This window comes from Centroberyx affinis, unplaced genomic scaffold (assembly GCF_046629955.1).
Source record: "Centroberyx affinis isolate AG114_WGS23_722 - 3 ecotype Tasmania unplaced genomic scaffold, CSIRO-AGI_Caff_v1 ptg000655l_1, whole genome shotgun sequence".
In the NCBI taxonomy this organism is placed as follows: Eukaryota; Metazoa; Chordata; class Actinopteri; order Beryciformes; family Berycidae; genus Centroberyx; species Centroberyx affinis.
Genome location: NW_027279281.1, coordinates 88,154 through 160,242, shown reverse-complemented (window position 1 = coordinate 160,242; position 72,089 = coordinate 88,154). Strand labels below are relative to the sequence as shown.

Genomic DNA, 72,089 nt, shown 5'->3' with positions numbered 1-72,089 from the left:
AATATAACGCTACGTTAACTCTGTTCAGCCTTGATGTTACCAGACGCTCTGCATCCTCCATCAGCTGTGCCGGTGAGTCGGTGACACGGCGCTACTAGCTTAAAAATACATGTGAAGTTCGCGGACATACCAGCTAAATCTGTCCATGGAAAAATTATATTTTTCGGCAGATATGTTAGTTACAACAAGATTGAGCTAGCAAGGCAGTTTTGTGTTTATATGTGTGGTATTTATTCAGTTTGGGAAATCCCGCGATCTCTAGAAAGCATTAGCTCAAGTTGGCTGGCTGACTCAACAGGGACTAGAAAATCGTCTCTGTTGCTAGGTCGTTACTAAGGCTCCGCCTACTTACTGGAGTAGTAAACTAGGTTCCATTACATAGGAGTCTACTGACGTGACTGATTGTTTTCCAGTTATTAGTCAGAGCCCATGTATTTCCAGGGAAACGGAGATAACACTAGCAAAAGGTTTTTTATTTTGAGAGCGAATTGCCCCACAATATGAATACATTTTGTTTATATCTTTTATTTTGTTGGTAACTGTTGTATAATCGCAATATTACACTCGAGGGTGTGCGTTACCGTCATTATTGGCACTCTCGTGTAATATTGCTTAATTGTAAAATATTACGGCTGGAATAATGAGTGTATTTCCACTCGCTGCTTACTCCGGACCGTGGGCTGTCTGTTAGGACAGATGAGCACCTGACAAAGACGATCCGTTCCACCATTTTACATTAGCTTGGATTGGTTGGCTGATAACAAAACAATAGGCTGTTCACAATTTCAAGGTATTTCAACATCACACTGGATCATGAATTCAGCAGGATCCATATATACAGCCCTGCCAACCTGAGTCATGATCAAACATTCTAATTAAACAAACAATAACAATTATCAGGAATAAATGGCCATTATATGCAAAGAAACAAACCATACATTTACTAAACAGAAGTAATCATCCTTGAATGAATAAATAAATCAAACTTACTGCATTTTCACACAATCCAAACTAATAAGGAGGAACAAGTCTGTTTATCTACCAGAAGGCAAAAGTCCATATAAAGTTTTAACCTACATGAATGAGATGGCCAAGGAATGGATCAAGAAAGATTACCTTTAGGTGAATAATGTAGCCTATTTCCAATAGATCCAACACATCCAGAAAACAGGATTTCTCCTGGAGTCCATACAGGTGGAGAAAGAAGCAGAGATACAGATCTGCTGCTGTATGCAAATCAGCGTCTCTGTAGGCCTACGCAAAAAAAACCTGGTTACCAGGTTACCACATGGGTTACCAGGGTTTCATTCAGCCCATTTCCCGTTTTTAGTTATAGGAGCAATAGAGTGACGCCCCCTGACTTCCCGACCGTTAACAGACTTGCAGTTACATGTAAACACAAACTGGAGGCTGCCAGAGTCTGAAGCTGGCAGCATTTTAACTCAGCTGAAACAGGAAGTTTAATATCACACAGATAAAACAGTAGGGGTTTTGTCACAGAGAGGGACCGTGTGGCCGCCATCTTGGCTCCACTTAGCAACTTTATGTATTTGGAACCAACGGTTGAAGTGACTTCTGCTGCCTTTATATTGCGATTTTGTTTATGAAAAAAGCACGACTGTTTTTAATTTAACCATTGTGTGCAAGACAGCTGTGACTGTCAAAATGGAACCAAACATGAGGCGTTTTTAGATAACATTAGCTAAACTATGTGACATAATTATGATTTCAATCGGACAGATTATCTTCTGGAAGTAGCCTATTTTATGATGGATTTATTTTGCAGAAACTATGAATCTCATTAATTCTGGGATTTCTTTGGTATTCTGAGTGGTTGTATTACATCAAACTCAGCTGCCTGTTCTCCCGGATCAGGACCAGAAACAGATCAGGTTTAGAGTCTCAGTCTGTAGAGACTCTTTGTTGAACAGACTGTCTGTCTCCTGATAGTTGAGGATCAACACTGGACGATCCAAATAAAGTCTGACCCAGAGTCTGTTTGACTTTACACAGCCAGGTGGATTTAACAAGGATTCAGCCAAACCTGAATCCTGAGTCCAGATCCAGTCTCTTAGTAGCCTATTTATAATTAAAGGAGATCAAAGAACAGGAAAAAAATAGGCCTATTAGTAATTAATATTGTTAGTATTTTCTAAACATTTCACATCAGCACCGATGTTCCTCTGATAGTTTGGTGACTTATGGCTACTAGTTTATCACTTTGACTAAATACTGATGAGGTACTAATAATAAACTTTATTTATACAGCGTGTGTGTGTGTGTGTGGGGGTGTGATTATAGCACCACCTGCTGGAAGATTGTGTGTAGTTGTATCCAAGCTATTCTCCACTGTGTGTTTACTAGAATCTGGAACAAAAACCTGACTTCTATTTACAGGAAAGTTTTTTTTAGCAACTTTAATCATTGTGTGTATGTCAGCTCTTCTCTACTGTGGTTAAAGCAGAGTCACTTTAGAATATAATCTCATTTCTATTTAAGTTTCAAAACACAAAAGTCATGAAAACAGAAAGGATTGTGATAACTTTATTAATAAAATACAGGTTTCATGTGTCCAGGTCATATTCCTCAGAGGTTTCCTGGTGGAAAACTGAAGTGTTGCTCAGTTCACTACAAACCCTGAACTCATATTTTTTGCACTGTATATTCTTATTTATTGACAGAACTCTTTGCTTTGTAATTTGCTCACTTCTTATTTAAATGTGAAGAAGACAGAAAGCTGCTGAGAGAAGAACAGATGGAAAACAAACTGATCTGCTCTTCTGACCAGAAGAGGAGAGCAGATGAGACATTTCTGTCCTGCAGCAGATCAAACTGAATGAAACAAGAAACAGTCAACTTGGTTCTTGACAGTCACTGAGAAATCACCACTTGAATAATGCGGTGTGTGTGGAGTCTCTTTCTCACTCATTCACACTGTCAACACATGCCAACACTACATATAGTCTACATCATATAAACACAGTAGCCCCTAATGCATTTATGTATTTAATAATTTCATCTGATTTTTTTTCTTTTTCTGTTTTTTTCTTCACTTGTAATGATTTCCCTTTATTGTTATTAACAGATATTATTGTTATTATCATTCTCTCAGACAGAGAGACAAAGAGAGAGAGAGAGAGAGAGAGAGAGATCTTTGGCCAAACAACATGTAATCTGTTAATCTATGAATGACAGTTGTTTAATGTCTTCCTTTTCTCTCATTAAATGCCGGTCGTCCCGCTCAACCGGTTGCTGTCGGTTTAAGTTTTTTTTTTTTTTTTTTTTTTTCTCCCGCTAAAACTACACGCTCCGCCAGAGAAGCTCCGCCAAACAATACAAAAATTCACCTGTGGGTAAACACGAGTCTGCACCGTCTATTCATTCAGTTTTCAGTCAGTTTTCCGCTCCGCTCTCAGCCTGTCTGTCTGTCTGTATGATCTCTGCTCCTTCTCTTTCTGTACGGACTGCAGGAGAAATCTTGTCTCTCTGGATGTTTGTCACTGGAAATACAGACAGTGTCCACCTGAAGGTAAGAGACTCTTTCCTGGTCTCACTTCCCAGCTGATCCACTACTGTGGTCTTCTCATTCACCAGTTCGCTATGGGTTTTGGTGAAAAAATGAAGGAATCAGGTTTTTATAGTTGAGTGCTGGATCTGTCAGCTTCACTTCTCTGCTGTTGTCTTCTGATGAGTTGCAGCTTGAACTTTCACTGATCAAACGTTTAAAAGATGTAACACAGTGCAGATGCAGATGATAACAGGTCAAATATCTGTCAGTCTGATCCGTTAGAGAAAGAGCCGTCTGTATATTTCAAGACTGCAGAAGTCAACGATTCACATGGAATTATTATTATCTGCATGTTATAGGGTGTGTATATAGCTGTACAAGTGGACCTGTACAAAAACGCGCTCAAAGGGCATGAAGTGACTAGCTGGGGATTTCAGCCCCAGCTAGTCACAGAACCATCCCACTGAGCAATTTTACGTTGATTAGACGTTTAAAACACGTCTAAATGGCCATAGCCGTCTAGGCTAAATTAAGTTTAAATGGGGTTGAAAAGTGAAAGTTTATTAGATGTCTATACATAGACAATATTATCGTGGACTATATGAGAGCTACGCATAGACGCAATGTTGAAATTACTTCTTGTGCTCAGATAATTATCTTATAGACTAGTCTACAGGACTTCTCTGGTGAATATTTTTGGTATTTACAGATGTTTATTCATTGTAATAATGTATTTACTGCTTGGTCTAAAATAGGTCTATACATAGCCGTAATGATCCTGGGCTATATGAGAGCTAAAGCATAGACGTGACGTTGAAATCACGTCTTTTGTTCAGTGGGATAATAGGGGGGTCAGCAAACAGCAAATCCAATTGTAATCCAATGAGTTACATTTAATCAAAAGCTATATATTGCATTACCTCATACTCGAACCTGATAGTAAGACACTTTGGTTTGGTTGTTCTGTGTGGAAACTTAACTTTAAGCATAACTTATTTTAAGAAGTAAATTATTTCACCTGTGATTTCCTTCTGTTAGGAAGCTGATATTTTCAATGCCACATCAAAGATCATCATGAAAAGCCTCATCGTCTCTGAATGGCTCGAGGAGTCTACTAGCTAAAGTTCAAAATGTAATTTTACATTTTTTCTCAAGCTTAAGGGAAACAATGTCTGAAGTAGAAAATAAGACGTTTCATGTGAAGGGAATTCGTTTTTGCATTTAATGTTCAGCAGCCCACATAAATAGAGCTGAATGGGAGGATTAACTAACGGATGCCAGACTGGAGAGAAATGGTAACATTTTGTTTACAGTGATCCAATATTATGTTGACTGTAGCAAAGCTCAACATTTGGACACATGAGGTTTTTAGCTTGTAGGCATCTAACCATGAAGCTACCAGCCAGTCAAGTGTCAGTCCAGCAACACTCCAGTGTCCATCTGGCCGCTGTAGTCAGCTCGCCAACACACAGCTGCCTGATCTTTGCTATCTCTCCATATACGGATAATCAATAACTTGTTTAACCTAACCTATAACATATCCTACCTTTCTTCCTCTTTTGAAAACGTGACGAAGATCCATATAACCTGTCTTGTCTTTTCCTGACATTGTGTTTCCTGGCTGTACCTTGCTTCCTCTGACCTAGACTAGGACCGACCAATTAAAATCATCAATTGGTGCTGGTCAAACTAGTCTAGGTAGACCTAATGCAAGCCGGGCCATTGATGTCTCACCTCCTCTTGGCTTTCACACCCTAGTACAATACGTGTTCTGTACTGCCCTCTGCATTGTAGTGATATACTATATAAGTGGCACTTTATACAATTTTAAGGGTTCCTGCCTGGGAAGTGCATGTAAACAAACATTTTGATATTCAATTCAATTCAACTTTATTGTCATTGTAAAGTGCACAGGTACACATACGACGAAAGGTACTCCCAGGAGCAGGTGGAGGTGTTATTACATATACCCAGAGTTACTTGCAGATGGTGTCAAAAATGTGGCAGAAGGTAAAAAGTAGCATTGGGCTGCATGCAGTGGTTGCTGTTAATGTTGTTTTTTTCAAAAGGGAACATTGTTACATCAGGATAAAGTACAGGGAGCCGGTAATTCTTCCACTCTCAGCTCCAGCAGGTGAATCAGACCCAGACTTCATATCTCACATGGCTCAGTGTCTGCTGTCGGTCCACAGGACGGCTGGAGGTGTGAAGGGATCTGAGAGGCTCTACTGCCTGAGATGACGTAGGTTTCATCACATGTTCATGACTCCTCCCCCTCTGTCCTCTGCTCTCACAGGGAGAAGATGATCTGGATCCTGCTGCTGCTCTTCCTCACATCCTGTGTCTGCGGTCAGCTTCCACCTTCAATTCATTATCCAGAAATATAAAGATATTTTCAGCCTCACTTACAGATTTTCTCACTTCATCACCCTCACAGCCTCTTTGTATTTCTTTTTGTCAATAGCAATACAGTCAGAATTCTTTTAAGCAAGTAGAAACTCCTTATTAGGATTACGAAGACATAATTACTTTGATTTTATTGTATTTTATTTGTATCATGTATTACCATTTTATCCATATTTTAGTACTGTTTTAGACTTTGTCCACCAACCTACACCTCAATTCTTGGTTGCTGTAATGACACAATTTTCCCTTCAGGGTCAAATAAGCATTCAGGGTCAATGCTTATCGTGTCTCTCTACATCAGGACATAGACAACGTGTGAAATAAGCTGCTGTAGGGTTGGAATGAAAACCTGCAGACTGTTGGTTCTTACAGACACATAAGTGCCTGTCCCAGCTCCAGACAGATATGTAGATAGATGGAGACAACATGATGACACCACAACCTATATAGACAGAGTGTTTCCTTAATCAGGTTAATATCAGAGTATTGGTGAGCATGTAAACACTCTCAGTCTCTCTGTTCCTCACTTTCCTCTCTCTCTCCCACAGGAACATTCATTGTGAATGTGAAGCAGATCTCCTATCAGGCAGAGGAGAACGGGAACGTGACGATGGAATGGATCTTCCCACCCAAACCCAACATGTCTCTCTCCTCACTCAGCATCCATTGTTCACTGGTGTCTCCTACTGAAGAAAATACTTTATATTATTTAGAAAACGGTGTTGAAGACCCAGAATCTCAACATGAGCAGTTTGCAGGACGAGTGCGATGTGACGAACACAGACTCAGAGAGGGAACCATCAGGTTTCACCTGTCCAGACTCAGGACTAACGACTCAGGAATGTACTTGTGTGAAGTGTCCACTGGTTATGGAGGGAACTTCAGTGACTGTTCGCTCACCGTCACTGGTAAGTTGACTCAGTAGAACTCAGTAGAACTCAGAACTATTTGTAAGTGAAGAGAGGCTCGCTCCCCTGTCTGATCTGCTGTGGTTCTTCTGTTCTCTTGTCAGATTGTTACAGTAAAATGTTTCCTCTCCACATTAATGACTCAGTATTTGTCTGATCTCTGAACAGCAGCCAGGCTTCAGTCCACAGCTGAGAAAACCAAGCCGCCGAGCCGGGGAGTGACCGCTCTCTTCGCTGGATTGGTGTTTTTGTTGCCACATTTTTCCTCATAATGCGATCCACTCTGCATGAAGAGACTGCTGCTAGAATGAAATCTCCACCGTTTAGAAAAACGTGCCATCTACTCTCTCAGCCTTGATTTCACTGATTTGTTTACTGCTGCAAAGTTCCAATATTTGGATTTTCATACGTTTTGAGATGCAGCCTTGTTTTGTCTGTGTGCCACATAACAATAGATAAATTATGTGAGATAAGAATGTTTTCCATCATAAAGGTTATCCTCTGGAAGTATTTTATGATATTTTTCAGAAACTTTTTTGCACTGTATATTCTTATTTATTGACAGAACTCTTTACTTTGTAATTTGCTCACTTCTTATTTAAATGTGAAGAAGACAGAAAGCTGCTGAGAGAAGAACAGATGGAAAACAAACTGATCTGCTCTTCTGACCAGAAGAGGAGAGCAGATGAGACATTTCTGTCCTGCAGCAGATCAAACTGCAGTCTGACTGATCTGAGAGCAGCAGCTCTGAAACACACTGGTGGAACAGGTGGAACTGCTTCACATACTGAAAAATACATTACATTTAATTATAGAAAATAATAGAAATACACATACATAGACTAAATATACTTTAGCTTAATAGGCTTATTGTCTGTCCATAAAATAAACCACAAGACAGAAAAAGGTAATAAATGATAAAGTATTGATTGATCCTGGAGGAGTCAGATTGATTTGATCATAACTCATGTAGTCAAGCTGTTCTGTACGGAAGCGTATTGATGCCACATTGAAAAAAAAAAAATCGGCTCAGTATCTCGTTATAACGAGAAACTTTTCTCGTTATAACGAGATCTTTTTCTCGTTATAACGAGATATTTTCACGTTATAATGACATCTTTTCTCGTTATTATGACATACCAACTTATCTCATTATAACGAGAAACTGTTCTCGTTATAATGACATACCAACTTATCTCGTTATAACGAGAAACTTTTCTCGTCATAACGAGATACCAAGAAACTTTCAAATGCTGTTATAATGAGAAAAAAAATATATAGCCAAATGAGAAAACAGCCTATGGACATCAGGGAAATTGAGAATGGCTCGTTTACACGATTTAATCAAGTTGACTAGACTCATGGAATGAGACAACTCAGCAACAATCAGACAGGGGGTCTGGTCTTCATGTTACATGGATCCATACCATAAACACATATGAGCACGCACGCACACGCACACGTACGCGCGCGCGCACACACACACACACACACACACACGCACACAATAAACTCTTACACACACAGTCACATAAGAAATCAGTATGGTGTTACGTCAACAACATATAATGGGATGCTGGATGGTACAAGCTCCACACTGCATCAACAATAAACTGCACAAACATTTCACAATGCTCAGCACTACAGCCAACTGGCTAATACAGTCAACTCAACTTATCCTGACTCAGACACAATCAATATCTCGTTATAACGAGAAAAGTTTCTCGTTATAACGAGATATGTTGATATGTCATTATAACGAGAAACGTTTCTCGTTATAATGAGATAAGTTGGTATGTTGTAATAACGAGAAAAGATGTCATTATAACGTGAAAATATCTTGTTATAACGAGAAAAAGATCTCGTTATAACGAGAAAAGTTTCTCGTTATAACGAGATACTGAGCCGATTTTTTTTTCCACTGTGGCATCAATACGCTGCCGTAGTTCTGGTTGAATCACAGCAGTTAAAATCATTCCGCAGCGACAGATCACCGGTGTTTTATTTCTCATTCATCACACCGCCCTCTGCTGGAGAAAACACAAAATGGATTTTCAGGCTCACTGGACCACATGCAGCACACAATATTACATTTTAATGTCTAATTATTTACAGGTTTGTATTTTTACACATTTGCAGAACATTTGCATTTACAGGCTTTTGCTGTTGGGCAAAGAAAACTGATCCAAATTTTAAAAGAAATGTGTGTTTGACATAAAAAAGTTGAGCCAGAGAAGAAGAGTAAGAAGAGTATTAATCAAAAAGAGTCAGTCAGCAGACAGTAAAACATTCAGCAAACAAAGACACTAACAAAAAGGAGAGGAGAGGCAACAACTGAGAAACTCTCAACACTGAGCAAAGAAACAAACAAGGATTAAATATAAGCTGTTATAGTAGCCTGTAGGAGTCAACACACACACACACACACACACACACACACACACACCCAGCGCTGCAGTATCAAAAGTAAAAGTCGTCATTCTCTCAGTGTTAAATTATTGAAGCATTAACCTGTCAGAAGTATTTTAATGTTGTCGGTCTAACTGCTCCATATACTGTTGGGGAGTTTAAACTCTAACAATGCATCATTGCATGCATCATCCCCAAAGCTCTGGAACACACTACTTATAGATATCAGGGAAGCCAGCTCGCTAAATATTTTTAAAAGAAAGCTAAAAACTTCACTTTAGCCTTTTTGCACCTTGCTTCGCACTTATGCACTGCTGCACTTCTTTTAAAATGTTGTATTTTACTTGATTTTATGCATTCTATGTACTCTATTTCTTAACTTTATTTTTATTATTATTCAGTGGGTTTTATTTTCCATCTTATGTTATGCTCATTCTATGTCTATTTTCATGCATGTAATTTCTTTATTGTAAAGCACTTTGAGCTGCATTTCTTGTATAAAAGGTGCTATACAAATAAAGTTTATTATTATTATTATTATTATTATTATTATTATTATTATTATTATTATTATCATATTTTATGAGTTTATTGTATGTTTTGCATGTAAAACCTTATTCTGCAAAGTAACTAGTAACTCCAGCCAGCAGATAAATGTAGTGGAGGAAAAAGTAGAAAGTCTCACAGAATAGAACCTCAAAAATGTCTGTATATGTATGAAGAATGAACTTAATATCAAATATGTCTACTGTGTGAATTTTACCTGCTGTACATGAAAAGGAGTTCCAGACACTAAATCAAGAATCTACTCATTATAATGGACGGATATATGAACATGTGGATTTGAACCTGTCACAGGGTGAGGAGGGAGGTAAATGACGTCACTCCTAAACACTATAAATCCATTTTGAAGAAACGTTACCTGAAATTCATCATTCAGTATTTCAGAACCAGAGAATTTCTCCTCAGAAACAGAACGACTGTGTGAGCCGCGGTCTGGAGAAGAGATAAAGCTTCATTAGAAACCTGGAATGTGCTTTACTTTGATAGTTTGTCAGAATGACATTCACAACATATACAACTGAAGTAAAAGAAATCACTAAAAGCATATAAAATTAAACAATATGATACAAAATATAATTAGTGATAGTCTATATAGTACATATCTAAAACCAGAGCTTACAAAATGGCAAAGTGCAGAATAACAAGGAAATGCAATACTTGCAAGAGTTCAAATGTGATTAAAAATAAATTTAAAAAATCACCACAAGATTAAAAGTGGGAAATCAAAAACAATATTAAAAGCATGTCAATAAAGTGCTTTTGATTGGCCCACAGTTCCTTATCCACAGACTGACTCAGTGCAAGTCAACACATCTCAACTGTTCAGTTAGCATGTTGACCAGGTGGCTCCCTGCTCATATCTACATACTGCACAGAACATATTACATAGGTAACATGTTAGCATGATGCCACATTGTACATGAACACAGGATGACACACTGACTGACAGACAGATATATCAGCTCAGTGCTTAAGGCTTTAGATGAAGGATCTGCAGGCAGGGCCGGCTCTACACTACAGGGGGCCGAGGCAGAACTTTGTTTGGGACCCCCGTACCCCCCACACTGTAATAAAGGTTCCAAGTATACAAATGGTGTTAAAAGAGTTTCAATATTTGCAGTAGTTGAATTGCAAACAGTAATGCACGATGGAACACAAATATTACATTAACAAGTAAGGAAGAAAAGCGCGCTGGGCGTTCAACAAAGGTGGGGCGCACTACGCAGGAGGAGGGAGGTTGTTCCTCTCTCCCAATACAGCGGCTGCGTTCCATTTGGTAATGATTCCTCCTCATCTCCTCGTCTCCTCACCTCACATCTCCTCCTTAACTCCTCGGTCAAAGGTCAAGGGGGAGACGAGGAGAAGAGGCGAGGAGTAGAGGAAGCGAGTGAACCATGTCCTGTCAGTTGGAAGGTCCTCACATGCGCCACATTGAAGTGACGTTTGAAGTGTGGCGTTTGAGGCTCCTCGCACACAGTATCTCATTCCCCTCCAAGGATGACAGCTGTCTAGTTTTATCCACATAGAAACGTTTCACTAAGTTAACATTAATGTGTAATTCATCTCTGTCCGACCCTAATGAGCCACATCCTCATGGAGGCAGAACACCTAAAAAAAAATGTCTTAAGCTGACGTGTCTTCTGTGCTTTATCGTCGCATATCTTTACGACTTGGGTTAGGCAATGATCATGTAGCTCACAGCTCACAGCTCACAGCAATGAAACAAAGTTTTACTCTTTTTTTTATTCCCCTAACTGACCATAGATCTAGCTGTAAGAACATAATGTGCAACATAGACAATGAAATGCTGTTAATGAGGTTTAGTGGGAATTTATTCTCAGCAAAGAGAAACTCCATGGCAACACACATACAAACACAATTCATAAAAAAGATGAATACTGAATGAGAGACAAATCAAGGCTACTTACAACTGTGGATTTTATCTGTCATTTATCCTACACGTTTCTGACGGTATGGAGCTGGGTTTAGCCTACAGGCTACAGGCACATGAATCATCTTCAGTCTTTATTTCCGCATTGAGGAAAAACCTGAGTATCCCCTGGCCATGCCTTATTGGAGGACGGAGGTGAGGAGACAGGAAGGATCCTCCACGTGTCTTTTAACCAGTTGGAACATCCTTAATGATGGCGGCAAATATTTGGATGCTGGGTCAGCGAGGAGACGAGGCCGCGAGGATGGAGGAGAGGACCAAATGGAACGTACCTAGAGTCTCTCATCAAACAAGCTGGAGCAGTTTACAGTTACTTACAAGTGTATAACAGTAACTTACAGGCAATGGCCACCTGAAACATCTCAACTACAGCAGGTTGGGAGCCGGTGAGTTCAAAGGCGTGACGTCATCTGCTCTATATAAACAGCTGTTTATAACAGGACAACAGACCACTGGTCCTGATCAAGGTCCAACTGTTCTCTAACCCAGTCTGTAACATCTGTCCAGTCTTCACCAACCTGAAGGAACAGAACACCAATACAGCTGCAACCTGCAGAACGTGAGGCGGCCGGCTTCCCTCTTCCTTCACATGACTCCCATCAATGAAATTCTACATGAATTCTCCAAACTCCAGGACATCTGGCTCAGGCCCAAAAGCGACGCACTGCTGAGGAAACTTTGTGTTATTCCCCTTTACAGTCTCTGCCATTAACTAGACTGGACTCCAGAGACTTATGACTTCAGTTTCAATTTCATCCAACTCACAGAGGCAAAGGCCTACGCTGCTGTCCGTCTATCTGAGCTCCTGGTTCATCACCCTCTGTTTCCCCTCTCTCTCTTTCTCTCTCTCTCTGTCCATTCCCACATGGAGCAGCTTGGGCTGAGGAGACAAACTCTTTGTTCTTTGTCTGGTCAGTCAGGAGCTCAATGTCGATGTTTTCCTCTTGGCCTTGACCTGTACATCAGACAATAACAAGTGAGGACACACACACAGAAATTATATTTATAAAATGTTTCAAACTAGGAAAAGCAAATACCTTGTTGTTTGCTTGGGCAACAGCGTTGACAAGCGAATGCTACTAGAGCTGCTAGAACTGCTGCCACAACTCCAAAGAGACCAAACAATCCATGTTCTCTCTGCTCTGGATCCTCTGGTAGATCTGGGGCAGTTCCCATTTTCCCTGGAAAATAAAGCACAAGTATCCTGATCACACAGGATGTGTTTTTAGCAGCAGAGGTCAACCTTTTTCTTTTTCCAACGTGAGTGATGCTTTTTGTGAGCTGCTTTTGTGTTGCTTGGAGTCTTGCAGTTTTCCACTTTTGGCGCCTTTTTTGGAAGAGCTCCTTGAGCGCCCCAACTTGAAAAAAAAAAAAGTCTACTTCAACCAATGAGGCACCTACATCACCACTGAACTGTGAAAGGCCTTGTAGCAACAAAGAAAATGTCCAGTGATCAACTTGTAAGAAAGGAAAACATGTCTGTCTGCTTTTGGGAATATTTTGGATTTAGCTAAAATGACAAAGGTGAGACAGCCAACTTGAAGCTGTGAAGCTGTGTGAACCGAATGCCAACAGGAAGTTTATTTGAGTTCTGAGATTAAAGTCAGAATCTATTGACCTGTGAGAATAAAGTCAGAATTCTGCCACAGAAGGATCTGGCTCTCAGAAGTCAAATAAATTTGACTGAAGCTAAGTATTATGTTCAGATTTAATTTGTTTTAGATCATTTGTTGTCTTTAGTTGTTCATTACAGGTTTGGCTCAACTGGCCACAACAGATAACTGTGTGTGTTTATTTCAATGTTAAATAATGTTTGTAAAAAAAAACCTGTAATATAGTTATTTTAAAAATAGAAGTTCAAAGTGTCCTTCACTGATTGAAGAAAATAAAAAAACAGTCAGTTCAGGTATTCGGGTCACCAGCTATTGTTGGACAGTTGTTTATTTCCTGGTTTTGCAAATCCGACAGCATTGTAAATTCATACCTTTACATGAATTCATATCAGTATACATTAAAATAAGATATACCACCCAGTCCTAGTGGTAACAGTCCCCTCCTGCAGTAGAACTACAGTGGTAACCATGGTAACAGTCCCACCCTGCAGTAGTTTTTCTTTTAACTGAAGAAGCTGCTGAAATGAATCTAGTGAGGAAAGTTCTGCTGAGTTCTACTGAGTTCTACTCACCAGTGACATTGAGCGAACATACATGGAAGTTCCCTCCATAATCAGTGAACACTTCACACAGGTACTTTCCTGAGTCGTTAGTCCTGAGTCTGGACAGACGGAGCCTGATGGTTCCTTCTCTGAGTCTGTGTTCATCACATCGCACTCGTCCTGCAAACTGCTCATCTTGAGATTCTGGGTCTTCAACACCGTTTTCTAAATAATATAAAATATTTTCTTCAGTAGGAGACACCAGTAAACAATGGATGCTGAGTGAGGAGAGAGCCATGTTGGGTGGGGGTGGGAAGATCCATTCCATCGTCACGTTCCCGTTCTCCTCTGCCTGATAGGAGATCTGCTTCACATTCACAATGAATGTTCCTGTGGGAGAGAGAGAGGAAAGTGAGGAACAGAGAGACTGAGAGTGTTTACATGCTCACCAATACTCTGATATTAACCTGATTAAGGAAACACTCTGTCTATATAGGTTTTGTTGGAGAGTTTTAGTGTCCATGATGGTCTAAATGCTGTTTCAGAGGCTTTTCCACCTGACAAGCCTAACCAAAAGTCTACAGTCCAGTGTCAGTGTCTCTGGTGCCACCTTGTGGTGTCATCATGTTGTCTCCATCTACTGTATCTACATATCTGTCTAGAGATACGACTAGAAGATTAACTTAATTGATCCTGAAGAGGAAATTGGTTCGTTACAGAAACAAAGAATAGAGGTGTAGGTTGGAGAACAAGGATTAAAAAAAAGAGTAAAAAGGTGCTAAAGTATAGAAAGGAAAATGTAATTCATGATATCAGTAATAAATACAATGAAATTAAAGCAATAATTGTCATCATGATACTAATAAGGAGTTTCTACTTGAAGAGAATTCTGGCTCTGTTGCTGTTGGCAGAGAGAAAGACAAAAAGGCTGTGAGGGTAATGAAGTGAGAAAATCTGTTAGTGAGGCTGAAAATATCTTTATATTTCTGGATAATGAATTGAAGGTGGAAGCTGACCGCAGACACAGGATGTGAGGAAGAGCAGCAGCAGGATCCAGATCATCTTCTCCCTGTGAGAGCAGAGGACAGAGGGGGAGGAGTCACAAACTCATCTTGAGGTCTGGTCTCTCAAGACTGGTAACACCTTAGCAACCCCTGTCTACCACCTAGCAACCATCTAGTAACACCTTAGCAACCCCTGTCTATCACCTAGCAACCACCTCGTAACATCATACTGCTTCAACCACTGTAGCATGTAGAGTCGAAAATATCAAACTTATAATTTGGTAAAGGCATATAAATATTAATATTTTGATCAAGAGATCAAATTACACTCATAGGGGCACCACCTTCGTAAATGAAGGACCTTTACTCATACTAATCCGTCATCGATCTAAAGATTCTGAGATCTTTCCAGTTCAGGGATTACTTTTCTCTGCAGGTAAGGAAACACATGACAACTTCTCTGCAATAGATGGGAATATTTATTTAACGATCCAAGTATAACCATATTCAATGAAATAAGCAATAGGCTATAAGTCACTGATATTGATCACCAGAATGAAATACGGAAACTATAGACTAAAATAGGCATGGAATGTAATGAAACAAAATAAGGATGAAAGGAAAATGATAATGAAATGTAAGAATAAGAATTGGCAGCAGTAAATGGAGGTATGTATGGATCAATTAAGCAGAGGAACGAGGCGGAGAGCTACGGGACGACTAAACTATGAAAGCCTAACTTTCTTGACCTATTTAATTTAAATCTAAGCTTTTGCATCAACACTCAGCAGTAAAGACGTGGATAGTCAGAGCCTACTTTGTTCAGTTGGGAGGTCTTGCCGGTCGGGTTGTCTGGTCACGCTGAGCTCGGAGAGACGGACTCGGCGTGGCCTGTTACCTGGCAACGGCAGACGCTGGATGGAACAGCTGGTCTCTGGTACTATCGTCACGTCGAGACGAGCCTACGGCTCACTCAAAGCTGTAGGTCGACAGGCCCCGGGATGCAGAACACTGTGACGATGTTGCAACAGTGTTGGCTGCTGGATGGAGTTGACGTTTCTAGCTCTTCTAACTGTTGTAAAGTCTAAATAATCTCGTTCCTAAATAGCTTTGAAAGCAATCTTCGCTTGGCCAGGCGTTGATAACTTCTTAACTATTAGATGCGAGGTTCAAACTTCTTGCAAGCAATTCTTACGTTCATCTGGAGAAGACGTCTCTAACTCCAGGCTCAAACTCTAAGTTTCACTAAAGGCGAATTGCAGCTAAAATTGTTGTTCTTGGAGGAAACCAGCAGGTTTCTTGGTGAGAGCGGAATGTTGAACACGAATGTTGAACTGCGAACAAGGCCAGATAAGAAAGTTTTATAGATCTTTGAATTTTCAGGCATGGTTTGCCATGCAAATCACGCTTCGCGCTCTTTTTCTGTTACGCCTTGTTTACTAATTAATTTATTTGTTTGAGAAGGTTCCAATGAAAATGAATGTAAAGGGGAATTCTTCCTCTAGTCTTTTTAATTTTATTTTGAGATCTATTACTAAGTGATCTTAATAAAGATTTCCCTTTAAAGTAATACACAGGTATTTTACATCTCCACCAATTACTGTTGTCAATTGATCAAAATAATAAAAACCTGAGAACTTACATTCGAATTTATATAGCTAGCACATCAATATAAGGACCTCAAACAAACCTTCATAGCCTAATCTATGACTATACAGTCTTCACCAAGTTAACTCATATATGTAACTTGTGTTTCTAACTGTGTGACTAGTGTGAAAAGACAATTTATCCATTTAATACAATTAAACTTGGTCGATATTATACTGACATGTCATAGCTATAAATGACCACATGGTGGCAGTGTGGTATCATGCAAAAGAGAGAGAGAGCGATATAATTGCAATTATTTCCTCAACTAAAGTAAATAACATTGTGGGTGCATACAATTCACTACTACTTAAACAACTTCAATATATATATAGTTGATACATTTAGCCTATACTTCCAGATACAAAATAAACTCATTAAAAACATTTTGGGAAGCATATGGTTGAAAGTAGGTTTAAAGAAGAATTTGGTAAGTGGACAGATTTATGACAGTCCTGTTTCAGAGAGGGGGTAGTGATGAGACTCTGGTAAGTGTCACCAGCCGTCTGTTGTTCCTTCGTGTTGACACATTGGTATCTCTGTTCTCACCCAATGGTGACTGTCCCTTTTGATTAATCAGAACAGTCTGATACTCCCAATGAAGAAAGGAGGATGATTCCCTATATCCATAGGTGTGGAAGGTATGGGTGTGTAAGTGTATAGTTCATTAGTGTTCCTGAGTCCTTGGGTCCTTCTCCTCCTGATGGCTGGAAGATAAAGGTCATTAACTGTGGAATGTGTGAGAAAGTTTCAAACCTCTTCGCAGTATCCTGTTGTTAATCCCCAAGAGCTTTTGGGGAGACATCTCCTGCTATCAGATACCACTTCTGAAGCTGGGGTTGTGTCAGATAGACACCTTTATGGCCAGTTGTTGAGGCCATTTGGTGTTGATTCAAGAAAGCCACAGAAAGGTTGGGGCTTTCTCCAAAGGTCTCACTGGTATCACTACAAAGCCCATTGGTCAAAAGAGTGCAGCTTGAACACTGTTACGACCAGAGTGATTGTTTTGTATTTAATTTGTAGCTGTAAAGTAAAATGTAAAGTAAAATGTGTTGTTGTACATTTACACACCATAAATATGGAGTTCAGGTCTGTTTGAAGCTCCTGGACAGACTGACCACTGGGAACCTCTGACCTCTCCTGGTGGACTCTGGAGAAAACATGATGTATTAGGTCATATAATGTCTCACACACACACACACACACACACACACACACACACACACACACACGGTTAAAGGTGACTATGTTCTGTCATGATGGATCCTAGTAGAAACACAATGGGGCTCATTCACAAACAGTGCGTACGCACAAATCTGTGCCTAAACCATGCGTACGAACGTTTTACGCACAAATCCGGGATTCATCAATATTTTCTTACCTGAATTTGTTCGTATTCTGCGAACAAATTCAGTTTCTCATTATTTTGAGATACTAAGTCATTATTTTGAGAAAGTTTCTCATTATAATGACTCACAGGATCTTTTTTTTACATCACACTGGCGGAAATGGGCTTCCATAGTCCTCTGTTCAGTAGAATCGAATAATAACAAACTCATCTGTTTTCAATTCTTACCTTTGCTCAGTAGAGTGCTGTCCATCTTTGAAATGAATAGGATGACCCATAGACTCATTACTCTTCATGGACACACAGCTGGGTACAGGGGAGTCTGCTCTCTCCAGCTGGGTCCTGCTAAGGGTTGATAAAACAGGGGTGGTGGCAGTAAAAATGTTAGAGAAGCAGGGTTCTGACTAGTAGGTTGCCAGTTTGAATCCCAGTACCGACTTTGAAAGTCAGAGTGAATATGTAACTCTTTCTCCACCCTGTGCAACTACCACCAATTAGACCTTGAGCAAGGATCTCAGCCCCCAGACTGTTCTGGTAGAGCTGCTCAGTGACCAACAGCAGGAGACTGTGGTTGTACTGAGCAGCTCTGGTATGAATATCTGTAATTGTATGGATGTGAAGCAGAGCAATGCTGCAAAAGAGCATGTATGTAAGGTACAACCTTTCTGGTTAAATACAGTAATTGTTAAAAATAAGAGGATATATAGATAGATTATTATTAGTTACATGTTTTAATGCAAATAACAACTTACTTCTTGTCTGATAAATGCTGTCTTTTAAAATGAGTAAAGGCGTCCTTGGACCGGTCACTCTTCATGGACACACAGCTGGGTACAGGGGAGTCTGGTCTCTCCTGCTGGACTGGGCTTCAACACAACAGAGACAGAGCTTTTACTCTGAATAATGATGGGTTAATGATTTCACTGCTGAGCTCTGAGATGGAGAACAGTCATGGACAGTTGGAGATCCTCATCTTACCTCTTAGCTTTGGTCTGGCTGTCCGGCTGAGTGGTTTTAGAGGGAGGGAGCCCCTCCTCTCTCTCCTCAGACTCATAGTAGAGGCAACACCTTTACACAAACACACTAGGTTGAATCATTACAACAATGTTTCCGTCACAGGATATATTATTTCAATTGCTGTGATCATTCATGTCAGTAACATGTCACAAATACATTAAGTGCACAAAATATTAAAATATAACTTCTCTTTCCATCACATAGACTGAGCAGGTAAAGGACTTTTAAGCCTCTAGGAAAATTGAGATGGACGTTACAAAAGGGGTTTGAGTGAAACAAAGTGTATCTCAGTATTGGTAAGATGGTTGTGTTTTGTACACTTGAAGTATTTACAGTGGAAATGCACCTCAGTCAAGCTGATCCAAGCTGTCAGACCAGTTCTGAGACTCCCTGCATTTTTTACAAGCTGAGAACTGGTGCTCACTCTACCTGGCAACCACTAACAGTAATACATGTAAATCATTCTCATATCATTGTCTTCAAAGTCAGACAGAAATGTTGTAATTTCTTCTAATGAATATTTATATTTGCAAGCATCAAATAGACATTTTGAAAAACCCTATCACCATCATCTCAAGCAAATCTGCTATACTGTTATACAACACAATGTGATATGAGCCAGCATATTCATCAAACATTAATAATGTTCCCTGGTAGGATCCTTACCTGGTGAACTCACAACCAGATCAAGTCAAAGACACTTTCCACCTTCATCTGTAGAGGAAACATTGAGAGAGAAGACGCTGCTTATTCTCCTTCGTCAGTCTGTCTATTGATCTGAGGCTGCTGTCACAACCTCATAACTTAAGTGTCAAAGTCTAGAAACATCAGTATGACATCAGACCAGTCGAACCTGTTGCCAAACCTGTGGAAAAATTACAGATCAGGTAGTTCTGCTCTGTGTCCACTAGATAGAGCACATTAACCTTGTCATCTACACTGAACTAAAATAAACAGGTGCCTCACTATAGAACAGGATAATCATTAAAAACACAACAAGTGGAATTTCAGTTCAAGATTGTATCATGTTATTTGATTTTTATTACATTATGGGCTTTATAACATTTGATTTTATTACATTATGGTGAATTATTATGGTTTGGTCAATTACTATGCTTTTGGGCTTTTACAGGAACAGATGGATATTTTTGTAGAAAATAAAAATGTACCACTGACTCACAAGGAACAATTAGTGGACTGGATGGATCAGAAAACTGTCAAATGACAATAATAAACTAGAAATGACAATTTTTTCTGAAGAAAATTGAAGCTTGCTGTCTTTGCAACAGTCCCTTAGACTTGGTGTTTCCTAGCGTTGCTAAGTGGTGGCTAGTGTTTAGCAGTAGGATAAGTAGTAGTAGTTGTAGTAGTAGTAGCAGCAGTAGCAATAGTAGTAGTAGTAGCAGTATTAGTAATAGTAGTAGAAGTAGTAGCCCTATCACTTGCAGTAGGTCACAGAGGGCCAACCCTAACCCTAACATAACACAACAGCACCGGAGGCATCAACAGTGTCATGAATAGGACACCAGGGGGAGCTCTGCTGACATTGCTTCTTTAACATGTCAGTGAAATATGACAGTAGACATGACATTATCATATCAAACCATGATGACAACAGCACTGTCTCTCATGTGATATTGGCTAAATAAGGACAGGGAAACTCAGCTCTCACATAATGACAAATCAGGAATATTCAGCTTCACATCCACAGCTGTTTATATAATTACAGTCAATAGTTGGCCTCTCTCTCTCTCTCTTTCTCTCTCCCTCTCTCTCTCTCTCTGTGCATGTGTGTTTAATATATACTAATACTATATGACGCTACGCTTCCATTTATCACAGTGTAGAACATTAGTCACCCTGCTTTAAAAAATACTAATGGGACAAACTGTGGGTGAGTTTACCTGTACACAGAGAGAGAGCGAGAGAGAGAGAGAGAGAGATGGAGAGAGAGAGGGAGAGAGAGAGAGAGAGAGAGGGAGAGGTTTAGTAGAGCTAGCTTCCGTTTATATGAAGGTAGAGACTGCCGTCCAAAGTTCATCATCTTGTTCACAAAACACAATTCTGCTAGCTCAGTCTAGTTGTTGTAAAACATTCGGCTGCAATATTTTTTTTTGTCAGTATATTAACAGCATAAAACTGTTAAACAGCGGAGATAGCTGGTGGCCGGTAATCATAATCAGCCGTCATCAGTCCGCATTAAGTCTGCTGTAGACTCATCATTTGAAGAATAAAAGTCCATACATCCATAACTCCGTGGAAGTGTTCGAAGCGGTCCAAAGTTACAGTCAGTCCCTTCTAACTCTCTCCCCCGATTCCACCGGAGCAGACGGGACATAGCAGCGGCTCTGTGCTGCACTGTTTCTACAATATTCACTGAAACATGAGGAGCATCCCAAAACTAACTCCTTCTCTCCTTCTCTCCCTCCAACGTTCCTCCACTACCTCCTTTCCTCTTCTACTTTCTCCTCTACCTCCTTTCCTCCAAAATGTCAACTTTTCATGAACTAAGAAGCTTGTCTTTAGCAGATGAACATGCAATTCTGAGTCTATCCAGTTTGTTTTGAAAAGGTTTCAGAAACCCAAGGCTCGCAGGATTTTAGAGGAACATGTAACCCTTCAGTTGAAGATAAAACATGAAAATTACAAAAATTTGAGTGGAGAGGTTGAGAGGTTTCCACAGCGAAATATTTCCGGTGACCGTAGAATGACCATGGGTGGTAGAGGAGTGCAGAGGAAAGACATGAAGCCGGGTAGAAAAGACTTGTCAGGTCTACTGCCTCGTGTCTCACTGTCTGTCCTTTCCTTCCAGGCTGAAGAGCGTGCAATGGAAGCAGCTGTGGTGAAACAGGAGGTTCTGGGTCCTCTGTGAGGACGACCAGCTTGAAAGTACTCTGTACACAAAATGCTCTTTTCATTTTAGATAATCGACTCATCGTTGTTCTGTTTAAAAAATAATGTTTATCACATGGTGTTGGTGTGTTTGTTACTGCTGATAACTGCACAGTGTTGATCCAGTGTTTGATGAAATAAACTTGTACATGCAGGTGAGTAGAAATGCATTTAAATCTAGTATATCTCATTACACTTTCTTCAACAAATCTATGAAAACAACTTTTAAATTTAAAATATTTAAAAATTTTGCTGCACAATGTCAAAATGCAGGAAATAAGATGAAACTGTAATGATCCTTGTGGGGAAACCAGGTCACTGAAGCGGCAAATAGTAACAGGATACAGCAAGAAAAATAGAATATGAATAAGAATAGAGCAAATGGGGGCATTAAACATGCTGTCTGTTATCCTTAATAAATATATTCATATCACAGATGTACATAAAGCACAGAATCAAACTAGAAAATATTACTTCCTGGATGAGCGACACATGATCGACCAATCAAAGCGGGCTGAGGGATTTAGGACTTTTCTCTGATGCTGCAGTCAAGTCATGTTAATGAGTTTTATCCTTTTTCATTTTCTGTTTCATACTGCACATTTTCTCAAAACTATATTCTCACAAAGTATGTGTTTTTCGTTTGTTTTTTTCCTCAAATCATTTACTTCTACTTTGTCAATACTCTCTTCATGCTGTAATCCAGACGTTTTTCATACTGTCACTTGTACATTTCTACTCAAGTTCTAGTATTGAAATTGTCGACTGTGTATGCCCGGTTCTTATCTATGTTCCATTATGTGTTGTCTTTGCTGAATCATATTACTGTTTGCTGCTGCAACAACCCAGTTTCACCGCAGGGATCATTAATGGATAAATCTGTTTATTTTCAACCTGGGCCTTATTGTCCTGGTTTGACGACTGATTGTGTTCAAATTATCACTTACTTCACTGTAGAGCTTTGTGTAGCTCCAGGTCACTGGTATGGGGCGCCAACTTACCTTGTGAATTTCACAGCATGAAATGCATTTTCATCAACAAAATCCAAAAACACCTTGTTTAATTTTGTCCACAAAATGTAGAAAAAACTTAATTTCTTGCACAAAATTTAGTTTTTGGCTTTTAATTTCCTGGACGAAAATGAATAATAATAATAATAATAAACTTTATTTATAAGAACAAAGAAACTACATGAGTATAACAAAGAAATTACATGCATGAAAATAGACACAGAATGAGCATAATGGAAAATAAAACCCACTGAATAATAATAAAATATAAAGTTAAGAAATAGAGTACATAGGATGCATAAAATCAAGTAAAATACAACATTTTAAAAGAAGTGCAGCAGTGCATAAGTGTGAAGCAAGTGCAAAAAAAAAGAGTTTAAGGCCTGTCTCAGGAAAGTCATAGCTAGTTAAAGGCTAAAGCGAAGAGATAAGTTTTTAGCTTTCTTTTAAAAATATTTAGCAAGCTGCTTCCCTGATATCTATAGGCAGTGTGTTCCAGAGCTTTGGGGCAGAACTGACAAAGGCTGCATCCCCGATTTTCTTTTGGCTGTTGCTGGGAACCTCCAATAAACCAGCAGCAGATGATCGCAATGTTCTTGACGACAAGTAGTGAACAAGGGAGTTAGCAATGTAGCTTGGTCCTAGCCCATTAAGGGCTTTGTATATAAGGAGGAGGAGCTTAAAATCAATTCTAAATGTTACAGGAAGCCAGTGTAGAGCAGCTCTTCGTTCTGGTTAATAGCCGAGCTGCAGAGTTTTGAATGAGCTGAAGTCTCTCAGTGTTTTTTTTCAGGAGACCAGTAAAAAGTGCGTTACAGTAATCAGCTTGAAATAAAGGCATGAATCAGTTTTTCAGCATCTTTTTTATTTATAAATGGTTGTATTTTAGCTATGTTTCTAAGGTGGAAAAATGATGTTTTCGTCACCTTGTTAATGTGGGACTTGAAGCATAGATCTGAATCTAGGATAACACCAAGACTTGTAACCTCAGATTTAATCCAGGGAGTCAATCTTCCCAGATTATTAAACAGCATTTCCCTTTTTGTTTTAGGCTAGTAGGATTTCAGTTTTGTCCTTGTTTAACTTTAAAAAAAAATTGCTCATCCATTTATTTATTACCAAAAGACAGGTAGTAATGGATGTTTATGGCTGCAGCATCATTTGGTTCAGCAGAGATGTACAGTTGCGTGTCATCTGCATAACTATGGAAACATACACTGTGCTCTCTAATGATGTCACCAAGTGGCAGCATGTATAGTGAGAATAATAGTGGAACAAGGCAGCTCCCTTGTGCAACAGATGTCATGTTTCTCAGACACATGATCTCCAAGACTGACGTAAAACTTTCTCCATTTGATGTATGTTTTGAACCAGTTTAACACACAGTCAGAAAGACCAACCAACTGTTGAAGACAATTGATTAAGATATCATGGTCAATCATATCAAATGCTGCACTTATGTCTAAGAGGACAAGAAGTGAGACCTTATTTTCATCAGAATTTAGCCTGAGGTCGCTGATTATTTTAGTAAGAGCAGTTTCAGTGCTGTGGAATGTAGAGGTCTTCACGGGTCTACCCGGACCCTAGGATCCAAGACCCGACCCGGGACCTGTACGGGTTCGGGTCCACGTTTTATTATGGTCAATCGGGTCCGGGTTGGGTCCCATTCTATTACCGCGGGTCCTGGGGCTGTTAATATCATAATATAATAATATAATAATATCATTATGTGTAATACCCAAGTGGATCTGAGAAGACCCGTGATCAGCGCTGATCACGTGACGAGACGAGAAAAAAAACTTTGAGCAGCGCCAGCGAGTCGGAGTGGAGGAAAGGCGCAAGATGGATACCTTCTTCACTGTGGTGAAAAATAAGCTAAAAACCATTGTTTTAATCATCCATTTAACATGCAATTTAATTTCCTTGTTCCTTGTTCCTTTCCTTAGCCTGTTGTAGCTACGTAGCCAAGTAGCTGCTAGATTCCATTATGGAGCCTCACTGTCATCTACTGGACAAACTGTAGAAGGGCACAACTTGGCAAGTCAGAAACTTGGCTGTTATTTTGATCTCCTTTTATTAGGCTACCATATGTTGTATCCGACATGATAAACGTTTTTAGCAGTAGAACAGCATTTTTAGTAGCAATTTTAATTACCGGGTTTATCGGGTCCATAAAACGGATGGGTCTCGGGTCTCTCTCCTCTCGGACATGCACTGGGTCAGGTCTGTAATATCTCGGGCAAAAACGGGTCGGTATATATATATTTTAAAAAATGATCGGGTCCAATCTGATCTCGGAACGAATCTCCCGGGTCCATTAGGGTTCGGGTCCATCATTTTGGACCCGTGAAGACCTCTAGTGGTATGTTCTAAAGCCTGATTGAAATTCCTCCAGGATATAATTTTCTTTAAGAAAGGAGTTTATTTGCACTGAAACTACCTTTTCAAGTATCTTACTAATGAATGGAAGGTTGGATATCGGCCTATAACTGGTCAGTGCATTACCATCTAGGTTGGGTTTCTTTAGTAGGCCTAAGGGTTTTAGAACAGCTGTTTTGAAGGCATCTGGGAAGATGCCTGTTTGAAGGGATGTATTTATAATCTTCAGGACATGACTTGAAACACTATCGAACACCCGCTTAAAAAATGCTATAGGCACAGGGTCAATACATGAGGTGGAGGAGTTCCACTCGGTGACAGTCTTGCAAAGCTCAGTTGATGTAATACAAGTGAATTTTCCCATGATTACATCTTTTTTACAGGGTTTGCTGAGGTCATCTGTGTTTACATCAGCAGCAATGCTGGTTCTAATTGAAGTTATTTTGTTATTGAAGAACAATGCAAGTTCTTCACAATTTGATGCAGAGAACTGCAGACGGGTGGGGGCAGTGTTGATTAGCTGGTCAATAGTGGAGAATAATATTCTAGAGTTTCCAGCATTATCTGTATTAATCTTGGAAAAGTAATTTTTTCTTGCAAGATGTATTGCTTTGTTATAGATGAAGATGCTATTTTTATTTCATGGATGAAATAAGCTTAAATTTAATTAAATTATTGATTGATTATTTATTGATTCATGCATTATTTATGAAATTATTTATCTAGATTTATACAAATGTTTTAGCATTATCAAAGTGTATTTTGTGGCACAGAATTCATTTCGTCAAACACGTAGCAAGTATTTGGCGGATGAAATGAAGGAAACGCTTGGTGCATCAAGGCCCTGAGACAGACTTTCTCCAGCATTAAACAAAATCAACACTGCTCCCACATAGAGCTGCATGACCTGCCATTCATAAAAGTAATCATTTCTTAAACTCAGAGAATCACTTCAGTGTTTTTTTTTATAGTTACATAGTTCCCTCTGTATAGGAAAAATGAGATTAAACACACTACCGCAGGAATGTAATTAAAAGTTAGTCCAACATGAATATGTGTAATTGAAAGCAAAAGGAATACATATAACACCATTTTTCAGAAGGTGACCATGCAGAGGTTGGATCATTCTCAGCTGCTGTCAGCTCAGTTTCAGATCTGGACTTCTGAAGCCTTCAGCCAACAGACTGCAGCCTGACAGCTGATCTGCATCCACAGCAATCTAACAACCTGATGTACAAAGGAAATACATCATGCTGCAAAACTTTGTGTTTGGAGTAGAAACAACAACCAAATCAGTGTCTGTATTTATTCCTGAAATATAACAATATATTCAGGGGGAAAATGGAGATGCACTTGATGATGTAACATGGACACACACTTCACCAAAAGCACAAAACGCCAAAAGATGATAAACAGCAACAAAGTCTAAGATATTTAAAACATGACAGATTTCAATCATTGTGCTTTTACGCACACACAAGTTTTAGTATTAAATAATAGTGAAATAACCAGAATGGATAAGATTTGTTTAATGTCAAATGTCGATACTTTTATGCACACAATCATCTCCTCATTTATACAACTATGGAACAAGATGTTCGTTGATTTTAATCACGTTAAGTAAAAAAAACCCTTTTATTGTCATTCAGCCATATACAGTGCTCAGTATACAGACAAACGAAATGTTGTTTCTTCGGGACCATAGTGCAACAGGACAATATGATACACAAGACTACAATACTACAATACACTATGTGACATTCAAATAACATTTCGACTAGTTTAGTGCAGTGGACAAGATAGTGTAAGCACAATATAATAGTAATTACTATATAATTAATATATACACACACACAAATATTAAAAAATATATATATATGTATATATACACATATATACATATATATGTATGTGTATATATATACAGTTGTGCTCATAAGTTTACATACCCTGGCAGAATTTGTGATTCTTTGGCCATTTTTCAGAGAATATGAATGATAACACAAAAACTTTTTTTTCACTCATGGTTAGTGGTTGGGTGAAGCCATTTATTGTCAAACAACTGTGTTTACTCTTTTTAAATCATAATGACAACAGAAACTACCCAAATGACCTTGATCAAAAGTTTACATACCCCAGTTCTTAATACCGTGTATTGCCCCCTTTAACATCAATGACAGCTTGAAGTCTTTTGTGGTAGTTGTGGATGAGGCTCTTTATTTTCTCAGATGGTAAAGCTGCCCATTCTTCTTGGCAAAAAGCCTCCAGTTCCTGTAAATTCTTGGGCTGTCTTGCATGAACTGCACGTTTGAGATCTCCCCAGAGTGACTCAATGATATTGAGGTCAGGAGACTGAGATGGCCACTCCAGAACCTTCACTTTATTCTGCTGTAGCCAATGACAGGTCGACTTGGCCTTGTGTTTTGGATCGTTGTCATGTTGGAACGTCCAAGTACGTCCCATGCGCAGCTTCCGGGCTGATGAGTAAATGTAAATTTTCCTCCAGTATTTTCTGATAACATGCTGCATTCATCTTGCCATCAATTCTGACCAAGTTTCCTCTGCCTTTGTAGCTCACACATCCCCAAAACATCAGCGATCCACCTCTGTGTTTCACAGTAGGAATGGTGTACCTTTCATCATAGGCCTGGTTGACTCCTCTCCAAATGTAACATTTATGGTTGTGTCCAAAAAGTTCAATTTTGGTCTCATCACTCCACATGACTTTGTTCCAGAAGTTTTGAGGCTTGTCTCTGTGCTGTTTGGCGTATTGTAAGCGGGATGCTTTGTGGCATTTGCGTAGTAATGGCTTTCTTCTGGCGACTCGACCATGCAGCCCATTTTTCTTCAAGTGCCTCCTTATTGTGCATCTTGAAACAGCCACACCACCTTTTTTCAGAGAGTCCTGTATTTCAGCTGAAGTTATTTGTGGGGGTTTTCTTGCATCCCGAACAATTTTCCTGGCAGTTGTGGCTGAAATTTTTGTTGGTCTACCTGACCATGGTTTGGTTTCAACAGAATCCCTCATTTTCCACTTCTTAATTAGAGTTTGAACACTGCTGATTGGCATTCTCAATTCCTTGGATATCTTTTTATATCCCTTTCCTGTTTTATACAGTTCAATTACCTTTTCCCACAGATCCTTTGACAATTCTTTTGCTTTCCCCATGACTCAGAATCCAGAAACGTCAGTGCAGCACTGGATGAAAGATGCAAGGGTCTGTCAGGAGCCCAGAAACTCACTGACCTTTTATACACACACACTGATTACAAGCAAACAGATCACAGGTGAGGATGGTTACCTTTAGTAGCCATTCAAACCCGTTTGTGTCAACTTGTGTGCATGTTATCAGGCCAAAATCTCCAGGGTATGTAAACTTTTGATCAAGGTCATTTGGGTAGTTTCTGTTGTCATTATGATTTAAAAAGAGTAAACACAGTTGTTTGAGAATAAATGGCTTCACCCAACCACTAACCATGAGTGAAAAAAAAGTTTTTGTGTTATCATTCATATTCTCTGAAAAATGGCCAAAAAATCACAAATTCTGCCAGGGTATGTAAACTTATGAGCACAACTGTATGTGTGTGTGTATATATATATATATGTGTGTGTGTGTATATATATGTATATATATATATATATATATATGTGTGTGTGTGTGTGTGTGTGTGTGTGTACACAACAACACATCCTTCCAAATGCCAGACTATCATGTGCTATAAGCAGCAGAGGTGAACAAGCAGCGTACACAGCGTGCAGTTGGCATGCTGACTGCAGAAATGTCCCCCAGAGCTGTTGCCTGTGAATTGAATGTTCATTTCACTACCATAAGCCATCTCCACTGTCGTTTCTGAGAATTTGGCATTACATCCGACCGGCCTCACAACCACAGACCACGTGTACCCACGCCAGCCCAGGACCTCCACATCCAGCTTCTTCACCTGTGAGATCGTCTGAGACCAGCCACCCGGACAGCTGATGCAACAGCTGGTTTGCACATTTTAGAGTGGCCTTTTATTGTGACCAGCCCAAGGCACACCTGTGCAATCATCATGCTGTTTAATCAGCATCTTGATATGCCACACCTGTCAGGTGGATGGATTATCTTGGCAAAAGAGAAGTGCTCACTAACACGGATTTAAACAAATTTGTGCACAAAATTTGAGGGAAATGAGCCTTTTGTGTGCATAGAAAAAGTCTTAGATCTTTTATTTCAACTCATGAAAAATGGGAGCAAAAACAAAAGTGTTGCGTTTATATTTTTGTTCAGTATAATACAGTACAATATAATTTAACATACTATAATACTTTAACATAATTACAATACAATATAATAATTAGAATAATATATATATATGTATATATAAGATAAGAATATAATACTGATATAATGTAATAAATATCCTACACACTTTTAGGGGAGAAAAAGAAAGAAAGAAAGAAAGAAAGAAAGAAAGAGTTCCAGCAAAAGCAATAGGGTTCCAGCACTACGTGCATGGACCCCTAAATATAAGAATATAGGCTACATAAGGCTCTATAAAGTGACAGCAGCAAAGGACAAGTCTGTCTGCAGTCTGTCAAACAGCTGTCTTTGGTCAGCAGTGTGAGTGTTAACTCTCTCTCCCTCTTCTATCTGACAAGAGACACAGAAGAACCAAGCGACCTAAATCCAAACACAGGGTAGAATGGTTCAGTGAATGTGCAGTGGAAGGTGTGGATGTGGATCAGCGTGTTAGAGGAAACTCTGTAGAAGGACAGAGAACCAGCAGGCCAGTCCAGATACACTGCTACTCTGTTAGAGCCAGAGGAGGGGGGGGGATTCCTGTGGATCTAATGTGTCATTGTGACAGCCAGAGTAACGATCATCAGAGCAGCTCAGACTCCAGGACGTTTCATTCCCTCCAAGCCCTGCTGTCATCACCCTCTCCTCTCCTACTGATTTCTCTGTAAGTCACTCCTATATAAACCCATCCTTTCCTCTCAACCTCCCAGTAACAGCGACCAGTCAGACCATTTCTACACAGCAGCTGATACCAGTAGTCAAATCTCTCTGGTTGATCAGGATATGACTGCTCCTCTCTCACCCTTGTCACCTTTCTGTTGTCTTCAGACAGGAAGAGGTTTCTGTGTGCTGTGTTTGGGTCCAGTGCGAGTTCACGGGCATCTGATGGAGAGAGAAAGACACAATACAGAAACTATTTTTATTCTAATAGACCTGTTGATTAATTGTTGATTTATTAACACTTTGACCTTTAATTTACAGTTTCATGATGACACATTATATCAGCCATCATCTTCATTCACAGTAGGACGTGAATGAATAGATGTCACAAACTACTGTGTAGAGGGGCTTTCCATGTAAGCAGTTGAATGTTTGCTACTTTGTTTTCCTGAATCAAACTAAATACACACTTACACTTCCTCAGACCTGGTTTCAACCTCTGGACTCCACCATAGTCCACACTGTGGGGGAAACAAAGTCAGGCCAGAATATTCTATTTGATGAGAGAAACATAACTTTCTGCTACAAAGAACTGAGCTACTGCTGCTTCGCCACTTGTCGGCAGATAGACTGGCCTCCTGTGTGGCATGAACGCCACGGAGCAGTATCGGGACTGTGCAATAAAGTTTTGGGACCCATTCATTTATTCATTTATTCGTTTATGCACTGAACTATTATAGTTAGTCTGGCATCCTAGGTAGGCTAGATAACTTGCTGTTTGCAGAGTACTCATTCAGGTCGGGAAGTCTACATTGGTTTGATTATTGAATTGCAGGCGCCAAATAAAGCATTGTACATCCCCTTGTGTGATTTTACGTATCTATTCCAACTGTAAAGAATATCAACTAAGAGTGAAGTTAATTATAAACATTTCAATAAGTCTAAGCATGTATGGAGGGTCCAGCCTTACCAGTCTTCCTTGTAGTTGCTGCTTAAAAGGAAACTCCCAATTGTCGGGGCCGTATTTATGTGACGTCATCGCGGCAGTTTTGGGGCACATCCATTTAATGCGGGGGTGTTTTCAATCTCGGCACCCATCGTCTATCGGTCTGACTACGATTAGACTCTGGGGCAACGGCCAATATTTCAGGGTTTCCGGTGTAGCCAGCGGACATCCGGGCCAAGACTTCCTCTTCCGTGCGCTGGTCATTGTTTACAGTCCGATTAGCAACTTGAGACGCGAGAATGGAGTTGGACTTGAGAGACAACGTCTCATATGCAGATATCTGTTTATAGAGATTAGCCAAAATGTCATCTGGACCTAAAACACCTACAAAAAGTATCAATGTTTGTGTATTGTACTCAACTCCAACTCCATTCCCGCGTCTCAAGTTGCTAATCGGACTGTAAACAATGACCGGCACACAGAAAACGAAGTCTTAGCCCGGATGTCCGCTGGCTACACTGGAAAGCCCGAAATATTGGCCGTCACCGCCAGAGTCTAATCGTCGTCAGACCGATAGAGGATGGGTTCCGAGATTGGGGTGTTTTGGACGCTTTATGGTGTTGTTTATATTTATATGCCATGTGGTGGCTGAATGAGAATTATGTGTATTTTGTGTTAAGACAAATTGTATAATGAATTGTACTGAATATTATTTTGGCTGCTGTAGCTTGGGTATGTGTATGTATTACTTAAATTATTGCTTAAATGATTATGGTTGAGTCTGGGGGGAGTGGCTATCTGGGGGTAAGTCTATTTAAACCTGCTCTGCCATTCATTCTAGAGTGAGGCTCCTACATGGGAGTCACAGGTGTTCAGTCTCTGTGCCATCTGTCAGAGACTGGTGTCAGCATGTCAGCCCAATAACATTTATTTTGTGTATTTTTGTTGTTTGTGAGTCCAGTTTATTATCGTGTCTCTCCGGATGTCTTTTACTGCAGTTCCTGAATAAATTCCCTAATGCTGATGCAATACAATATCAATAAAATAACTTCTAGTCTGAGCCTGTTCTCTTATTGGCCACTAGGCCCGGTATCTAATGACACTTTCCCTATGAAGGGTTTTCCATACATCACTCATATCCACCATTATACAGTAATCAATACTCCTCATCTCTTCAGTGTGACAGAGAAAATGTGTGTGAGCTCTCAGCCTTCTAGCAGACGTTGCCTCTCCAGACCTGAGAGAGTCCAGTCTCCAGTGTGGATCCTCCAGTCCACAAGAGAGCAGCTTCACTCCTGAGGCTCCTGGATGATTGTAGCTCAGGTCCAGCTCTCTCAGATGGGAGGGGTTGGAGCTCAAAGCTGAGGCCAGAGAAGCACAGCCTTCCTCTGTGAGCAGACAGCCTGACAGCCTGCACACACACACACACACACACACACACACACACACACACACACACACACAAATCAAGCCACATGTCAGATTTTATTAGTAACCTACTGTGAAATTCTAGCAAAACTGTAACTGCCTTAAATACAAACAGTAGGCTGATCAGCTTTGTGGTTTCATTTGCTCCAGTTTGAGATCTCTCCACTCACTTTGTGACAGAATATTATAAGTCTTTTCTGGTATTTTAGGTTTCAACAACTGAGGCAGCAAGGAGAGAAAAGAATGAAATGTCTCCATGGAAAGTAATTCACAGAGGTTAGGAAGTGCTAAATGTTGGTATCACAACTGGTTTTAAAATTACATGCGCAGAGAAGATCCTCCACAGGTGTTTGTCTGCTGATAGTAACCTGTATGTAAAGCAGGATGTAAATGATCGTCTGTTGAACAGGTTGAGGGATACTGACCTGAGAGTCTCCAATCTACAGTGTGGACTCTCCAGTCCAGCAGAGAGCAGCTTCACTCCTGAATCCTGCAGGTCGTTGTTACTCAGGTCCAGCTCTCTCAGACTAGAGGACTGGGAGCTGAGAACTGATGACAACTCCTGACAGCATTTCTCTGTGAGCTTGTTTTGATTCAACCTGACAAAACAGATAGAATTGTTTTACTTGTTCACCTTGTTTGACAAATGCAGAAAAATTATGGCTACAAAAAACCCTGACACAAATCCATCCTCAAACAGCACACAATATTATAGCTACAACATATTGTTACACAAAGCAGCATAACCTGATCTTACCTGAGAGTCTCTAGTCTACAGTGTGGACTCTCCAGTCCAGCAGAGAGCAGCTTCACTCCTGAATCCTGAAGGTTGTTGTTACCCAGGTCCAGCTCTCTCAGACTAGAGGACTGGGAGCTGAGAACTGAGGCCAGAGCTTCACAGCTTCTCTCTGACAGCTTACAGTAACTCAGACTGAGGAAGAATCAGTGATAATAAATATTTATTTTTTCTCTTCTGTATGAATATTACATTTATACTGAATATATCCAGTTATGCATGCACCTACAGAGATTTATTGGAGGCTTTGACCACTGGCAGCAACCTCAGAAGAGCCTCCTCTGAAGCAGAGTATTTCTTCAGGTCAAACATGTCCAGCTCTTCTTCTGATGACAGTAACATGAAGACCAGAGCCGACCACTGAGCAGGGGAGAGTCTGTCTGTGGAGAGACTTCCTGAACTCAGGTGCTGTTGGATCTCCTCCACTAGAGAACAGTCATTCAGCTCATTTAGACAGTGAAACAGATTGATGCTTTTCTCTGGAGAGAAATTCTCTCTGATCTTCTGCTTAATGTACTTGACTGTTTCCTGATTGGTCTGTGAGCTACTTCCTGTCTCTGTCAGCAGGCGTCGTAGGAGACTCTGATTGGTCTGCAGTGAAAGACCCAGGAGGAAGCGGAGGAACAAGTCCAGGTGTCCATTTGGACTCTGTAAGGCCTTGTCCACTGCACTCTGGTAGAGGTCTGTTAGTTTAGATTTGTCTCTGAATAGTGTTGACCACCAGGACCACCATGTTGATTGAGTTTCTGACAGTAGATTGACACCAGTGTTGATGAATGACAGAAAGACATAAACAGCAGCCATAAACTCCTGAATGCTCAGATGAACAAAGCAGAACACCTTGTCCTGGTACAGCCCACGCTCCTCTTTAAAGATCTGTGTGAACACTCCTGAGTACAATAAGGCTGCTCTGATATCAATGCCACACTCTGTCAGGTCGGCTTCATAGAAGATCAGGTTGCCTTTCTCCAGCTGCTCAAAAGCCAATTTTCCCAGAGAGAGAATCATCTTCTTGCTCTCTGTATTCCAGTGTGGATCTGTCTCAGCTCTCCCATGATACTTAATGTTCCCCAGTTTGGACTGAACCATCAGGAAGTGGATGTACATCTCAGTCAGGGTCTTGGGCAGTTCTCCTCTCTCACTGGTTTTCAACACATGCTCCAGAACTGTAGCAGTGATCCAACAGAAGACTGGGATGTGGCACATGATGTGGAGGCTTCGTGAAGTCTTGATGTGGGAGATGATTCTGCTGGCCTGCTCCTCATCTGTGAATCTCTTCCTAAAGTACTCCTCCTTCTGTGGGTCAGTGAACCCTCTCACCTCTGTCACCATCTCAACGCACTCAGGAGGGATCTGATTGGCTGCTGCAGGTCGTGTGGTTATCCAGAGGCGAGCAGAAGGAAGCAGTTTTCCCTTGATGAGGTTTGTCAGCAGCACGTCCACTGAGGTTGACTCTGTAACATCAGTCCAGATCTCGTTGTTCTGGAAGTCTAGAGGAAGTCGACACTCGTCCAGACCGTCAAAGATGAACACAACCTGGAACTTGTCAAACCTACAGATTCCTGCTTCTTTGGTCTCAATAAAGAAGTGATGAAGAAGTTCCACCAAGCTGTACTTTTTCCCTTTCAGTAGATTCAGCTCTCGGAAAGTGAATGGAAATGTGAACTGTATATCCTGGTTGGCTTTGTCTTCAGCCCAGTCCAGAGTGAACTTCTGTGTTAAGACTGTTTTCCCAATGCCAGCCACTCCCTTTGTCATCAATGTTCTGGTTGGTTTATCTCTTCCAGGTAAGGGTTTGAAGATGTCTTCGCATTTGATTGTTGTTTCTGGTCTTGCTGGTTTCCTGGCTGCTGCTTCAATCTGTCTGACCTCATGTTCATCATTGACCTCTCCACTCCCTCCCTCTGTGATGTAGAGCTCTGTGTAGATCTGATTCAGAAGTGTTGAGTTTCCTGCTTTAGCGATCCCCTCAAACACACACTGAGACTTCTCCTTCAGATTAGATTTGACTTTACGTTGGCACACTGCAGCAACGGTTTCTGAATGAACAAATTACATCAATCAGTGGATGTTGCTGTAAATATGAGAAGTGTAAACATTTCTCAGTGAATGCATACTTTTCCCAACCCCATGGCATCTATTCTGCTCATCACTGGTGGACAAACAGGTCCTGACTGTGTGTGCAGCCAAATGTGAAAGGCAACTGTGGTGGTATTTCTTTTAATAAAAAAAATACTGTGTTCATCATTATACACCCACATGAACAAATCAATAATTTTAGCTGATGATTCATGAGGATTGTGCTCATTTACCTTCCAATCTGGAACTGAATAGATCTTTTTTGAGAAATGTCTGTATTTACAGCAGAGTTGTAGATGAAAACATCTTCCATTTTCCCACCATTTCCCCTCTCCATCATGTTAAACCTGTTAAAGCCTCTTACTGCTCTGCAGAGTGTCAGCCAGCTCCTCCTGCTTCATTCTCCTCAGGAAGAGCAGTGTGATCTGCAGAAAAGCCTCTCTGCTGCTGCTCCTCCTCTGCTCTTCCTCCTCACAGTCCACATCCTCCTCATCCTCCCTCTGCCTCTCTAAGCATTCTGGGTAATCTGGACTCAGAACCCTCTGGAATCTCTTCAGCTCGTTCTTCACAAAAGTGACGATGTTCTCCTCAAGTAGCTGGAACAGAATAATATTTGAATTACACTTTCTTACTAAAATTGTGAATAACAACATCAGATCCATCTGGCATAGACTGAAAGCCCACTGGTCTAAAGAGTGCAGCTTGAAGACTGTTACGACCAGAGGGGTTGTTTTGTATTTCATTTGTAGCTGTAAAGTAAAATGTAAAGTAAAATGTGTTGTTGTACATTCACACACCATAAATATGGAGTTCAGGTCTGTTTGAAGCTCCTGGACAGACTGACCACTGGGAATCTCTGACCTCTCCTGGTGGACTCTGGAGAAAACCTGATGTATTAGGTCATATAATGTCACACACACACACACACACACACACACACACACACACACACACGGTTAAAGGTGACTATGTTCTGTCATGATGGATCCTAATAGAAACACAATGGGGCTCATTCACAAACAGTGCGTACGCACAAATCTGTGCCTAAACCGTGCGTACGAACGTTTTACGCACAAATCCGGGATTCATCAATATTTTCTTACCTGAATTTGTTAGTATTCTGCGAAAAAATTTAGAACTGCCTCAGACCATGCGTATGCACAAATGACAAAGGCCCGGCTGTCTTAGAAAATGTAAACACACACCTTTTAACTAAATGCATAGCATAATAAAACCGCATTCATTAAAAAAGGCTGTAATAGACAACCATTAATTTACTAATGCATTGGCCAAATGTATTAAATTATTATTATTATTAAAATATTCAACTATAAAAAGTGTCCCACTCCTAGCTTAGAATGGAGTATGAGAATGTCCATATTGAAATGTAACAGTTTTGGTTTTCATTGTTTTTACTGACTTGGCCTGTAATGATCAGCTACTCCCACCAATTTCTAGTGCCATGAAATTGCGCATATGTAGCCAGTGTTACAGTTTTTTTCAATTGCTAACATGCATTGGTCAAAACTGAAGTCACATGGTCAAAACTCTTCACACAGTCATGTGGTCCATGTGGACCAAACTGTGAATCATTTTTCATTGCTTTCACACAAAATGCATTCAATGACGACATTTTCCAAAATCCATGAACTCTTTTCTCATTCATACTCCACCACCTGTAAAACATTATGTATTTGCAGCACATTTTTCAAATGCTAACACACTGTTTTCACTGTTAAAAACACATTCAAATCAGAATGATGGCAAATTTTGTGCATTTCTGCAGTAACCATATTTCAATATGGTATATATATATATATATATATATAGTACTGTGCAAAAGTCTTAGGCACCCTAGATTTTTTATATAAATTTCTTAGAAGTCTTAGATGTTTATTTGTTTTCTGCATTAGTGTGTCAGTAAACTTTTTATTTTTCACAAGTAAATTACTATATGCAAAGATATATATATAAAAAATAAAGGATATTGAAGTAAATTGCTGCATTTCTGATTAATTCTTGTTACATATACTTTAGTACAGTCAATAAAGTGAAAAGGTGTTATTCTTATTCTATAATGAAATACTGATTTATTTGAAAAATCATTCATTCTGAGTATGAAGTGTTTTGGTGGTTTGAGTGAGTTTTGGAGGTGAGATTAACTGTTTGGCCAAGAATGCAGACTGTATGAAGAGTTTTGAAAAAGTGGCTTCTGTATTGACCGATGCTTGTTAGCAGTTGAAAAAAACTGTAATTGGTAGCCAACTGGTTAATTGGTAGCCTATTAAAAGACATGCAGGGTATATAAAAGATTCCGATTTACCTCCAAGCAAGTGTTAAGATGGCATATCTAGCCTTGCTGGAAGATATTGCAGCCCGTGCCTTCAGGAGAGAGCGCATCTTCAGAGTCCCGCCTTGTCTCCTCCCAGAATTAACTATGCAAATGACTATAAATACGCCCTTCTTGTCACCTTCTTGTCAAAAACGATGGTGAATCTGCCTGTGTTCAGTGCTCCCCTCTCCAAATATTTCCAATGTGCTTTTACGCATGCAGTGTAAGGCCTATGGCTTTCACTTGTTTTCCACCAACAGCCTTTATGCCAGATAATACAGGATAACAATGCGCTCACACTTGGATTGTTCTGCTGTTGTTTGCTTAGGTTACTCACGGTTTGATGAGGTTGGTTGATGATTTTCTGATGATGGAATCCAAGAGGATGATTTTATGGCAGGAGTGTGTGTGTGTGGTAATAATGATCGATGTATCAAAATAAAAGGGGAAATCAACCCAAACCAGGGATCCAAATCAACAAATAAACAAAATATCAAAATTCGAAACAAAAAACTCTTTCTATCGTGTGTTTGTTGATCTATGTTCCTGTATGCGTGCATGTGTGCGGTTGAAAACCTTTTCTCTTTCTGGCCTTCTGCCTCCACACTCACCTGACGCGTAATTAAACTATGCTGCTATTCACCTCGGCCAACAGTAGGGGCAAAATTAATCTGAAATGGCTCCAACATGCAGTGTTTTCGTAAATAAAGGTAAAATTGCACAATTGAACTGATTCAAAGATTAAAAACAAAACCATATAATGTGACATGTCCAGTGTTTGCAGCGCTGCCGCTCCAAATATGGCAATGTGCTTTTCTTTCTACACTATTTTTTTTTGGTTTTACGCACAGGTTGCCTTTCCTTTCTTACCGTTCAGTCCCGCAGTCAGCGCACAACTTCGGTGGTTTGTGTGAGCAGGCACTACACACATTGTTTGGACATCACACAGTTGCTCCTGGAACTTATTCCGAGTGCATCTGCCCACCCGACACCGCGTTTTCTTCCCAGGAGAGATGGATCTGTGCGCCATGGATCTCTGTGCGCCTCGGCAACTGTACAGTCCCCGATGTGCGTTAACATCTCCATGTCACATAAACAAAGAAAAGTGTCCATTTTACTGGCGATCTTGGTTTTGGCACTGTGAGTTAAGGCCTGATGTCATCTGTGGGAAATTAATTTCACTAGGTTTTTATTGCGCTCAATTATGAAATAAATTACCTCTGGGTGAAAGTCCTTGCTGGATGTCATCACTTTCACCCTCATTTCTTGGAAGTATCCCACTTATGGACGCTTCTAGGCAAACGTATTTCCTTATATAGAGAAATGGGGGCGTGGCAGTATGCTGATTGCAAATAGCGGGCACGCGCCTGTCAATTTAGAATGATTCTGATTCACTAACATACGCACAGTGGTAACAACAAAATTGGTCGGTGCACACGTGTCATGAATCCGACGGTAATTTTGATGCACACTTATTTTGTGCACAAAGTAAGAACATTTCTACGCACATATTAGTGAATGTGAACTCCACTGTAAAGGCTGCTCTGATTATTTTATGGGATGTTTTGAGAGACGAAACTAAATCAACAGAGTATCATGACTTATTTCCTCTGTTCAGTAGAATCAAATAATAACAAACTCATCTGTTTTCAATTCTTACCTTTGCTCAGTAGAGTGCTGTCCATCTTTGAACCAAAGAGGAGGATCCATAGACTGGTCACTCTTCATGGACACACAGCTGGGTACAGGGGAGTCTGGTCTCTCCTGCTGGACTGGGCTTCAACACAACAGAGACAGAGCTTTTACTCTGAATAATGATGGGTTAATGATTTCACTGCTGAGCTCTGAGATGGAGAACAGTCATGGACAGTTAGAGATCCTCATCTTACCTCTCAGCTTTGGTCTGGCTGTCATGTTCCCCAGACAGAGTGGTTTTAGAGGGAGGGAGCCCCTCCTCTCTCTCCTCAGACAGACTCATAGTGGAGCGAACACCTTTACACAAACACACCCAACATGCTGTGATACATGGACTGATTCATCAGAATAAAGTTTACAGGATATATAACTTAAAGGGCTGTGATCACTCCTGTCAGTAACATGTCACATATACACTGAGTGTACAAACCTCAAACCTGCAGGCTGTGTCCTGATTAAACACGTTCAGAAAGCAACACATCAAATTACTGCTTCTACTTCTGCTCTTATTAGATGACGTCACTAACACTCAAACACTAGGTTGGAAAACCGTTGGAAGTGTTGAGTTATGTTTTGAACCTAAACTGCAGGTTTTCAAACAGACACACTTTCCTCTTTTTATAGGCTGAATAAGATAATCGCATGCAGTGATAGTATGATAAAGTATATGCTGCCTGAGTCTAATAATATAATAATTGTAATTAATAGTATAATACACAATAATTTCAGGGGGCTCCCCAAGCGCCGGCTGCCGGCTATTTAGCCGTCTACTCACCTCTGTCTGGCCGGCTACTTTTATAACTGAATGACACTAAACGTACACACTATTAGAATTTGGTAGTGACAACCGAATTTATGAGAGTGACTGCGCATATGTATGGTACATATTGGAGCAGACTGAAGTAAAATGACTAGACTGCGTTCGGAAAGGTTCACTCATTCCCTCACTCACTATTCCCCATGTAGTGTTTATCATATAGTGAACTATATGGGCAACGACCGAACGAAATTTCAGACACTACAGAAAATATCATTGCGTCAAAAAAAAATGCGCTGGATATTCGTGTGACGCAGCGGGACGCGCCCAGCATCACGTAAACAAACCAAGCATCATGACAGCAGGTTGAAATGGACTCAGGTCGTATTGATTTTGACAAGTTTTGAACATTAAATTACAAATAAATTGTTGAAATTCTAATCATGTGCAAGTGTGGTTTTGTCAACTTTGGTGCTGTCTGCTAATGACAGCAATCTGTTTTGGTTTGGTAAACAAGCTTGTGAGCTAATGACTGGCACAAGCTTTCATATCACCTCCTGTCCTGTATTGGTGGATAGAGTAGTCAGCTGACCTGTAACGATGATTCCTGCAGTTTTGCTCTTGGTTCAAAACGGAGGAAACTCGACTGAGGTGTCTAATATGTCTTTTGTTGATTTGCCAACGCCGTCAACCGGTAAATAGACCAGTTTCTATTAGCTAACATGTTAGCTAGCTGCTGCTGCTTCTTCTTTGGTAAGACACGATCACATTGCATTGTGGTATACAGGAGAAATTGTAGGTAGTGGGTGCATCCCAAGTCTCTTAAATTGCATCCACGTTTCCCTCACTTGCGTCTTTTCCACCGCAGGAACTCGATACTTTTAACCACAACATCTGGGCCGAGACCGCAGAACTGGTAGGAGCAACTGCAATGTTGAGGAATATAAAATTTGAGAATGTCCCACAACACTTACCTCCGTCTCTTTCAAATTAAGGATGATAATGTTACGTAACATAGCGAGTGTCATGCCACGTAAGTGTGTGTGTGTAGTTGTCCAGTCCCGTTCTGGTTCACACTACTAACAGAAACCGCTGCCAGATTGGGTAGTCAGTACCTGATTTTTTCTTTTCAGGTAGTGAGTTTGGTTATAGAAGGCGGTTGTCACTCTCCTTAATAACCGAACTGCGTGTGAAATTGCAAGGGGAGTTGTGAGTTTTATAGAGGTCTCAAAATAATAGCGATCTCTGCTGAACCTCGGATCGCGCAGCGAACGGTTGCCATGGTAACGACGGACTCAACTGAAGCGTTACAGCTGAAACTACTGTATAACGCTAAATACAAGCTGAGGAGATCATTTTAGGGGCTTCATGTCTCCTAGCAACCGGGTTGGTTATTTAACTAGCTTGAGCCAATGCTGCGTTCATCGGATGTTCTGAAACATAATTTGCTGGGAACTTCGGTCTACATTTCCACTTCAGCTCCCTGTGACGCAGATAGATCCATCCGTTGCTTTTCTCCCAGGACTCCAACAATAAAAACCTGATTCCTTTATTTTTTTTCCCCCACCAAAACAAGTCAGTGAACTGGTAACGTTTTAACCTAGGAGAATGGACCGAGAATAGACCATCAGCTGTGAACTGAGATCAAGAAAGAGTCTCTTACCTTTAAGTGAATAATGTCTGTATTTCCAGACAGTCTGAGGAGAAAGGTGTGGAGATTGTCCTGCTGTGAGAGGAGCGACAAAACCAACTTCTGCCAGGTTTCATCGCAGGCGACAAACTGCAGAGTCACACGCGCCAAAAAGGCCACGCCTACAAAAAGAGACCTTTTGCTGCGTCATCGCCTTTCTTGTCTCTGACTCCGCTCTTATCATGGTCAAAAACGAATTTGTAGGGTTGGTGCAATGTGGCAGATTTGGAGAAAAGTTTGATATTGCTGTGAAACTGAGGCTCTTTCAATGTGAAGGGGGAATTGCTCATGCTGTTTTTATTGTCAGCTCACTGGGAATCAGACCTGTATATCTGTTGCTTAACACTTGTGAGTTTTAACTGTAATGTTTGTATGTTGATAAGTTATTCTTTTTTCTATGTCATTGATAATAAAATTGGACACGTATTGCTGCAACATTTTTCCTGACTGGTATTACACAAATAAACAAGTTAGAAGAGTCATCACTCGCTGGTAAATATCCTGCATGCTAATTTGAGCAGATGTTTGTCTTGATTTGGTAATCTGGATTTAGACTTGGGACTTGAGTTGAGACTTGAGCCTGAAGACTTGAGACTGACTTGGGACTCGAGCAAAGTTGACTTGGTCACACTTCTGATTTAAGGTACAGAATAATTTATTGGGAGAATCCTATAGTAAATAATCAATGAATTGATATCATTATGGCTAACTTTGAAACAGCGTGCTTTGAAGGGATCTAGATAGAAGTAGAAGAAATAGAATAGAATAGAATTTGGATCAGTTTTCTATTTGTAAATGTTCTACAAATGTGTAAAAATACAAACCTATGAATAATTAGATATTAAAATTTAATATTGTGTGCTGCATGTGGTCCAGTGAGCCTGAAAATCCATTTCGTGTTTTCTCCAGCAGAGGGCGGTGTGACGTCATGAGATGAACTCAGACTGACCGCTCCGTTAAAATGAATGAGAAATTAAACACTGGTGATCTGTCGCTGCGGAGTGATTTTAACTGCTGTGATTCAACCAGAACAGCTTGACTACATGAGTTATGATAAAATCAGTCCGACTCCTCCAGGATCAATCAATACCTTATCATTTATTACCTTTTTCTGTCTTGTGGTTTATTTTATGGTGTTGGAGTGCAGCCTCAATAAGCCTGTTAGACTAAAGTATCGATCAATAAAACAGGGAAACACACTGTCTTATCTGTTGTGAAGGATTTAGTAACTCTGACTCTTCACAGCCTCCAGACTACCAGCCTGCATCAGAACCAGGTCTCAGTTAATTTGCTGTGTTGCTCCAACACAGAGCTACAGAGCGATTATCATTAGATGGAGTTAATTATTACTTTATTATCTATAATTAATTGGAAGAAGTTCACAGCTGGAGCTCTTCTACAGGAAGACCTTGAGCAGCTGTTGACTGAATGTGATCTGATCTGATCTGTTATTGATGTCAAACTGTGACGCACTGACACTTAGTCTGGTCCAGGACTGTGCTGATATGAAGATTACATAGTACAACTAGGCTATCTCAATACACAATATTATCTCTAATTATTAAAAAGATGAAAACTTCAAAAACAGTACTGCAGCATGCTTCAATTACTTAAAAACTAATTTATCATGATCAATTACAAGAGATTTGACCAAAATTATAAAATGCTGCTTTAGCTAAACTGTAAGGAGAGCTTTAAATGATGTAAAATCCCTAATGTCTCCACCAGGGGGCGACAGCAGTGGCAGCAGACCAGAAACTGACTTTTTAAAATTTGATTTGTGTGTAAATACTGAATCTGAAAATACTCTACATTAACTTTAACATTACTGTACATTCTCTCTCTCTCTCTCTCTCTCCCTCTCTCTCTCTCTCTCTCTCAGCTGTGGATGAACATTGTGATGCATCCTGGGGTAAGAAGAAGTTGTGTTATAATCCTTTATTAGATCTCAGATCCTCCTGAACTGGTTTGACTGGAAACCAGATTCTGTTCTGTTCTGGTACTAGTACTAATACTACTGAAATTACTACAACGAGCAATACTGAAACAGCTGTAATACATACTTACACTGTTGACTCCATTAGACACAGTAGAAGTGCAAGAAAATTAGTCATTTTTTTTCTCTCTCTCTGTCTCTCTCTCCCTCTCTCTGTCTCTCCCTCTCTCCCCCTCTCTCTTTCCCTCTCTCTCTCCCTCTCTCTGTCTCTCTCTCCATCTCTGTCTCTCTCCCCCCCTCTCTCTCTCTCTCCCTCTCTCTCTCCCCCCCCCTCCCTCTCTCTCTCTCTCTCTCTCTCAGGTTATGTCCTCCTGGTGTTGATCATGCTGTCTATCATCGCTCTCTGTGTCATCCTCTTCCTCCTCAGGAGAGGCTCCAGGGTGGGAGACTCTACATTTTTGGGTGGAATGACCCTTTAAAAACATCTGACACTACTGGTTATTAATGGGAAAGATGTTGTTGTTGTTGTTGTTGTTGTTGCTGCTGTTGAATCGTATCACACTGTCACTGTAAAACACTTTCATTCATTTACATTTGTGACATTTTAGGCATTTAGCTGAAGCTCTCATCCTGCAGAGTTTGTTTTATCGACTTGTTTGTTTGTTTGTTTGTTTGTTTGTTTGTTTGTTGTCTCCAGCGGTATTCATTTGACCTCCACCGCCCGGGTCCGGTCGACCACAGCGGGACCGAACACACCGGCACCTTCGAAACCGTGTACCTGGACGACCTCGGTGTGTGTGTGTGTGTGTGTGTGTGTGTGTGTGTGTGTGTGTGTGTGTGTGTGTGTGTGTGTGTGTGTGTGTGTGAGCATAGGTTACATTTAAACTTAAGTATGAGTGTGAGTGTATGTGTGTATGTGCATTCATTGTTTTTTGTGTGTGTGTGTGTGTGTGTGTCTCAGAACGCCCCGCCCCTACAGACCATGTGACCAGTGACGACCCTTCACCTCCCCCAGTAGCCAATGGAACGTCTGCACCGTCGGGGGAGAAGGGCTCCACCGGAGAGAACGGTACACTACAAAATGAAATCCCTCCGTTTATGTTGTTGAAGTTGACGTTAGATTTTTTTTTTTTTTTTTACAGTAATGTGTCATGTGATCAAATGCAGCATGACGCAAAAATTAAAAAGAAAATAAATTCAAATAAATCTGACTTTACTTTTTAGTAGTCGACAGATTGCGGAAAACATTTAAAGAGTTGTAGCACCCAATAATGTAATAATTTCCTGAAAATGTAATAATGCCTGAAAATGTAATAAAATTTGCACTTAACTTGATCGAAAATGTAATAATACCCAATAATGTAATAACTTGACCAATAATGTAATAAAATGTCCCGACTGATATTGTAATAACATTTTTACCGATAATGTAACTCCTTTCAGGTGGGTCATTTTTTTTTCACAACTATTACAATATCAGTCAGGACATTTTATTACATTATTGGGTTTTATTATATTGAAAGGTATTACATTATCGGTAAAATGTTATTACAATATCAGTCAGGACATCTTATTACATTATTGGTCAAGTTATTACATTATTGGGTTTTATTATATTGAAAGGTATTACATTATCGGTAAAATGTTATTACAATATCAGTCAGGACATTTTATTACATTATTGGTCAAGTTATTATATTATTGGGTTTTATTATATTGAAAGGTATTATATTATCGGTAAAATGTTATTACAATATCAGTCAGGACATTTTATTACATTATTGGTCAAGTTATTATATTATTGGGTTTTATTATATTGAAAGGTATTATATTATCGGTAAAATGTTATTACAATATCAGTCAGGACATTTTATTACATTACTGGTCAAGTTATTACATTATTGGGTTTTATTATATTGAAAGGTATTACATTATCGGTAAAATGTTATTAGAATATCCGTCAGGACATTTTATTACATTACTGGTCAAGTTATTACATTATTGGGTTTTATTATATTGAAAGGTATTACATTATCGGTAAAATGTTATTACAACATCAGTCAGGACATTTTATTACATTATTGGTCAAGTTATTACATTATTGGGTTTATTATATTGAAAGGTATTACATTATCGATAAAATGTTATTACAAAATCAGTCAGGACATTTTATTACATTATTGGTCAAGTTATTACATTATTGGGTTTTATTATATTGAAAGTTATTACATTATCGTAAAATGTTATTACAATATCAGTCAAGACATTTTACTACATTATTGGTCAAGTTATTACATTATTGGGTTTTATTATATTGAAAGGTATTACATTATCGGTAAAATGTTATTACAATATCAGTCAGGACATTTTATTACATTATTGGTCAAGTTATTACATTATTGGGTTTTATTATATTGATAGGTATTACATTATCGGTATAATGTTATTACAATATCAGTCAGGACATTTTATTACATTATTGGTCAAGTTATTACATTATTGGGTTTTATTACATTTTCGATCAAGTTAAGTGCAAATTTTATTACATTTTCAGGCGTTATTACATTTTCAGTAAATTATTACATCCTGTCTAAGGGTAAAAATCATGCTACTGAAATGGCTATTGGCTGATCTTTGGTACCGGGTGATGTCATCGTCTATGGCGTGATAACAAACAAATAAATAAACAAACACCAAACTCTGCCCCCTACCCCTCTCTCCTTCCCTTGTCTCCTTCCCTTGCTCCCTCCAGCTCCGGACGGACAGGAGGAGGACTGCGGTCTGGAGACTCCGCCCATCAACGACCTCAGCCTCTCATTGGACATCGACCTGACCGACAAGAAGTCCGACCAATCGGGAGGCGGCTCCGACTCGTTCTTCGACGCCGTCGGGGAGGAGCAGCAGAACGGAAACAACAACAACCCATGTAGGAGTTAGTGTACTGTGTGTGTGTGTGTGTGTGTTACTGTGTGTGTGTGTGTGTTACTGTGTGTGTGTGTGTGTGTGTGTGTGTGTGTGTTAAAGACAGAGCATGGACCTATTGCACTTACTGTAGAAAAGTATAATACAAAAAATGAGAAAAAAAAAAAATCTAAAATACTCATCTCCTCTCCTCCTTTCCTTCTCTCCTATCCCCCTTACTCATTTCCTCTCCTTTCCTCACCTCCTCTACCCATTCCCCCTTTCCTTTCCTCCTCTCCCTCATTTCCTTTCCTTCTCTCCTTTTCCTCTCCCCATTCCTCATCTCCTCTACCCATTCTTCCTTTCCTTTTGTCATGCCCTCATTTCCTTTCCTTCTCTACTCTCCCCATTCCTTATTTCCTTTCCTCATTTCTTCTCCCCCTTCCCCCTTTCCTTAACCTCCCTTTCCTCTCCTCTCCTCATTTCCTTAACCATCCTTTCCTTTCCTCATTTCCTCTCCCCATTCCTCATGTCTTTTCCTTCTCTCCTATCCCCCTTCCTCCTTTCCTTTTCTCCTCTCCCCCTTCCTCATTTCCTTTCCTTTCCTCTCCTCAGCTGTTTGCTCCACTGACCCGTTTGTTGAGATCAGTCTGGACGAGCCGGTGTGGTGCGAGGAGCTCCTCCCCTCTCCTGGACCTCCTTCCTCCGTCCTTCCCTTCTCTCCTTTCTCCTTCTCCTCTTCTCCTGAGCAACTCCACTGATACTGAAACCAGCTGAGAGGAAGAAGAGATCCGTGTTCCTGAAACTCCAGCAGAGGATTTACAGTTTCATCACCGACCTGCTCCCAGCCAGAGTCTCCATCATGGAGGAACACTGTAGAACATTCTGTCAGTTAATAAAGTGTAAATGTGTCTGAAGCAGCTGAAGCAGAGAGCAGCTGAGTCAGCTTGTTGTGGTGTGGCTGTAGATCCATTTAGTAACGTTCTCAGTAAAAGTGAATAGTGTGATAAGGTGGATTTGTTTCCAAATGTAGGTTACTGTGACACAGTAAACTGTCTTGTCTTTAGCCCTAGTCTCTACTCCAAAACATGAAGAGTTGGAGCTTGAGAAGAGTCAGCTCAGTTAACCTGAACAAACTGTTAGCTAGCTAACTAGCCAGCAAACACACTGATGTTAATGTCAACATGCTAATGGTAACTGCTACTAGCTACGTTAGCTAGTGTGCTAATCAGATGTGTTAACAACAAGACAGTGATAAGTACTATCATACTATGGATACTATCAGATACTATGGTTAGGTGGGAGGTTGCAAAAGATAGAGAGTAGCAAAAATGGCTTTTATTTATATGAAAATTACCTGTATTATTACTTTAATAACCCTTAATAATACAAAATATGATATAAGAATAGAACAAGTGTGTTGTATAAACATACACAGCCGAAAATTTCCAACACTGACATGTCAAGCAGAAATGTATGAAATGATGCAGAGAAACAGATTTCTCCCTGCACAGTGTTAAGACTGAGTTTTTTATTTTTCATTTTCTTCTTTGCATTCACACACAACGAACGTGCTCTGGATCAAACTGTTGTTTCAAAATGTTTTAGCTGGAGGCTATAACAAGTGCCACAGTTATCATAACTGAGGATTTTTTTTTTATGCTGTAAAAAATGCAAATAAATCTAAATTGAGGATTTTGCCAAGTTAATTAATGTCTTCTCAGTGTATTATACCAGGTTTTAAAAAATGCTTAACGCTTTAGATGTCATCTTTTCATGATGCAATATTTTCCTTACCTATTGTTTCTACTGTAGAAATTATTTTTCACAAAGATTTTTTTTTAACTGCAAGAAAAATATATTTTTCATGTCATTTTCTTGTACTTAGGAAATGAATAATAAGAATTTTGAGTAAAATGATAAGATACCGTTTTGTACAAAAAAAAGGAATAAATGAAGGTATTTTTTCAAAACTTTTAGCTGTCTCCTTGGCATTGTGTGTGTGTGTGTGTTGTTTGAGAACCTACAGTATTAAAGGGGAAGTTTTATTCAGTTGAATGAATTAGCTCAGGTGTGTGTGAAATCATTCACCCTCTACTGAAGGAACATGAGAGACACTGATTCCTGCTGTGTACGGAAGCATATGAAAGAATATTAATATTAATACATTTTATTTACAGTTTTCTGTGATAAGGAGTTAATTTTCTTTGTTTTCCAGAGATCGAGTTATTTATGTCATTACCTTGAGATAACACATTCTGTATTCCCGAACATTACCTCGAAATTAAGTACTAGGCATAGAGTAATTCTCTCGTTATTTTAAGAAAATTTAACTTTATTTTCCTGAGAGAATGAATTAATTTACATTGTTCCCCGAGATTTCCAACTCTGAACACTAACAGGTCGACTGCAACATTTGGGTTTTGAACAATTTGCTTTCCTTTAGGATGTTGGTTCCGAACAGAAAATTATCTCGTCATCTCCAGAAAACAAGTTTTGTTATCCTGAGATCTTATCTTTGGAAAACACATTTTGTTTACCTCAAGATCTCGGGATATAATGGGATCATTTTCTCATTATCCCAGGAAAACAAAATGTGAGTTCATAAGATAATGAGACATATCGGTAACACTTTATAATAACCATCATTAATAAATGGTAAATTGATAGTTAATTAAACTTTAGTTAATAGTTATTTTACTGTTAACAAACAATGAAATGATCATTAATAATGTTTACTAATTATTAGTAATGCTATAATTTATGTTATTTTATCATTCGTTTGTGTAATATAAAATCATTTGTTTATAAATTATATATTGTATCATAGCTGATAAGAGACGGTAAAAAGGGTAAAAAGCTATGATACAATATATAATTTATAAACAAATGATTTTATATTACACAAATGAATGATAAAATAACAAATTATAGCATTACTAATAATTAGTAAACATTATTAATGATCATTTCATTGTTTAACAGTAAAGTAACTATTAACTTAAGTTTAATTAACTATCAATTTACCATTTATTAATGATGGTTATTATAAAGTGTTACCGACATATCTCGTCAAAACAGAAAATTAACTCGTCACGTGAAAACAGCGTAAATAAAATGTATGAATTTACGTCCTCAATGGGATTCCGTACCTGTGGAATTGAATATGATTAATTCAGCTGTGTGGAGAGCTTCAGTCTGGGAAAGAGTTGACGTGATCATGACTGTTGGAGAGAATACATGTCTGTGAATCAAGTCTAATGTGTCTATGTACAGTATAAACTGTTAACCAGGATGAGGACGGGGTAACGGTGTCACTTCTAAACACTAAGTCTGTCTTTGAAAACAGAACTTCTATTGTGAGGAAAGATTTTACAGTGAGTTTTAACTTTAATGAAGCCAGAGTCATTTTGTCACTTTAGGTGTATGTATGAACAAAGGAAAAATATAATTCATAATGATTTTACTTTTAATTCATGTAGTATTTTTCTAAAAAGTTTATAAAATGTTACAAAAAGGAATGAAAACATGAGCATGTAACACGTATAAAAGAATATATAAAAGATTAAAAAATCAAAATTCAAGTCAAGTCGTTCATCACAGCGTGTCTCAGATGACTTAAAGATGAACAACATGTAAATGTGGATTTGATTACAATCATGATTTATCTCGTTCAGACAGACAGTATGATGTTATTTACACAGAAAAATAAAGATGCCGAAAATGATTCTTCAGAGTGATGCCATAGACTCTATGGCATAGAGGAACCACTTCTGGTTCCACAAGGTTCTTTAAAGAACCATTTCTTCACCTCCTCTTTGCTTAGACTCCTGATTGTGTTTTTGTTTATCTGTCCTTGTATCGCCTCATTTGCAATCGCACAATATCTACTATGGATGGGTTTGGTTGTTTTCCACATTTATGCTATCACCCACCATCCAATAACTAAGAATTAGGAACCTTTTAATATCCCAAAGAACCATATTAAAAAGGTTCTTGAAAGGTTCTCTGCAGAACCAGAAATGGTTCTTCTATGGCATCACTCCGAAGAACCATTTTCAGTTCCAGTTCGCACCATTATTTTTCTGTGTGTGCCTTCTAAGACGTTTGGGAAGTCTTAACTTGTAATCTTTACACTTAGAGGTAATCATAATAGCTACTTGACCCACATTGTTTACTAGAATTTCTAGCTCAATATAGGAACAAAATGTTTTCTCTAACTTCCTCTACATACAATACTGTGTTCTATACTCTGTGCTCACGCTGTGCTTGTTAGTCCTCGTGCACACGCTTGAAAACCACAAGATTAGTGTTTTTGTTGTTATACAAGAAGCCACTTTGCTCACTAGCACTACTAGTGGCTGAAAACTCTGTTGTTCATCTTGAGCAGAGAACGAGGCTAGATCTCACTAATCAACAATCACAGAACAACATGATAGAATACAGCATGCAGCAAAATAAAACATACAGAGCATTATGTTGGAAGACAGAACGGGTCGATCTTACCAACTAGCACCAGCCTTAGAGGAACTCCAAGAAAACACGAGGTAATTTTTTTTTTTTAAAAACCTTGGGTGGGCCAAGTCAATGAGGTATGCCCCACCAGGATGGCAATAACCCAACAAACGAATAAAAACAAGAAATGTAAAATATAGAAAATAATATATAAAAATGGACAAAATTCAGAATAAAAATAATAAAAATAATAGAAACAGGTAGAAAAGTTGTAGTCACATTACAATAGCACTGATCACAATGTATTACAGTTTTTTCTGAGTTTACACACTAACACTGGATCTTGAAATCAAATGACCACAACCTCAAACTCATGTACCAAACACTTCAACCAGTTTTGCAAAAATACAACACAATTTCTGATTTCACTCAGATATTAACAAAAATCTCTCTTGCGTTCACAAGGAAAGCGCTGCCATTTAAAATGCCAAACTGAACTTGTACACTGGTTACCGTGACAAGCTGCCAAACTGTTCAAGTACAAATCAAAGTGACAAATGAATGGATGGAAACACTGCGCTCCTAGAGGAGGAACAGTCCTGTGTTTTAAGACTACCAGGTCTTACAAACCTGAACAGGAGACTTTAGAGAACATGGTCCTGATAAACATGAGGGACTGAGGGGAATCCAGAGTGAAATCACTGCACGAGTGAGCTTGTTGACACTGGACCGTCCCACAGCTGTGCTGAGATGGATACAGTGTTACAGTATTACAGGCATGAACCCACTAATGAGTAAAGGTATTCATAGTTGGTTCTTAGATCTTTTCACAGGATGGCATCACTTTTGGTTTTTTGAATGTGGCGTTTCCTTTTGCAAGAGATTTGTGGAGCTTTGCATTTTGTGTCGGTTTCTTTGATTTGTGTTTAGAGTTTTGAGAAAATGCGGTATACTTTTGGGAAATATTGTATGTGTAAACAATTCAGAAAAACAAATGCAAATAAACATGTTGTTCTTCATGAATGATGCAGGCAGCCCTTTGGCCAATCAGTAATAAGATGCATCATTCCTCCATGTTTCATTGGACTGGTGTTGTAGCAGCACCGTAACGTGCAAGAATTGCAATACACAACATAATAAAAATAGCTTAATATTTCTTTAACCCTAACCCTCATAACAAAGTTACACAGTTCTATAGTATTTAAAAAACAGGCAGAATGACATCAATAGCATTAAAAAGTAAACACAAAAAGCAAACTCCGTAATTACAGTTAAGCTGTGGTTGGAAGAGGAAGAGGGGGAAAGCTCTCTAGGCTCATCATTAAAAGAAGCTACAAAGCTTGAAATAAAAACACAAAATCAGGAATAAAACAGAACAATATCCCTGCCCAATTTAAAATAGGTTTAGTTATAGAGTTACATTCTTGGGCAAGGCAAAAGCACGGTCACTTTTACAACCTAACTGGGAGCAGCAACTCTGTTTTTATAAAAGTGCTATAAGAATAGAGTTGATACTACATCTCTTCAAGTTTAGATCAGATCAGATCAACTGTGATATCATGCCTGATGCATGGATGGACACAGAATGATCCATACAGCCCCAACCACCACCTCCTCAACCCTGATGTCATTGTGCTGGGGACCCCAGAAATTAGATGATTCCGGGCCAAATATGGTTGAGTTTAGGGTCAGTTTTGGCAATGGTGAGTGTGTGCCAAAAATGAACTGGTCACTGTTAAGGTTTGTCATGGCATTTTGACTCTGGGCCAAATGGAGTTGAGACGTGAAAACATGGGCGTAACTATTGCCAGGTTCCGGAAGCCAAAAACCCATTCAGTCATGTGACATGCCATTTGACGTGTTTGAATGTTTAATGACCTGAACTGCTACTGAATTACCCATTAGCTCAAACAAAGACGCCTCGGAAAAACTAGCATAGATAGAAAAAAAGGCTAGGTTACAAGTTTGTGTACCATAGGAGATAAATAAACTACTAATCCCAGGGAGAATTGCGCCATTGAAGTCCCCCAGTTACAGAGCTCAGAGCACAGTTGTCGCTCCGTCTAATCCGTTCTACAGTTCCATGTCTCTGGGCTTGACACACCTACCAAATCAGCGGTGTGAGTTTCTTGTGTTATCACCATAGTAACGGCCTCTAAGGATCATGGATATTGTAGTGTTTGGTGCCGTTTGAAACATGGAAGCGATAGAAACAAGTACAGATCCTGTACCAGCCCACAGCGCATGTGTTGAATTCCACTATCTGCGGCCACACTGATCCATCGGAAAACGGCCAGAATTATTGATGGATAGATTTCCATTGGGCTGTTTGGGAACATCAATATAGGGGGAGAGGCAGAAATACAGTGGATTAGCTTTGATCATAACGGAGCTACTTCATAGAAAAAAGAAGCAGGCTATACAGTATAAATTAAATAAGACACTGAACCGGAAAACCTCCAGTCATCCCAACATTAAATCAGGCTTTCTCTGTTTTATCTTTGTTATACTGTTGTGTCTGTGATCGCTACTATTTTTTCCAAAACAAATGTAGGAATGCCTCCGATTGTCAACACATGGTGATGAATCCGTCCGTCCAGAAAAAGTCAACTGGGTTGAACTTTTTGTCTGTAAAACGGATGGAAATCCTGTCATCAGTCAACAACGGACAGCTCTTGTTGAAAAAATGAACTGAAATAAACGGAATCCTCCTTGAGACGGACAGACACAATGGATCACTGTTGCTGCGGCTAACGTAACTTAAATACCAGAGGTAATAAAGTTACCTGTCATTAAAGTTGGTAGGGTGGCACAAGATGTGGATTTCTGTAAATTAACGGCGTGTGGCTCTGTGTGTGGGAGCAATGGTCAGCTAGCGTGACGTGGTTATCGGTTAAATTACCTATTCTACTAAGCATTTCACTAACGCCACTTTCACCTTACATTTCACCTACCATTAAGGTCTGCATGACAGCAGAAGACATGGATCTGTAAATCGACGGAGAGTTGTGTAATATGGCGCCTATAACTAAAGTTCAAATCCCTGTGAGTCTGGTGGCTGGACAATCTGCATGAAAAGTGCTTCTGGGACCGAACGTCTCAACTCTATATGTTCCAAGTCGTTTCTTCAAGGTTTAGTTGTGGCTGTGTTCTGGCAGCCAGATTTGGATGGGTTGATTGCCGTTATTCCATGGCGTTATGTGGGCCGAATTAAGTGGTAAGTGTGGGCCAGCACTCAGTTGCTATCTGGGACAAATATGTGAATCATTTCTGAAATGTTGGGGTTAAGAAACAGTTTTTTCAATACTTTGCTCGACCGGAAGGTCAACGGCAACATTTTCCTCATGGTCTTGATCTGTACCTGAAAAAAATAACAAGTGAGGAATAAGCATGGCACACACACAAAAAAATGTAATTGATAAAATGTAAAAAATGGTAGACATTAGAAAAAGCAAATCTACCGTATTTGTCTTTTGGGCAACAGCATTGACGAAGGAAAGCTACTAGAGCTACCAATGCTACTGCTGCCACAACTCCGATGAGACCAAAGCGTCCACGTTCTCTCTGCTCTGGATCCTCTGGTAGATGTTCTGCAACTGCATGGAGATACCAGAGTTTGTATCTAATATATATCCACTCAGCAGTAGTGAACCACCACAGTAAGAGAATTTATACCAATTCTAGAGAAAATGCACTGCAAACACTGCAATTTATCTCAAGTTCTCTGGAAAATAAAACACAAGTGTCCTCATCACACAGGTGTTTTTTAACAGCAGAGGACGAGCTTTTCTTAATCAAAGAAGCTGCCGAAATGAACCTGGTTAGGAAACTTCTGAGTTCTACTGAGTCAACTTACCAGTGACATTGAGCAAACATTCCTTATTGCCACTGCCATAATCAGTGGTCACTTTACAAAAGTATGTGCCTGAGTCGTCGGTCCTGAGTCGGGACAGATGAAGCAGGATGTGTCCTTCCCTGAGGGCGTCTTCATCACATCGCACTCGTCCTGCAAAGTGCTCATCTTGAGGTAATTGGTGCTCAATACCGCGTAGCCGACGATATAAAGTCTTAGGAAGAGGTAACCGTAGTGCACAATGGATGCTGAGTGAGGAGAGAGACATGTCGGGTTTGGGTGGGAAGATCCATTCCATCGTCACGTTCCCGTTCTCCTCTGCCTGATAGGAGATCTGCTTCACATTCACAATGAATGTTCCTGTGGGAGAGAGAGAAGGAGAGAGAAAGAAAGTGAGGAACAAAGAGAACAAATGTCTACGTGCACATAAATAATTTCCTCTTAACATGATTAAGACAATGCTCCACCTAGCTTGCGGTCTTCATATAGTCTCCATCTATCTACATATCTGTCTGAAGCTGGGACAAGCAATTACGTGTCAGGGTGCAGGTTTTCATTCCAGCCAAGCACTACAGCACCCGATCATTGACTAACACACCTTAAAGCAGAGAAGAGAAACTAAACAGTGAAATCTCTGGCTGTTGGATTTGACTGTAATGACCTGCAGAGTGTTGGGTCTTCATGGCACATTACTGCCCATCTCTGATCTAGAGAGACACGATTAGCAGATTAACTTAATTGATCCTGAAGGGGAAATTAACAGAAACAACAAATAGAGGTGTAGGTGATGGCCTTTCACCTTTAAGGTTGGAAAGTGTCACAATGACTACATTTACATGGACTGCAATAATCCGACTATTGACCTTATTCTAAATAACACAATATTTCGATTAAGGTGTTTACATGAGTTTCTTATAGAATATTCCATTCATATTCCTGTTTACATGCTACAGAGCAGAGTCCGATTAATGACTGAAGACGCACGCCCACATTACGTCTGAGTTTCCCTCCAGAGTTTAACCTGAAACTGTTGTTGGGAAAAATGTTGGGACTTCTTTTTAGTCATCTTTTCTTCTGTAAACAAGTTGCGCAACACTCACTGGAAGCTAGAGCGTGCGTCGTCAAGCAGTTGGATTGCCGTACATGTCGCAAAATGCTGCGAAAACTCCTATAGGACGTCATAAAGCGATTAAGGTGTTTACATGTCTACAATGCACTTCAATAATGCAACTAAGATCGGAATACTCCACATGTCTTAATAAGACTATTGCTTACTCCGACTATGACCTTATTCAGGTTAAGGTAATCAGAAAATGCTGTTTACTTGGCAGTGTCTTATTCAGAGTATTGTCTTAATTGGGTTAATATTGGAATATTGCAGTCCATGTAGACGTGCTCAATGACTCTAGCCAAGCCTAAGAAGTGAATTCCCCCACCACTCCATGGACATGGAGTGATAGTCACACATAAATCCGTTGCTGTGGCGGTCAAGCTATCACAAGTAAGGGTCTCTCTTTCTGCCGACTTCAGTGAAGCTGTGACACTATTTTTAACATCCGCATATAGCTTTGGGACTGGCACTTCACTCAAATGCTTGTGGGTTGGTACAATGTACTGTGGTTCCAGTACATTGATCAGGTTTCGGAAGCCAGTGTATTCAACGGCGCTGTACTGGCGTATATCGTTGCAGGTGAACGTTGTGATCGACTGCATGCGGTGATTAAGATGGAAGCTTGGTGGGAAATGCCTTCTCAAGCTGGGGTTGTTTTGGATCCACCGGTTTGGACTGAGACTGCAAAGCAACCAGGTGATGTCTCAACAAATGGTTCCTGAGATTTGTTTTTTTGCCACAATATTTCACATCTATATTGCACAGCTTATAGATGGCTTTGCTTTTGTCCAGTTCTTTTTTATACTCGCAGTTTTTAAATCCAAAATGCATCCAGACATCCGCCTTAAGGCATGAAGTAATTGGGTAATTGAGTTTCCCCAGTAGTTGGGAAACTAAATAGCACAAAAACCTAGGCTACAAATATCCACTGAAAGAGACATAGATTAAGGATCAATCTCTGGATTTTAGGAATATATATCGGAAATCGGAAGATTAAACATTTTTACCCAGCTCTATCCACCACTGAGGATAACCCACCGCCACAGGAACTTTATGATGCACCTCATAATGCTAATAAGGAGTTTCTACTTGCTAAAGACAATTCAGGCTATATTGCTATTGGCAGAGAGAAAGACAAAAAGGCTATGAGGGTAATGAAGTGAGAAAATCTGTTACTGAGGCTGAAAATATCTTTATATTTCTGGATAATGAATTGAAGGTGGAAGCTGACCGCAGACACAGGATGTGAGGAAGAGCAGCAGCTGGATCCAGGTCATCTTCTCCCTGTGAGAGCAGAGGACAGAGGGGGAGGAGTCATGAACATGTGATGAAACCTAATGCCTACCATACATTAGAAGACATTTAGTCTGACACACTCTCAAATTTAACAAACATTTGTCTCAAGTGAAAAGTTTTTAGTCCTAGAGGCGCTCGAATTTTAAGATTTTGTTCAGACTGAGAATCATGCAGCATCACACATTAAAAGCAGGTTTTCAGTGCATGTGAAGGATTATACAGGCTCAAAACACTGATAATGGACTATGAAGTTTGAGTGTGAATGAAGCTCCAACAACCCCCTCCTCCACCATCTACACACACATACAACAAACCACATGTATAACATGCAGAGAGAGAGAGAGATGAAGAGATAAATGTAGCTGGGGCACTACTGTCGTTCTCTCCACAGCTCCACCAGGTTTTTCTCCAGTTCAACATTGGTTACTCCTCTGTCTGTAGAGGCTTGTTACATCACTACAGGTGCAGATCTCAGCCAAAGAAGAACACGTCTACTGGCTGTTGACAGTGTAACATTATGAAGTGGCTTGTTGGCCAGCACACACCTTGTGAGCCAAGACTAAAGACTTAAGATAATATTAAACATGTTTGATTTTGTTGTAACGGTCAAGACGAGAAAAAGAAACAGACTGCATTAAGACGGCTCCAACTGACTTTTCCACCTAACGATTGTGGTGACAGGAGCGCACTCCAACTGCCGTGATTTTATTCCGACTTTATTGTGACTCAGAAATTTGTCAAAAACTGTGAAATCGCCTCTCAGATCCCTTCACACTGGGTCTTCACAGTCTGGGTCTGATTCACCTGGTGGAGCTGAGAGTGGAAGAATTACCGGCTCCCTGTACTTTATGCTTTAGTTTATTGAATTGAATCTCCTAAGGCGGAGAAGCGGTGACATTTTCGCACTAAATCTCTCTGGGCTGCTCGTTCACACTGCTCGTTCACACTGCTCATGCTGGAGTGTGGTGGTTGCTACCTGTTGCCTCTCTTCTGGTGAAGCCCTGGTTGTTTTGGGTACCGGTCATTGTGGTTGCCTCCGTGTCCTCCGGTACGTGATTCTGCCGGCTGGCCGGTCGCTTAACTCTCCGTAGATGGCAGCTCAGAGGGGAAGTTTCCACTTTCCATTTGTGCTGCTGACTCTGGTGTTGTCCGTGCCATCTCTCTGGCTAGCTGCTCCTCACCTGGCGGTCGACTACACTGGGGGTAAGTTGCCAATTGTCTCCTTTGTGGTCAACTTAGCTGTGGTTGCTGGTTGCAGTGGCTCCACAGATCGGTGTCCCATTGCTATCCGGTTAGCCCCTGGGAGGTTGGGTGCTCTACAGCAATTCCTTGCACGTTGTATGTGTGGATGTGTGTGTGACGAGTCGGCCCTACTGGCGTGTGTGTAACGAGTCGGCCTTACATGCGCAGCTTGCAGAATTTTAAATAAAACTTCTAATAAGTAACTTGTAGTGGCAGCTATTTCTCCTCACTGTACTACACTTCCTTACTTCGGGTATTGTTTTTGCCGCTTGACGCTGTGATTGGTCGTCGTCAGCTATCTGCATCGGCTGCAGAGAACACCCAGGACGGATTCCGTCTTCGTTATCTGGAACAGGATTAATTTATTCTCCCGGATTTTGTGCCTTTATCTGTTTTTAGTGTTTTTATGCGATGTTTTTAGCATAAAAACACTAATTTGTGTTTTTATGTTTTGTTTTTATTTTATTTCCTTTTAATTTTTTACTTTTTTATTTTTATGTTTTATTTTTTACTTTATTTTTAAAGGATTTTAGCAATTTTACTTTTGGATCTTACTTCTTGGGCACGGACACTTTCTACTACTGGAGACTACCGCCTAGACTACTTCAGCATGGCGCAGTGTGGTTCCTGTGAATTTACCATCTCTAAGCTGAAATTGGACATATCTCACCTGAAAGACGAACTAGAGGAGAAGGATAAGTTGATCCTGGGGTTTTCCACCGTTGCAGCAACCCAGTCGAAACATCTTTCCATCCTGGGCCCAGTTAGCGGCAATGCTCCAGTAGAGTCCTGCCCGCCTCGCTCTCCGGTCTGTGGGAACAACGATACAACTCTTCCGTGGTCAGGCTCAATGGCTGCTAGTGGTGACCTAGCCTCTGCATCCGTTTTACACCTGAGGGAGGACATCTGGCCGAGCCTCGGAGCAAAACCGAAGTTTCAATCCTGCTCCACTCCATCCGTGCCCGAGCCTTGGAGCCTAGTGAAGGGCAGAGGGTCCCGTGGCTCTTCTGCTGCTCGGCCCCGCACCTCTGGAGTCTTGAGACTTGAAAACAAGTTCCAGGCTTTGGAAAACTTGGGCTGTCCACCTTCTCCGACTCCAAATGGATGCTTGTCCTCTGGCTCAGGTGCCACTCTGGAGGTCCGTCCCTCTCTGGCAGCTGCGGAGAGGGCTTCCCCGTCAGTGTTATCCACCAAGGCTATGGTTAACTCCAAGCCCGCAACAAGTATCTGCTCACACCGAAGGAATCCCGGGCAGCTCCTAGCCCCCGCGGAACCCCCCACTGGACCTGTACTTGAGCCTGCTCCCATGTCATCTGATCCGGACAGACCTCCAAGCAACACTCCCCGGGGACGCTGTCCCCCCACTGTTTTGGTGGTTGGATCATCCATCGTCCGTCATGTATCGCTCCCTAAAGCAAAAACTCTCTGCTTCTCTGTACAGGACATCACTGATGTCCTTCCAAAATGTATTCATGATCATCCCTCCGTCTCCACAGTCATTGCACACGTTGGATTAAATGATATAAAATCTCAACAGTCTGAGAAACTCAAAGATGACTTCCTTCGTCTTATGGATGTGCTGCAAGCGGCTGGTAAACATTACGTAATCTCCTGACTCCCTGGTTCCTGTTTGATAAATGTCAACTTTTTTCACCCAGTGTTTCACTCTGTTCACAAAAGTACTGGTAATTCTACATTGTATCCCATCAATTGTCCTTCACAAAGCAACACTCCATGTGAGATCAGCCCTGATCGTGCGATATCGAAAACTCCAGTTATGATTAGAGATAGAGGTAACAGGGTGTATCCAACTCAGTTTGCACAATTATCAAACCTAATTGGTATTCCTCGCCAACAGACAATAATCTCTGAACCTGTCCCTGACACAATACATTTGGCTTTGCTGAGTGTAAGATCCCTGGCAGGCAAATCCTTTTTGATTAATGATTTCATTACAGATCATAAACTTGACGTTATGTTTTTAACCGAAACATGGTTGGATGAAAACAACAGGGCAGCAGCTCTTATTGAGTCAGCGCCCCCCAACTTTAACTTTCTGGATGTAGTTAGAGCAGGAAGAAGAGGTAGCTGTTATATTCAAGGATGTGTTCTTTTGCAAACAATTATCATTTGGTACATACAACTCCTTTGAATATCTCGCAGTTATACTAAATAGGAGTGCTAAAACTATCCTGTTAAATATCTATAGGCCACCAAAATATTCAGCTACATTTTTTGATGAGTTTGCAGAATTGATGTCCATTATTGTAACTGACTTTGACCGTGTAACTATTACTGGTGATTTTAATATTCATGCTGACAATCCAAATGATAGGAATGCCCAAGAACTTTCCTTTATCTTGGAAAACTTTGAACTCTCTCAGCATGTAAAAGAGCCTACTCACAACAAAGGCCATATACTGGACCTGGTTATCTCCAAAGGTCTTGATATCTCCAATGTCATGGTCCTTGATGCTGCCTTATCGGATCATTTCTGTGTTCTGTTTGATATGACTGTCATAGTGGACACTCGCACTAGGTCCAAAACAGTCAAAAAACGTTATATCAGTGAATACAGCAGCATAGCATTCTCTCAGGCAATCTCCACGATACCCCCCTCTCTGTCAATGTCAGTCGAGGATCTTCTGGACAATTTTAATTCTAAAATCTTAAACGTCATCGATGAAATTGCGCCAGTTAGAGTCAAAGTCTCTTCTGGTAAGCAAAAGGCACCATGGAGGAACGCCCCTCAGACCAAAATCCAAAAATGAATGTGTCGAAAAACTGAGCGTAAATGGCGGAAAACTAAACTCCAAATTCATTATGATCTCTATAAAGAGAGTCTCCAGAAATACTATTTAGCACTGAAAAATGCAAGACAATCATTCCTGTCTCAGGTCATTAACTCGGAGACTAATAATGCACGCACACTGTTTGCCACTGTGGATAAACTCACCAACCCACGAGTACCAATGCCTCCCGAATTCAACTCTACAAAGTCATGTAATGACTTTGCTTATTTTTTCACAGAAAAAATCCAAAAGATTAGGCAAACTATCGGTGCTTCCTCACTTACGCTATATAACACGCCTCAGCAATCTACTAGAACTAATCTGGTAAAGATGACTCATTTTGATGTCATAAACCTCACATCTCTTGAAGAAATTGTTTTACATCTCAAACCCTCCACGTGCTGCCTTGATCCGCTGCCTTCAGTGTTTTTTAAAAAAGTTTTTAGTTAACTGGCAACAGATGTATTACAGATAGTTAACAGTTCACTGCTTTCAGGGGTCTTCCCCAAAGCCCTGAAAACTGCAGTAATCAAGCCACATTTAAAAAAAGCTAATCTGGATGCATCTGTACTTAACCACTACAGGCCCATATCAAACCTGCCATTTATCAGTAAAATCATTGAGAAAGTTGTCTTTAGACAACTCAGCAACTTTCTGGCAGTAAATAACTACCTTGACATTTTCCAGTCTGGCTTTAGGCCCCACCACAGTACCGAGACTGCTCTTATCAAGGTTCTGAATGACATTAATATCAACATAGATTCTGGTAAAGTCTCTGTCCTCGTGTTACTGGACCTTACTGCTGCATTTGATACGGTTGATCACAATATATTAATAGACAGACTTGAACACTGGTTTGGTCTATCTAACATGGTCCTAAATTGGTTCAAGTCCTACCTTCAGGACCGAGACTATTTTGTTTCAATCGGTAGCTGTACGTCAGAGCGTCTCCCAACAACGTGTGGAGTTCCACAAGGGTCAATTCTCGGACCTCTGTTATTCAATCTCTACATACTCCCATTAGCTGATATTATTCAAAATTGTATGGTTTCATATCACATGTATGCAGATGATACGCAAATATATATAGCCGTGTCACCTAACGAGTACAGTTCAATAGACTCCCTGGGACAATGCATTAAACAAATTAGTAGCTGGATGTTCCAAAATTTTCTCCAGTTAAATGAAGAAAAAACTGAAGTCATTGTTTTTGGGGCCAAAGAAGAAAGATTTAGAGTCTCTGCTCACCTAAATAGTCTGTCCTTTAAGAGCAAAAATCAAGCTAGAAACCTCTGTGTTATCCTGGATTCAGACTAGGGCTGGGCGATAATTCAATATTATCGTTTATCGTCTTTCAGTGGAATCATATCGTGATGATATGAAGATATTTTAATATCGTGACACACATTTCTGCTGTCTAAACTGATGATGACAAGCAAATTTTACTTAAAAACTCTGATAAAATGAGGTATGGTAGGAATATTATTTGAATATTTCTGTTTTGTTTGACATCACACCTAACATTACCCTTCGGTTCAATGAGATGAACATTAATTTGATTATTTAACCTGATTTTGCATACATGAACCATATCGTGATATATATCGATATCGAGAAAAATCCTTATGATTATCATGATACTGATTTCAACCATATCGCCCAGCCCTAATTCAGACTTAAATTTCAGTAGTCACATTAAATCAATAACTAAATCAGCCTTTTATCACCTTAAAAACATTGTAAGGATCAGAGACTTGATGTCAAAACCTGACCTAGAGAAACTTGTGCATGCTTTTATCTCTAGCAGGCTGGACTACTGCAACGGACTGTTTACAGGTCTGTCTAAGACAGCAATCAGACAGCTTCAGCTCATCCAAAATGCGGCTGCCAGGGTTGTATCAAGGACCAAAAAATACCAGCATGTAACTCCAGTTCTCAGAGCACTACATTGGCTACCTGTTTCCCACAGAATCAATTTCAAAATTCTATTACTTGTCCATAAATCATTGAACGGTTTAGGTCCAAGATACCTATCAGATCTCCTGACCCAATACGGACCTTGCAGACCTCTTAGGTCGGTTGGTTCTGGATTACTGACTGTTCCCAGAGTAAAAACAAAACATGGTGAAGCCTTTAGCTCCCATGCTGCTCAAATGTGGAACAAATTGCCAGTGGAGCTGAGACTTGAGCCAATGCTGACTACTTTTAAATCTAAGCTTAAGACCTACCTGTTTACCATTGCTTTTAATTGATTTTCTTTTATACTACTATTTTTTTTTTTTTTTTTTTTTAAATCTGTGGGCATTTGCTTGTTTGCTTTTATTGTTTTTATTCTGTGTCCTTTTGCTTGCTCGCTTTTAATGTTTTTATCATTTGTTTCTTGTGCTTTTGCATGTGTTCTCTGTAAAGCACCTTGGGTTGCCTTTGGGTATGAAATGTGCTATATAAATAAATTTGCCTTGCCTTGCCTTGCCTATTACACTGCTACTTACCAAACAGAAATAATTTACAAGCTTCCAACAAAAAAATAGTGGTCTCTAACCATAGCAACTATGGTTAGGGTCCACTATTTTCTTGTATCTTGTAAAAGCTTGTAAAAGTGAGCTACAGAGTGTAGCTCACATCCATAGGGAAACCTTTGGTTGACTTCACCCTCTGTCAGTGTATGGGAGATTTCTTAATTTAAGCAATCTAAAAAGCATATGGCTTTGGTTTTGAAATACATTGTAGGAAGCATCAACACATCTCTTTTGGCTTTTCACAAAAATGCACTCAGTATTACTTACCTGAAGGGAAAATGAGTTACTTAACTACGCTACCCAGCAGGCTTTTTGCTAGTTGGAATGTTCCATCTCCTGCAAAGGGAAGCAGTTAGCAATGGTAGCTAGCTAGCTAGCTCCAACTCCAGTGCAGCTCCAGTGAAAAAGTGTCTTCAGTTCCTCATGAAGCTGAACTCAGACTTTAGTGAACAGACCGCAGCTGAACAAGTGAAAACCTGCTGAGACAGTCTGCTCCCTACTCTAATTAGTAAGCACAGTTTGGCCAGCGGTCTGTGGGCTGCCGGCTTGTCACAAAACTTTTTGACATTTCAAATTGTTTCCTTCTACTCTGATCCACAAAAGTGATTTTATCATCATACCATAAAGCAAGGAATCTCTGTCTGTGTGTGTGTCCTTCGCATATCTCGAGAACCGTTCGTCCGATCTACTTCACACTTGGCGGGTGTATTGCTGGGGACCCAAGGACGTGCGGTGTCTGATCGGACGTGCCGTGTCTGATCGGACATGCGACACGTTCAATATTAATAAACTTTGAATAAACAAGTGAACAGCGCTCTGTGCAGCAGTGGGGCTCAAAGCGAATGGGCACTGCACAAGTTAAATCTAAAACCAGAGCTTCAGATTGTAACCATTTCACTTCATTATGTTACTATTTTCTGGTAGTGTGTGCAACTCCAACATGCTATAATAACAAAAGTATTATACAAACTGTATACTACAGACTGAGGCTTTTTTTGTTATTTTACAGTTAACACTACCTCTTGACAAAACTGTATTAGAATTAGTGCTACTGATACAGATTTTTTCCCATGTGACAAATGTTTAATTCAACATTTCAGTACACACTCTATTTACTGTATATCAACAGATTGAAAATACACCTTCTTCAACTTATGCCATGTTTCGTATGCAAAGAAGTAACTATACTGAACAAAAATATAAATGCACATTTTAGAGTGGCCTTTTATTGTGACCAGCCCAAGGCACACCTGTGTAATAATCATGCTTTTTAATCAGCATCTTGATATGCCACACCTGTCAGGTGGATGGATTATCTTGGCAAAGGAGAAGTGCTCACTAACACGGATTTAACAAATTAACAAATTTGTGAACACAATTTGAGAGAAATAAGCCTTTTGTGTGCATAGAAAAAGTCTTAGATATTTTATTTTAACTTATGAAAAATGGGAGCAAAAACAAAAGTGTTGCGTTTATATTTTTGTTCAGTATATTAACAAGAAACTGCTACGTTTGTTTAAATATAGCACAGTAAAATGTAAAATATTTACTTTTAAAGCCTGAATCTGTATATAAATATAAATGTTTAATATATTAAGACACTTTTAAGAGTTTGATTTGTAGATGTAAAATAAGCTTTTTTAATTTTTAAAACGTTCATATACAGATTAGAGGTCTGTTTTAAACGCTGCCAAGGCAAAACAAATCTTTTACAGCCACAAAATAAAGCAAATCCAGTTCAGATCTCACCTGAATGCCTGTGTCTCCCTCAGCAGCAATCCATGTTGTCAGTCTTTGGTCCTATGAGAGCCAGCAGCCTACACATTAAGACAGAGTGAGACAAAATTAGGCAAACCACCTGAACAGCTCGACTGGCTCTGTGGAACAAGAAAGGCCACATCTTGCCATGAAATATAAAATGACAGTTATATTGTGAGATAAAGCCTCTTAAACGCATACTTTGTTTATAGCCTTTTTTATTTTACCAACATTAGGCTATAATAGTGAATGGAAAGTAATCACTGAGTAATAAGTGCTTAAGATTGGCTACAGTTATCCATTGTTTATTTTCCAATACTTGAGTTTAAGTGTTAGTGCTTTGGCTTTCCACTTCAACAGATTATGATGAGTATCTAGGCTTAAAAAAACAAAACAAAAATGAAATGAACATTAAATGAGCATGGCAAGTGAGCGTGACCGCATACAGTCTACATGCCGCTATTAAAATACAGCAAGCAAAAATAAACTTGTCCACATTTCATTGTGTGCATAACTAGAAGGTTGAGAAGCCAAGGGTGAATGTTTTTGCTGATGCTGCGTTCAGGTGTCAGTGGGCCGTAGGAGGCAAAGTGTGCTGCTTCAATCCCCCCCCCCCCCTCTCTCTCTCCCATTTTCTGCTGCTGGACTGCCCTTTCTCTCGTGACAATTTAGGGGAAGCTTAGTTTCCGCCCCTGCATGTTTCCACACACATTTGTCTCTAACCCAGGATTATAGAGACTTCCTTTTCTTAAACAGCAGGGGCCAAATGTATAAACCATGCGTACACAGGAAAAGTGTGCTGCGCCACTTTCCACGCAGGTTTCCGAATGTATAAAAATCCACGGGCCGTGAGAATGTGTCTTTCTACCGTACGCAGTCTTTTGAGTCCGATTAGTGTGATGTTGTGAGTTGGCAAAAAAGGATAATGTAAAAGTGTGAATTTGGGTGACATTTTATTTAGAGCTTTTTTCTCCAACTTATTCAGAACGCCGCTGCCAGGGTCCTGACGAAAACTAAGAAATACGACCACATTACACCAGTTCTAAAATCCTTACACTGGCTACCAGTCACTCAGAGAATTGATTTCAAAATCTTGCTGCTTGTCTACAAATCACTCTGTGGCTCTGGGCCCAAATACATCTCTGACATGCTTGTGCCATATGAACCTTCTAGGAACCTTAGGACATCTGGGGCTGGCCTACTGGCTGTCCCAAGAGTTAGAACAAAACACGGTGAAGCAGCGTTTTGTTATCATGCAACACAGACCTGGAATAACCTCCCAGATGATATTAGACAGGCCCCGACTCTGACCACTTTTAAGTCAAAGCTAAAAACTTTATTTTACACTGCCTACTCTACCCTGTAATGGCTAAAAACTTCTCTTTTCAGCTCAGCTTTTAAATAACCTTAATTTTAACTCTTCCTGTTCAGGATCCCAACAGAGCTGACTCGGGCAGGTACAAATGTTCATTGGTCTTGTCCAGGTAATGCTTACTTGCGCATGAGTGAACACTATATGTGGGGGGGGACAGAGCTTTACCCTGTATGATTCTCATCCATCTCTGGATGGTGAGGTTTCTGACCAAGAGGAGAATCTATGATTCTCGTCTGCCTTAGGCAGTGAGATCTGATGTAAATATCAGATCAAGAGTAGAATCAGGAAGGACAGGGGAAAAGAAAATTACAGAAAAACATCTGGGTTCATTCACAATGTGCATCTAAAAGTGGGAGTATTTGTTGTATTTGTTGTGTTCTTTCATCTTTCTATCTCATTTGATTTGAACTGCACTAGTTTACTTTTAAGTCTTTTATCTTTTGTATCTCTTGTCTGTACTTTTGCACTTTTTAATTGTAAATCTTTTACCTTTACTGTATTTTTATCACCCTGTAAAGCACTTTGAATTGCCCCAGTGTATGAAATGTGCTATACAAATAAAGCTGCCTTGCCTTGCCTTGCCTTTTTCTTTCACTACATTGTGTTACGATGTAATCTATAGTTTAAAAAAACCTTCACGATGATTACATAGTGATGCGTGAGTGGGTAACAACCTTTTTTCGACAAGCCTTAATTACATTCTATCTTGAGTAAATATGTTTGCCACTATGGATTATAATAATTATAATGATAATGATCTTTATATAAATAAACAAATAAGGTAGGTAGGTAGGTTGGTACGTAGGTAGGCTACTTTATTGATCCCCGAGGGGAAATAAATAAACCAATAAATAAAATAATTATTACACAGATCCATCTCTCCTGGGAAGAAAACGCAGTGTCGGGTGGGCAGATGGAAAAAGTCCTGGAACAACTGTGTGACGTCCAAACGATCTGTGTGTAGTACCTGCTCACACAAACCAGTTGTGCGCTGACTGCGGGACTGAACGGTAAGAAAGGAAAGGCCACCCGTGCGTAAAACTAAAAAAAAAAAAAGTAGTGTAGAAAGAAATGCCACAAATTGCCATATTCGGAGCGGCAGCGCTGTGAACACTGGACATGTCACATTATATGGTTTTGTTTTTAATCTTTGAATCAGTTCAATTGTGCAATTTTACCTTTAATTATAAAAACACTGCATGCATAAAAGGACACTGGACATATTTGGAGAGGGAAGCACTGAACAGGCACATTCACCATCGTGTTTGACAAGAAGGTGCCAAGAGGGGCGTATTTATAGTCATTTGCATAGTTAATTCTGGGAGGAGACAAGGCGGGGTGTTTTGGGCGTACACAGATTTCTACACCTAAATATACACACAGTTTTATACATTTGGCCCCAGCAGTCAGACTTGCCCTTATGACTCACTTGACTCTGAATCCAACTGGTGACCAGAGGAAGAATGCAATCTAGTCTCTGCTGCTCTCATGTGAACTTTCTGAGTGTTGAGCATAAGAGTCACGTTACTGTTCACTAGTTTCACTTTCGTTTTTACAACGGCAGACTGTGTAGGACTGATCAACTGTTCTGCTGGTCTGGCCATCGCCAAATGACAGACAAGGCTTTGTACACTGTGGTGCAATGTCGGCTGCCTGAGTTGCTCACAGGTTTATTAATAAATATGAAATCATCAGCAGATGGGAAGCTAGTCTTCTCTCCACAAGTTAGCCACCGCTAACGCTAACGTAGCTCTGCTCTAACTTCGGTAGGCTGCTCGTTGTTTAACTCAGAAGGCTAAACGTGATTTCTAAGACCTGCAAGTAACTGAAAACACTTTGCAACACCTCCTACCTTCACTTAGGAGTAGTCCATGTTAGCAGCAGGCATCGGCCCTCTGTTTTACAGAGGCATGTTATCAACTTTCACCAAACTTAGTGACACCCGCGCCCTCTGGGAGTAGGGTGGGAGACTTTTAATTTGGCCAATCAGAGGCTTACAGTCTTCTGTCAATCAAACCAATACGCGCGTGAACCAGTTGTCAATCAGTTTTTAATTCGGCTAATCATCTTTCTCATAGGAGAAGGGGGAGGTTCTTGTTTCTCAATCAATGTTTAGATCCGAAGTTTTCAGAGGTAAGTTGCCATGAACAAAAGAATAGGAAAGTTTTGTAACATGCTCACATCAATATTAACATTAACAAATAATATAGATACTAACCAGAGAACATTTCTCTGAAAAGTGATAAATAAATATTATCATTATATAAATTGATGCAAGTCAATTCACCAGTTACCAGGCCATTTTAATACATTTATATTTATTGAAATGTGGTGATATCTGTACATAGAGCCCCAGAGGCAGCGCTGTTGTTCTGTAAAAACATGAAGCTTCGGATGAAGTGAATCTGTTTCAACAACTTGTGTGTCCTGACATGAACCCGATAATGTCTCAGCTCTGCTTTAATCCAGCAGGGGGCAGCAGAGGTTCAGAGATATCAGGACAGGCTGTAGTGTTTGAAGAGTTCATTTTCAAAACACATTATATTATTCTCATATTATTATATTAGCATTTCAGAACCCTCCTCAGAAACAGAACTGCTGTGTGAGCCGCGGTCTGGAGAAGAGTTAAAGCTTTATTAGAAACCTGGAATGTGCTTTACTTTAATGTACAGTTATTTTATGTAACAGTCACTTGGTCAGAAGGGTGGAGCCATGTTGGAATGACATTCACAGCATATAAAATCAAAAATAATTTTACTAGAAGCATATAAAATGAAACAATATGATAAAAAGCCTGTCTACAAAGTGCTTTTGCCTGTTGTTGTTGCAAAAGTGTTGTTATTATACTTACTTAATTATACTATACAATCTGTACAATGTTCAATAATCATTTTGTTGAAGGTTCCCCTCTACATTTAAACAGAGATTTGTCATTTTTGGACTACAGACCTGTTCTTGAACTACACACTAACATTTAGGCCCAAGCTGTTTAAGAAAAGCAACACACTAACGTTTATACATTTATATATTTATACAAGGAGTTACAATATTTTAGGCGATGAAATAATAAAATGAAAGCATGAACTACTTCTAGGTTGTGACAAGAGAGGAAGGACTTGACTTTGGATACGGTTCTAAGCTGGAGGAAGCTGGATCTGACTACTGATCTGTTTATCAAGGAAAAATGCCCCAAGATTCTTGGCAAAGGGTCTGACACAGGGGGCCAACTGGCTATGGTGCCAGTTATGGTAGACCTAGAGACCGGGGGGCCAGATATTACTAACTCCGACTTGCTCTTGTTGAGTTGGAAGAGCAAGTCAAGATGTATGTTGATGAGCTATGTTTGATGAGCTCTGTGGCAGTTGATGACATCAGCTGCTGTGAACATTCCACCATGATTGTGTATGTGGAATTAATTAGCGATAAAAGTTAAATATCTTAAAAATTATATATAAACAGTATGAAAACGTTGAATCCACGCCTCTCATTCCAGTATGAGCTGAACAGGACTATGGAATGGACTATGGTAATGGACTATGGAACATGAATAGGACATGCTCTTGTTGAGTTGGAAGAAGTTACAAGCCTCCAACATTTGATATTGCAATCACAGGACAGCCCATAACAACATAGGACATCCCATAATAATCAGTGTTGGTTAATCAGTTGGACAGGTGGCTAGGTAGACAGGTGGTCAATTAGACAAGTGGTCAGTTAGACAGGTGGTCAGTTAGCTGAATCAGTTAGACAGGTGGTCAGTTAGCTGAATCAGCTAGACAGGTGGTCAGTTAGACAGAGAGACAGATGTCTCAGATGTATGTTGATGAGCTATGTTTGATGAGCTCTGTGGCAGTTGATGACATCAGCTGCTGTGAACATTCCACCATGATTGTGTATGTGGAATTAATTAGCGATAAAAGTTAAATATCTTAAAAATTATATATAAACAGTATGAAAACGTTGAATCCACGCCTCTCATTCCAGTATGAGCTGAACAGTTTAAAGTTTGAATTAAGTTTGTAGGTGAAAGTATGACGGAGTACATAGGCGGCAAACTTTTGGGAAGAATAATAATAACTAGAAAAACGGTTCCTAGAGAAACTGTGTGGGCTTGCTGCAAGCAGCTGGAAGTATAAGAATACTTAAGTTAGACAGGTCAGTGAGTTAGACAGATTGTTAGACATGTCAGTCAGCTAGACAGGTCAGTTAGACGGGTGGTTAGTTAGACAGTTGGCTAGTTCGACAGGTTAGTCAGTTAGACGGGTGGTCAGTTAGACAGGTAGTTAGACAGGTGGGTAGCATAATAAAACCTACTAGCCTAAACCCCTCCCTTTCACTGAACAAAGCAAATATGGGTTAATAATATTCAGACTGTACACATTTAATATCATATTTACATAATTATATTCATACCAATTTAAGGCTATTCATAAGCTGTTTGAATTATTGCTGCTAGAATATAAAAAGCCCAGTAGTTAATGAATTGTATCAATAAAGACGCAATTAAGTTAAATCAAACCCTTTTATTGAGAAACAACTGTTCAACCCAATCAAACCAAATGCAATCAAAAAAAGATGACCCTGCTCATATCTACATACTGCACAGAACATATTACATAGGTAACATGTTAGCATGATGCCACATTGTACATGAACACAGGATGACACACTGACTGACAGACAGATATATCAGCTCAGTGCTTAAGGCTTTAGATGAAGAATCTGCAGGCAGGGCCGGCTCTACACTACAGGGGGCCGAGGCAGAATTTTGTTTGGAACCCCCCCAAGTATACAAACGGTGTTAAAAGAATTTCAGTATTTTCAGTAATAGAATTTCAAACGGTAATGGACTATGGAACATGAATAGGACATTAAGAAAAAAAAAACGATGTGCAGGGCCTTTAACAATAGTGGGGCGCACTATGCAGCTGCATATTCAGCATATAGAGAAAGCCTCTGGCTAAAGTTTTGTCCACTTACCATCACA

General features: G+C 39.9%; 3 protein-coding genes and 1 long non-coding RNA gene across 4 annotated transcripts in view; 1 reads left to right on the top strand and 3 right to left on the bottom strand.

Moving 5' to 3' along the window:
- Positions 1-16,990: 16,990 nt before the first annotated feature.
- LOC139643816 (uncharacterized) lies at positions 16,991-19,721 on the bottom strand. Its single transcript, XR_011695108.1, has 6 exons — positions 19,584-19,721; positions 18,879-18,968; positions 18,653-18,766; positions 18,129-18,245; positions 17,624-17,702; positions 16,991-17,259 (listed from the first exon to the last, which is right to left on the bottom strand). It is a non-coding gene; the product is annotated as an uncharacterized lncRNA (long non-coding RNA).
- A 10,198-nt stretch (positions 19,722-29,919) lies between these two features.
- LOC139643803 (NLR family CARD domain-containing protein 3-like) lies at positions 29,920-39,712 on the bottom strand. The gene is made up of 11 exons (XM_071519071.1): positions 39,612-39,712; positions 39,383-39,499; positions 36,188-36,236; positions 35,755-35,986; positions 34,076-35,350; positions 33,541-34,012; positions 33,273-33,446; positions 32,941-33,114; positions 32,325-32,498; positions 30,616-30,662; positions 29,920-30,363 (listed from the first exon to the last, which is right to left on the bottom strand). The coding sequence occupies exons 1-11, from the start codon at positions 39,698-39,700 to the stop codon at positions 30,092-30,094; spliced, it is 3,075 nt and encodes a 1,024-aa protein (XP_071375172.1). The 5' UTR covers positions 39,701-39,712; the 3' UTR covers positions 29,920-30,091.
- A 4,037-nt stretch (positions 39,713-43,749) lies between these two features.
- Positions 43,750-48,654, top strand: LOC139643809 (uncharacterized). Its single transcript, XM_071519078.1, has 6 exons — positions 43,750-43,776; positions 44,161-44,240; positions 44,498-44,591; positions 44,762-44,869; positions 46,553-46,726; positions 47,317-48,654. The coding sequence occupies exons 2-6, from the start codon at positions 44,184-44,186 to the stop codon at positions 47,460-47,462; spliced, it is 579 nt and encodes a 192-aa protein (XP_071375179.1). The 5' UTR covers positions 43,750-43,776; positions 44,161-44,183; the 3' UTR covers positions 47,463-48,654.
- Positions 48,655-71,626: 22,972 nt separating this feature from the next.
- LOC139643806 (uncharacterized) overlaps positions 71,627-72,089 on the bottom strand; it is an 8,784-nt gene continuing 8,321 nt past the window's right edge. Inside the window, exon 5 of the mRNA XM_071519077.1 lies at positions 71,627-72,089. This exon is cut by the window's right edge and continues 1,133 nt beyond it. The gene's annotated coding sequence lies outside the window, so the exon portion shown is untranslated.

Bases quoted from the DNA above. Each gene is read 5' to 3' on its own strand.
- LOC139643803 (XM_071519071.1), bottom strand. From the start codon at position 39,700: ATGAGTCTGTCTGAGGAGAGAGAGGAGGGGCTCCCTCCCTCTAAAACC. The intron at 33,447-33,540 runs GTAGGTGCATGC...ATTCTTCCTCAG, and splicing joins AAAGCCTCCAATAAATCTCT to TCTGAGTTACTGTAAGCTGT. The intron at 33,115-33,272 runs GTAAGATCAGGT...CTGTTTTGTCAG, and splicing joins TGTAGACTAGAGACTCTCAG to GTTGAATCAAAACAAGCTCA.
- LOC139643809 (XM_071519078.1), top strand. From the start codon at position 44,184: ATGCTGTCTATCATCGCTCTCTGTGTCATCCTCTTCCTCCTCAGGAGA. The intron at 44,592-44,761 runs GTGTGTGTGTGT...TGTGTGTCTCAG, and splicing joins CGTGTACCTGGACGACCTCG to AACGCCCCGCCCCTACAGAC. The intron at 46,727-47,316 runs GTAGGAGTTAGT...TCCTCTCCTCAG, and splicing joins CGGAAACAACAACAACCCAT to CTGTTTGCTCCACTGACCCG.